Source organism: Mustela lutreola, chromosome 2 (assembly GCF_030435805.1).
Source record: "Mustela lutreola isolate mMusLut2 chromosome 2, mMusLut2.pri, whole genome shotgun sequence".
Taxonomy (NCBI): domain Eukaryota; kingdom Metazoa; phylum Chordata; class Mammalia; order Carnivora; family Mustelidae; genus Mustela; species Mustela lutreola.
The window spans coordinates 73,515,483-73,587,571 of NC_081291.1; the positions used below are offsets into that span (position 1 = coordinate 73,515,483).

The 72,089-nt window shown below is 42.5% G+C and overlaps 1 long non-coding RNA gene across 1 annotated transcript; it reads right to left on the minus strand.

The window, feature by feature from the left end:
* Positions 1 to 22,008: 22,008 nt before the first annotated feature.
* On the minus strand, positions 22,009 to 35,263 carry LOC131824421 (uncharacterized). Its single transcript, XR_009350852.1, has 3 exons — positions 35,071 to 35,263; positions 34,226 to 34,392; positions 22,009 to 22,379 (listed from the first exon to the last, which is right to left on the minus strand). It is a non-coding gene; the product is annotated as an uncharacterized LOC131824421 (long non-coding RNA).
* Between the last annotated feature and the right edge of the window lie 36,826 nt (positions 35,264 to 72,089).

Genomic DNA, 72,089 nt, shown 5'->3' on the forward strand with positions numbered 1-72,089 from the left:
ATAGCTAATGCTTATTTTATTTTACTGTATAAAATATTCAATCTTTTATACCTTCTATTAACAAGAATAATATTATTCTAGTTTCTGGACTGATTAATTTTCAGCCAAATATATCTTTCTCTTTCATTAAATGCATATGACAAGTTAGATCTTATTTCATCTCATTAGGAGATGCTTTTCCAATTATATTTAACTTTTTATGTTTAATAATGATCAAAATTAGTAATACTTTTTTTTTGTAGTTTTGATCAGTTGTGTGATAATTCAATCCAGAACCATTTTTTCAAAACATGGAAAGCCTTAAGGTCATAGGAATAAAATATTTTTTAATGTGTTAAAATATTTTTCAATGTATTTTTAATGTGTGATAGGGTAATCAACAAAAGATTTTAAAAGTTTTAATGTTTAATTATTTTAGAAGTGTGTGAAGTAAATAGGAAAGAAATGTGAATTCAAGGAGAAAACCAAAAGACGTAAAATTTCTCAACAGTGAATAAGAACTCATTCATATATTTTAGATTGGGCGGTATGGGCATGAAATTATTATTATGAGCTCCAGATTCCCTTTAATATTTTAGAATACTGATAGTTTTATGTTTAAGTGTCAATATTTGCAGTACAAAGAAAATTATATCGAAACTCTTATATGTGAGCTTAAAATATGCCATGGGATACATTGTTTTTCTTTTCTTTTTTTTTTTTTAAAGATTTTATTTATTTGAGAGAGAGAGAGAGATTGAGAGAATGAGTGGGAGGAGGGCAGAGGGAGAAGCAGACTCCCTATGGAGCTGGGAACCTGATGAGGGACTCAGTCCCAGGACCCTGGGATCATGATCTGAGCCAAAGGCAGATGCTTAACCAACTGAGCCACCCAGGTGCCCTTGACACATTGTAAGCGAAAATATGAGGACTACTGCAGGAAGGAAAGGCCACGGTTACAAAGATGCTGTTTCTCATTCCTGATCCTACCCTCTCCACCTCCCAGTCCATGGTCAACTGGACCAGAGAACTCTGTGCCTGAGCAGCCTTCAGCCAGTCTTGCCCACAGAATTTTCATTTCAGCCACTCTCCATCAAAATTAAAAATAATAACACATCAGTTAGATCTTGCTACAATGATATTACATAAAACAACAACAACGACAACAACCAGGAACACCTCAGTGGCATACAACAATAATTTATCTCAGGTCACGATTCTCTGGCTTGGCTGGCCAGTTCTGCTCATCTTGGCCTAAGCTCTGTTGGGACCATCTGGGCTCGCTCACACATCTGTAGTCACTGGGATGGCTTGTCTTCCCTCCATGTGAAATATTATCCTCTAGGAGGCTGGTTTGGGTTTGCTTTTGTGGCAGCTGAGTAGGGCTCTAAGACGGAGAGAAAGAATACCAGGCCACCTGAAGGTCTCACTCAGCACCCATGCACCGTCTGTAAGTATTCTTTTTTTTTTTTCCTGCTCTTCTCATATCTTGGATACTTCAAGGTATCTTGAAAACCTTTTCTCTTGCAGGAACCCTGAAAAACATTTTCCCCTCTAATGAGGCAGAGACAAAGTCTTAAGGAAGCCATAGGGCAGAGTGACCAACAGAGAAGTTAGGATACACACCGCAGTGCAAGGTTTTCTGCTCCCCCAAATGAGGTAAGGCAGGGGCTGGTGTATACGGGTGGAGAAGGCAGACTGGGGAGGAAGGTATGAGCTGTGAGTGCTCTGGGTGAGGGGAAAAGGCTCTCTTGTCTTTAGGATGAGGAATGGGGTGGGAAGGAGCTATCCCCACTTCTCCCGAAGTGGGGACCTCCTGCTGATCTACAGCTGGGACACAATCCACCAGAACCCCCTGAAACTCCTCAAAATTATGCTGTGGAATTTGAACCATTTTCATGGAGCGTGCATAAAGGTAAACCTTACGCCTTGATCAAGGTAGAAATAATGGAACCATTTGGTAATGTCCTTATGAGCCAGGGCTGCTATGGATAGACTGACCTTACATGACAGGCTACTGTTATTTGAGCACTTATTATGGGCCTGGTATGGGCAAAGTGCTTTACCTGTGCTGCGTCATTTAGGCTCACAACCCAGGACAGGGGTAATTTATATTGTAGGATGGCCAGTGGTCTCAGCCAGTTCTGTAAGCTTTCTCTTGGATGTTCAGAGAGAAGGAGGGGGGCAGAGAGGAGGAAGGGAAGTGGACAAGGAAGAAGAGGGAGAAAGAAGGCTTCTTCTTTGACAACAAACAAAAAATTTTCCCTTAATTCTGATTGGTCCATCCTGGGTTCTATGCCCATGGCTAGTCCAAGACCCATGTACCAAGGGAATGGCCAGTGCCAATTAGCTCAGCTCTGAGCTGCTGATGAATCCTGGCAAGGGAAATGGGTTATTATTATTGGCTGAGACTAATCAGAGTCTCCCTCTGGAGCAAGAGTCAAGTTTTCAAACTGTGGGGCACTACTCAATGTGGGGGAGGGATGCAGTGGAATTTGGGAGGTCACCTACTGTGCCCACTATACATGTGCTCTTATCAGCCTCACATTGCAGAAAAAGTTGAAGCTTAGGGAACAGAAGGGTAGTGTCAAAAATGGTCCATAGCCAGCAGACAAGGAGGTTCAAGCCCCTGCCCTTCTGATGCTGATGAGAAGCCTTGGCACTTCACTTTGCAACTCTGGCCTTCTGTCTTTCCGTCCTTCCTTGGTCTTCAGGTGGTTTAGCTCTATGGTTCTTTCTGGTGTTTATGTTCTGGACTGAGACTCAATGACCTGTTCAAGTCCACAAGACCAGTAAACTAAGTGCTCTGAACCAGAATTTGGTCAAATGGCCATACCTAACTCACACCTAACTACTGGGAAATGTAGCCTCCAGCTGTAAGGCTGAAATGGGGAGGGGTGTGATTTTATTCTATAAGGAAGAAGAGATACTGAGATGTAATACCCTGACACAACTTTTCTTTGAGTAACGTATTTCGTTGGAGTAGATCTTAATATTTAAAATGTTAACACATTTTATTTACTGATTCATATATTTCTCAGAAATGAAATTAATAATTTTTTATTCTCAGATACAACATGTAGAGGAATAATAGTTTGAAAATTTAATTGATGTATCTTCATTTTTGCTGATTTATTTTAATCTACAGTCCTTCCTCTGCTAAAATCAGACTGTGAGGCTGAGCCTTATCTCCTCAGGAGCGGACTGAAATGTGGAGTTAGAAATGAGCCAGTGTTCAGCTTTGGGTTTTGAAACCGACTTTTTGAAGTTCATGACAGAGGCAGTAACTTTGAGAGATAAGATTTTTTAAATTCTAGACTGCTCCAATACCAGAAGCCTGAAGTTTGTTCCCTAAACAATAGTTTCTAAAGGAGTGCCTGATGAGGGAAGAGCTTGTTCTCTTACCCAGAAGGAAATAAGATCTGTAGGAGAGATGTAGAGGGGAGGAGGTTCAGAGAGCTGGAGAAGGGCTGTGCTGGGACCTGAGCAGGGATCCTCATCCTTTCCTAGGCTGTTGGGGCTATCAGACTGGGCAGTAGAGCCTGATCACCCAGCTGGCACCCAACTTCATCATCACTGCCTTGTGATTTGGGCAACTTCCTTCTGTGCCTGCACTTCCTTTCCTGTAAGGTAGAGATAATAATATCTACTTTATGGTGTTATTGTTAGAATTCAACAAATAAGAACATACAAAATACTTAGAGCCTGGTACATAATAAGTGCCCAGTAAATCTCTTGTTCTTGTTAACATCTGGAAAGAGAGGGATCTCTATAGAGTTTCATTTTATCTCCAATTTTTTGGTTTTTTAAAAAATAATTTTATCTTATTTTTCAGTGTTCAAAGATTCATTGTTTATGCATCACTCCCAGTGCTCCATGCAATACGTGCCCTCCATAATACCCACCACCCAGGCTCACCCATTCCCCCATCCCCTCTCCTCCAAAACCCTGTTTGTTTCTCAGAGTCCACAGTCTCTCATGCTTTGTCTCTCCCTCAGACTTCCCCCAATTCACTTTTCCTTTCCTTCTCCTAATGTTCCTCCATGTTATTCCTTTATGCTCCACAAGTAAGTGACTCCCTCTGCTTGACTTATTTCACTCAGCATAATCTCCTCCAGTCCCGCCCATGTTGATACAAAAGTTGGGTATTCATCCTTTCTGATGGAAGTGTAATATTCTATTGTATATATGGACTGTTTATATATGAATATGTGGACTGAATATATATGAATATATATTCATCTGTTGCAGGGCATCTTGGCTCTTTCCACAATCTGGCAACTGTAGCCATTGCTGCTATGAACATTGGGGTACATATGGCCCTTCTTTTCACTACATCTGTATCTTTGTGGTAAACGCCCACAGAGCATAGTGCAATTGCAGGGTCATAGGGTAGCTCTATTTTTAATTTCTTTTTCTTTTTCTTTTTCTTTTTTTTTAAGATTTTATTTATTTATTTGACAGACAGGGATCACAAGTAGGCAGAGACACAGGCAGAGAGGAGGAAGCAGGCCCCCTGCTGAGCAGACAGCCCGATGTGGGGCTCGATCCCAGGACCCTGAGATCATGACCTGAGCCCAAGGCAGAGGATTAACCCACTGAGCCACCCAGGTGCCCCTATTTTTAATTTCTTAAGGAATCTCCACACTGTTTCCCAAAGTGGCTACACCAACTTACATTCCCACCAACAGAGTAAGAGGGTTCCCTTTTCTCCACAACTTCTCCAACACTTGTTGTTTCTTGTCTTGTTAATTTTGGCCATTCTAACTGGTGTAAGGTGGTATTTCAATGTGGCTTTGATTTTAACCTCCCTGATGTTAAACATTTTTTCATGTCTCTGTTAGCCATTTGTGTGTCTTCTTTGGAGAAGTGTCTGTTTATGTCTTCTGCCCATTTTTTGACGTGATTATCCGTTTTTTGAATGTTGAGTTTGAGGAGTTCTTTATAGATCTTGGATATCAGCCCTTTGTCTATAGTGTCATTTGAAAGTATCTTCTCCCATTTCGTGGGTTGCCTCTTTGTTTTGTTGACTGTTTCCTTTGTTGTGCAGAAACTTTTTATCCTGATGAAGTCCCAAAAGTTCATTTTCACTTTTGTTTCCTTTGCATTTGGAAACATGTCTTGAAAGAAGTTGCTGTGGCCGATGTCGAAGAGGTTACTGCCTATGTTCTCCTCTAGGATTTTTGATAAGTTCCTGCCTCACATTGAGGTCTTTTATCCATTTTGACTTTATCTTTGTGTATGGTATAAACTTGACCATTCTATTGTCTCCAATTTTTAAAATATCTATATCATTTCTTCCACATTTTTTTCAGTTACACATGGTTCAGATATTTTACATGTGAGAGTTTAAATATTTTATTAAGTAAATACTACTCATAGTGTATAACAGTCTTTAATTACATACATTATGTTAGAATGTATGCAGAAATTCTTACACTCTGAGAGCACTACATGAGATTTGAAATCTGTAAATCATGTTGGATACACCTTGTAGAAATTGTAGATTTAATTTCAAAAAGATTAAGTAAGGAAACATTCAGAGACGTATCCAATTCATAGCATGCCTGTCACCTGACATTAACAACATTTCCAAGTTGACAGGCATGGTGTCCATCTGTTGATACCTGCATGGTCCATTGGTTTGAGAGATCATGAAGAAATGAGACCCCAATAAAATTTAGTAGAAACACATTTTGAGGGAAGATTCCCACAAGCACAGAACTAAACTGGATGATTTGGAAAGGACTGGCTTCATGTTGCCTTAAAATCGCAGTTGTGGTTCAGTCCAGGTCCACTTGACCGAGAGTGAGGGACATGCTTCTGGGACAATCCCAGGGTCTTGTGTAGAATGTCTAGGCCTTTCTTAGTAGTATTCCTTTCCCCTGTGTGCCACATACTCTTGTGCACACACAAACACATAACCCACATTCTAGCATCCTAATCATCTGCTCTGGTTGCCATAGCAACCTCTGTAGTCAAGTTCCCAGCTGAACAAGTTTTAGGAGACACCAGAATATTTTCCTGCTCTGTTCTCCCTGGAGGAACAGAGCCTGGATGGGATAAAGATGGCTCAAAGAGTGGCCTGCAGTGAGGACAGTGGAAAAAGGGCCCTCAAAGATACCAGACCAGCTCTAGGTAGAGCCACGGTGGAGAAAGGTTTGCCCGAGTATTTAGAGTGGCTCACCAGGCAAAGGTCAGATTGTACATGGACCCCGTCTCTGGACCCCGCAGGGTGCAGGGCTCTAGGAGGCAAGGATGGCTGTGTACAGAGCCTCAGCTGCTGGTACCCAAGTGCCAGCCGGTTGCATGTTTTCTCTCTCCACCTTAGGGCTGGCAGGTTTGAGCTGGACAGAAAACATCCATCTCTAGCTTCTCGAAAAATCCAAACCATAAGCTCTCTAATAAGACTTCTGATAAAAAAAATTTTTTATGGTCAAAAATAGACGAATGTTTCTTACTATCATCATTTCTCAAGGCCTATTTGCTGCGTACTACTGCTGCTGAAAAGCCAACATGCAGCCCAGTTCCCACCACATTTCTTCTGTGAGCAGGACTGGGAGTATGGTGGGGCCTGGGCATGGGGTCCAGAGGAAGGTGAAGGTAAAGGAAGTCACCTGAGAGGGCATGCCTCCTATGGCTTCCTGATGCCAGTGCAAGAGCTGGAAATCTCTTTCAGGCCTGTTTACGGAGAGAGAGTCAACATCCCCTAAGAAGCTACAAGGTTGCATGGTAAGGAAATTTCTTTAAGCTTTGGGAAGTAAAAAGTTTTTAAAAATTTGAAAAAAAAAAGGAAAGAAAACTGGTGATACGTTTCCCAAGGATAGGGAAGACTTTCTTATGTCTGTCTGATGCAGAAACTATCCAGAACTTGAGATGAAGCTCGAGTGACTACTGAGGAAATCTTACAGCTTTTATTAGAAAACTAAAAACAATTTACAATAAATTAACAAAGATTTCTACTCAAAAGGCTTGGAAAAATAGCAAGGTGAACTCAAAGATCTTAAGAAATAAGATTCAAATCTTAGCTCTGTTGTTTATATTGGCTAAGAGAGTTTGGGGCAGGTTAATTCATCTTTCTATGCCTAAGTTTCTTCAGTTGTAAAATAGGAATAATAATTAAAGCATCTACCTTCGCACAGTTACAGTAAGGATCAAATGAAATACTGTATGCAAAAGTGCTTCGTGAATGGTATAGCACATTATTAGAAAGAATTTTCATGGACATGGAAAGGTATAGCATGTATATACATCCCATTTTTGTAATAAAACAGATACAATACATAGAAAAATCTGTACAAATAGCTACCGATTAAATTTTTTAAATCTATTATTTTAAAATAATAAATAATATTTTATTTAATTAGTTTAAAACGTATTTAAAATATTTAATATTTAACATTTTTGATATATTGTGTAAATATATATTTATATTTATATATTCATATATTTATATTATATATAAAATATATTTAATATTTTAGAATAATAAAAATATTTAAAATCTATTAAAATCCAAATCTATGGCAGTATTCTCAACTTCTCTAAACTAATTTCCCTCCAGGATCTTTTCAGACTTTCCCCCCCAAATTTTGTTCTCCAACAAAAATTTAATACTACAGATATACTGTATATCTGTCCATGTATGCATTGTATGACTATTAGTGCTTTATGAAAGAATAAGCTTTTCTCTCCACAAGGACCAGTTTTTGACCCCTTAGGGGCTGTGTGGTGCCCAGTGAGAATGGGTGGTGTATGGACAGTAGAAAAATGCAGATTTTTCTTTGTGGTTCTTTCACGTTTTCCCTTACTTTCCCCCTTTATTTTTTGTGTTCACATCCTCCTTCCTTTACTTCTCACAATTAACATGTATTCCTTGTATAACTTAAAATATCCTAGTGATATTCATTCATTCATTCATTTTTGCATAGTGATTTTTAAAAAAAACAAGATGAGTGATAAATGTACTGGACACTTTCAGACCCCTTCTTTATGTGTTAAGAGTTAATGTAGGTTAAAGGCTCAGAACATCTTAGAATCAAACTACTTGAATTGAAATCATGACAGCATCTCACAATTGTGTGACCCGGAGTGTGTTGCTTACCTTCTCAAAGCTTCAGCTTACTCATTTTCAAAACAGTGATATCTACAGTACATCCCCCTGAAAGGTGCTTATATTTAATCATCATTCATGTCAACTTGGTGGGTGCTAACCGATTCCTAGGGCAGGAAATGCCTGTAGCTTGGGGTCCACCCTAGATAAGATGCCTTAACCTGTGGAAGCTGCTGGAAGGGAGAGAATTTTTGACACTACAGCAAAAAGGAGATTTGTCTTGTCCCTTGGGCCTCAAACCGTGTGGGCGTTTATTTGCCTACTCTTTTCCATCCTTCCTCAGCCTTAATTAAAAACCCAATTTCTCTATTATCATAATAATGAGTGAAACAACAACTGATTTGTTTCGCCAAATTAATTCTCCTTTTGGGAACCTGGGAGAACATTATTTAGCAGAGCAGCAGACAGAGATTTAAAAATGGAAACATCTTTCCAATAAGGAAGCCAAATTCAGAAAATGATGGAGCTAATATTTCAACATTTGAAGGCATCTTGGAGTTTGTTCACTGCGGTGTCCTCAGTATCCTGGACAGTGCTGGTGAACAGAAGACACTCAGTAATTACTTGCTGAATGAGTGAGTGGAATTAGTGTCACCAACATCTCACTCTTTACAAGTTTTAGCTGTTGCTTGCACAGAGTATTTACAAGCAGGTGCAAGAATTTAACTTATTTTGACATTCGATTGGATGTTTTGTGTATTTCTACCTGCTGGCAACTAAGTAAGAACAGGTTTACCTTTTCATGTAGTCAAAATGAACAAAGTCCTCTAACATCATTCTATTTACCAGTGATGAAATGTTTCTAGAAATGAAAAACACAAGATATTTCCAATGTAGTTTCCAAAGTCATATTTTTTTTTAAGGAGATAGGACGGTGTCATGGGATATGACAGCACCTTAGAGATTAATATGTACGAGATGGTGAACTCACTATTTTACATGTCAAGTTAAATATTTTGGTAGTTTGGAGTATTCCCTCATACCTTCTTTTTTAATTTATTTTTTTAAAGAAACATGAGAAAAAAAGAAAGAAAGAGAGAAAAAGAAAGAAAGCTTACCTAACTTCAAAATTGTATCCAGAGGGGAGAGAGTTTAAGATACCTTTTCCAAGGTACTTTTATTGTATTACAATCTCATCTTCATTTCTCATTTTGCATATCTTAAGGTTTATTCTGAAGAATTACTGAATGGAAATACAATACAATTATGCATCATCAGTAAAGAAAAATTTGCAACATAGGAACTAGCACCTACTCAGTTTCTACTTTTAGCCCAAAACTTCAGAGGAGAAGGAAGCAGAGATGGGGGTGCAGGAGAACCACAATGCATCCTTTCCTGTGTGTCATCTCTGATGGGTAAGATTCACTAATTCTTATATTTTTGTGACTAGATTTTTCAGAGCTGAAAATTGCTGCCACCAGCTAAGTTTGGGCCTTTGCTTCAGGCACTGCTAGGGTATGACTTCGGAACTATTTCCAACCCTAATGGGATAATTTAGTATCCAGTCCCCAAAACCATGTGGTCTGCAGCTCTGTGTTAAAGAATTATAGGCTTCAGGCCAGGAGTTAAAAATAAATAAATAAATAAATAAATAAAACCCCAAACAAACAAACAAACAAAAACATTCAAAAGATACTATAGTCCAGTGGCATCAAACATTTTTCTAGCAGCAGAATTTACTTAAATGTAAGTTTCTCTGGAAGCTGCAGCAGATAATATCGAGGTCCCATCCAGATTCCCTTAAAGCTGCTTCCCATGGCCTAGATGCACTGTCATTTCCAATGGGTGGTACTGTCCCTGGACAAGAGCCTGCTTTGTCTGTAGTTGTGGAAAAGGAGAAATTTTTATCTTTCAAATTTCTATCTGGAAATTTCTATCCTTCTGGAGTGGCCCTTACCACAGGATAGGAAGATGAGAGCCTAGCACTCTTGCCACAGGTCATGGAAATTCTGAGATGTAATTTAAGCTCCAGAGCTCCCTGTGGGATCAGGCTAAGGCCATTCTGCTAATCACACCTTCCCTTGGCTTTTCCCACTGCCAGGTCTGGCTTCTCCAACTTCTGTATGAGTTTCCCTAAGAAGTCACTAGCACACACGATCTTTCAACTCCAGGTCTCTTTTGGGGACCCCAGCCCTAGGACAGAAGCCTGACATAAGCAAGTGGAGGGAGGGATGTATAAGAAGGATGTTTACAGACCATTATTGTGTCGAACTTTTGTACTTTTTTCTCTCTCATTGTTTCAGTTTCTCTCTCAGAGAGAAAATCAAGGCAGGGGTGGTAGAGAGGAAAACAGTATTATGAAGATTCTAGGTAGACCGTGCTCTTAAAAGCCTATGGAAAACTTTGCTATTTCAGGAAGCGTGTTGCTGGCAGGAGACCCTGCCAGTTCTGAAGCCACATCATTTATGCTGTGATGACCCTAAAGGTCATCTGTAGCTTCAGCTGACAGTTCCTGAAGACCTCATGCCTTCATCCCTCGAGCCCCTGCACCTCTCTCTGCTTCTGGACTTTCCTGGCCACAGAAGTTACCAACACAGACTGGGCAGAAGTGCTGGAAGGTTCATTCTCCCAAGATCAAGCCTCAACTCAAGGCAGTTGGGAGTTGGTGAATGAATAAATATCTCAGCCTCTTCAGCCTTTGTCTGGACAGTTGTGAAGTCTAGGTTCTATCCTATCTCTCGGAAGGGTCCTGACAGGATTGAGTTTCAGGTGCCTGCTGTTGTAACCTATTCATATAAGTCCAAACTTTTATATGGGTTTCTTCCCTTCTTGCCTCCTTTCCTCACTCCCTCAATATTTCCTTGGATTATCTGCCAAACAAGCTACCTTCACCCAGGTCTTCAGGTCAGGGTTGGCTTTGGGTGAAAGTCAAAGCAAGACGTTCAGTTTTCAATAGACCCAGCCAGAGTCTGAAATCAGGTTCCATTGTCGAGAAAGGCAGTTGCGAGAGCCAGGGCTGTGCATGTGGATGGGGAAGAGGGAGCTAGGGGTAGAGGTTGCCCCAAACTGAACTCAATTCTAGCCTGGGGATGGGAGTATCTCAGGAAATAAAGGCAGAAATCTGGCTGTGGACTGGGCAGTCAGGTTTTGATCAGGGAAAGGTTATAGTCGTAGATGGGAAGTAGGTTGAGCAATGGTGCGAGGGTGACAGGTTTGAGTCAAGAACAGAAGATCTGACGAGGAATCATAAAGATGCTGAGACACCTTCACCTGCTGAATCTGACTTTGTGACCTTGTTGAGGGCAAGTCATTCCTCTGTGGGCTCTTTTTGCACAGGTTAATATAAAAATATTTAACTACCAGCAAGACACAGGCACTGACCAATCAAAACGACCTTTGTGTAAGTGACCAGAAGACCCTCCTCTTAAGCACCAGTCCTGCTCAGGGTAAAATAGGGTCAGATCCCAAAGCAAGGTTTGCAGGCAGTGGAAAAAGAGTTGAGTTGGGTACAGCTTTCTCCGGACACAGGAAGTTGCTGCTTGCCTCCTCTGTAAATTACAGGTGTGATTGATTGCAGGAACCTGCTCACAGTATCTGGAATTGTCCCATTTCTGAATCTCTCTGCTCAGACCTGGGAGGTCAAAGCATGGCAGGGGGAGGAGAAGATCTACCTTGGAATCTCCAGCATGGCCATAACAACCCCTGAGATCCAGGTTCTTTACATTTCTCCAGGCCTCGGTTTTCTCACTTGTGTATGTGTGAAGACTAGAGTAAGACAAGGAGGTGTTTAGGTTGTAAAATTTAAGGCACTCTCTTACATTTGCATACACCTGTGAGTAAGTACCTCCTTAAATTTTACATCCTCGACTCTCAGCTTGCTCTCCATTAGCCCAGGACCTGGTGTGTATGTGTGTGTGTGTGTGTGTGTGTGTGTGTGTGTGCGCGCGCGTGCATGCACACGCATGTGTGTGTGAGAGAGGGAGAGAGAGAGAGAGAAACAGAGAGAAGGCAGGGGGCCTTCATGCTCCAACAATAATACAATAATACTATGGCCATCATTTGTGGAGCATTAGGTCATAGCCCTGACACTGTCATTATTGTGCATTATTTCCCTTTATCCTCACTAACAACCCTATGTGGTGGATATTATTTCCATTTTACAGATATAGAAGCTGAAGCTCAGCTAGAAGGAGATAGGACTGGGGTTTGAGCTTAGATCTATTTGACATCAGACTTTGAGCCCTTCACCACCGAAGCACACAGATCCACACCGTGTTTCAGTGCTACTCTGTGGATCTGAGGGCTCATACAAGGTACAGCCCATCTGCCTTTCCTTATGGATAACTGGAGTGCCAAACTATAAACTAATATAACAGAGCAATAAAGGATAAATAATTGTATTTCAGAAGGATTCTCCAGTGTATGCAGGAATTCCTATAGCAGGGAGCTGTCTCTGGGTGCCAAATTTGCTCAGAATTTGATGTGCGGTTCTGTTTCCATGGGATTTTATTTATACCTCCCTTATTACTCATTTAAGGCAATGAGGATGATTTATATTTATGGATCTCTTTGGAGAAGCATAGAATCCTTTACCATCTCTCCCAAATCTCAAACCCTCCACACAGGGGTTATAATCCCTGTTTCACAGCTGAGAGAAAGAGGGGCACAGAGGGATGAATGGATCAGATCAATGGCTCTGATGGGGGCAAATCTGGCCCTAGAACACACAGACCCTACACTCCATGACCTCCTCATGGTGCCTTCACTAACCTAAGCCTTGAGGAGGATGAAACTTCATTTGAAAAAGTTCCTGTAGACTCTGCGTAGTTAGTGTGGAGCAGCGGCCTGGTCTGATTAAACTCTCCAAAAAGTAATTTTCTGGTGCCCAAAGGGCAAGTGTTTCTTACCCATTTCCATGCAGGCTTTTAGCTACTTGCATTGCCATAGAGCCTCAATAAGAGAGGTGATGAATCATGCTCTTGGAGAGCCTGGAAATATTTTCCATACCTGTGGAGGAAATGGAGCCTTTAGGGACTATTGTCCTCATGCCTAGAGGAGAGTCCACAGGAGTTGTGCATCACTGGGTAAATAGTCACTTCCCAAAGGAATTCTTTGGAGGCCAACAGATGGTGGGGAGGTGGGGCAAGATCGGCTTTCTGGTGGCTTGGCTTCATTCAAATATGTCAGAAGCCCCGAAGAGATTCTGGCTTGCTTCTGTAAATGTCTCTTGTTCTAAGCACTGGCTGGCAGTGGGAGGTGGTTCTCCCTGAGAAGAGCTGGGGAGGCAGGGAGTGGAGACTCAGAAATGTAAAGGAGTTTCTGAAACCTGTGTGGGTTGCTCTGTCTTCATTTCCAAACCCAGAAATGCCACAGGCATAAAAAGGAGGTGGCCAGATCTCCAGAACCAACATAGAAACTGGAAAAAATAACTCTGGGACTGTGAAGGTGGTAGGGTCCCAGGGTGGGGTGATCGTGACAGGACAGGGGCCACAGGTAGGCTTTCTAGCTGCTGGAGTGGATGATGGCCCTCTGGGTCGTTTTTCACAGGGCAGACGGAAGTCCCACCAGAGGGAGGTCCAGATGGCAGAGGGAAGTGCAGAAGATAACAAGTGCAGGTGGTTTGGCAGTGTTCCTCCTCCGACAGGGTAAGCCCAGGGTGCTACCTGGGCTCTGAGAGATGTCCCTGGAGGAGCACCATGGGAGCCCTTCATCTCCAACTAAGTGGATATACTGGCTGGGTCAGCCCACCACCCTAAGGGGCTGGGGTGAGCAATCTCAGGGAACAATAAGACCTTTGAGAAGTGCATGTGCTGTTAACAAACCCAACAAATGGAGCACCTTGTGCAGGTGGAGCAAAGCTAATGGAACAAGAATATAAAATAAGCATAATAAATATCCTCTGGGAGATTGGAAAGTAAGAATAACCATTTACGAAGGAAATGAATTAGAGATAATAAGCATGAAAAATACACTTGTTAATTGAGAGCACCCAATGGGTGGGATGAGGAGCACCGCAGATTCAGTTACAGAACGAGGTATGGAGAGGGACATTTGGGTCAACCATCTGACAGAGGTGTCAGAAAGGGAGAGAGATGAAAAGGACAAGAGAAATCAATATGGAGGCCAGAGTTAGAAGGGTCGACATTTGTTTCTAAGACTACCACCAAGAGGGAAATGAGTTAATGGGGGGGAGGAAATAAGTGTTTGAAGAATGAATGACTGAGAATTTTCTAGACTTAATTGAAGAATCTAGCCCCCTGACTGGAGGGGAGCACGGTGTGCCAACAGGGTAGGTTCATGTACGCACACATCAAGATAATTAGAATGAAATTTAAATACATCAAATACAGAGAAAATGTTCTGGAGACAGGTAACAGATCTCTACAGATGAGTCCATTTCAAACAGACCTCAAACCTCTCAACTGTCACGTGGGAGGCAGGAAGAATAGAGAGCAACATCTGCAGAGTGGAAGAAAATACCTTCTTACCTAGAATGCTATATCCACTTAAGTCATCGCTGAAATGTGAACAGGAAGAAAGACATCCTCAGAGATAAACGGTCTCAGACGCATGCTACCTAGAGACACTGGGAAGGGGTCTCCTGGAGGAAGAAAGGAGACACGAGGGCAGTAAAGTGAAACAAATAACCGAGTCCACTTACTGCCAGCGAAGGAGATAATACATTAAAGTGTATACCCACAAACTTGTGGAACTGCAATGTCAGGCCACATCGGCATTGCAGGGCTTTTGGTGCAGGTGGAGAAAAGGGAGAGTGGAGAGAGCTCAAGGGGGTGTGGGAGAAGGACAGGTCTGCCTTACTCATGTGGAAGACACTCATGGATGTGCAGCTGCTTTTCTAGCGCTCATGCTTGGGGCCTTGGTCAGTGGTGCCTCCCCACTCCCTGACCCTTCACCAACACACCTGAAGCAGGACAGGCTTTTCTAGCACATGCCAACCATAATGACAGAGCACCCCTCTCTTCTCCCCCACCTCTCCCCCTCCTCCTCCTTCAGATTTTATTTGTCAGAAAGAGAGCACAAGCAGGGGGAGTGGCAAAAACAGGCTCTCTGCTGAGCATGGAGCTCAATGCAGGACTTGATCCCAGGATCCTGGGATCCTGAGCTGAAGGCGGAGGCTTAACACATTGAACCACCCTGGTGTCCCGCATCCTGTACCTCAACAGCAACAGTGACAACCATTCTGAATCTTGTCCTTTAAATAAGAAAAACTCCGGGACAAAACCATGGCAGGAGAACTTAGGGCTGGGAAACTCTCATCTGACCAGAGGAACTGTGTTGCTCATAGGTGAGATCAGTGCCACCTCGACTTGTCCTTCTCCTCACCTCCCAGGATGGCCAGAGCTAAGTTGTCTGGTGTGGTGCCATCCCTCCCGCTGGCTTCATTGTTTTGGGTGGCTTTTTCTCTCTCTGCTCTCTCCATCCTTAGTCTCCCCCACCCCCCGCTCACCTCCCCAGCCCTTCTCTTGTATTTCTACTGGACTTCACTTATAGAAGCTAATTTTTGGAGGCTTTTTGTTATGAGGCCAAGCTACTTGGTATCTAGCTCTGTCTACAGGAAAGTGGGTTCTGGAGCCCCTCCAAGCACTAGCCATATGAGATTGGACAGGTGAGAGCTTTTCTCTGTACTCCAGGCTCTTCATCTGTAAAAGAGGGAGTGCTCATGGTCCTTCACCTGGGGTTGCTGTGGGGGGACCGAGATCATGCAAGGAAAGAGCTCCATGCAGCGCCTTAAGTCTTCAATAAATGTTAGTGTTTTGATCAATACTATATCCTTTTTTCTGTCATGTTTTCATTTTTCCCTGGAATGGCACCAGAATCCTAAAATTATGACCATGTGTTACAGACTAGTGGCCACAGAAATGACTTGCTGTTGGGCCTTTCTCTGAAAGATAGAAAGTGGTCTGGTCCATAGTTTTAGAGAAATATCTATATCTATATTTATATCTATATATCTTTATATATACATACACATACATACAAACATATACAAAAACATGTGCATATACATACAGACATATAATATATATGTCTAGATAGATACAGAAAGAGACAGAGACATAGAAAGAGACTATGAGATCCATGATAACTTGTTGTGGTGGGCACTCCAGCTTAGAGCCATCAACAGATTCAGTTCGCAGTTGGAGTTGTTGCCATGCATGAATCTCCCCAGATACTATCTGGTTTTTTGAGCATTTGTGGCTGCTCTCCATGGACCTCTTTTCCAGCAACTCCAAGTCTGACCTCCCTCGTTAGCATGATGCTTGCTTTAGGCCTCTTTCTTCCGCTTCTCAAAACAACCCCTTTTTTATTCCATGAACAGAGAGGACTTCAAGCTTGAAGAAGGAATATTAAATAGCCCATTCAAAAAAAATTAAATTTTTTTAATAAACATATAATGTATTGTTAGCCCCAGGGGTATAGGTCTGTGAATCACCAGGTTTACACACTTCACAGCACTCACCATAGCACATACCCTCCCCAATGTCTCCATAACCCCACCACCCTCTCCCTACCCCCCTTCACCCCGGGGCCCCCTCAGTTTGTTTTGTGACATTGAGTCTCTTATGGATTGTCTCCCTCCCGATCCCATCTTGTTTCATTTATTCTTTTCCTACCCCACTAAACCCCCACATTGCATCTCCACTTCCTCATATCAGGGAGATCATATGATAGTTGTCTTTCTCTGATTGACTTATTTCGCTAAGCATAATAGCCTCTAGTTCCATCCAGTCGTCGCAAATGGCAAGATTTCATTTCTTTTGATTAAATAGCTTATTTTAATTTCCCCCTGGCTTTAGGGGCTGAGGACCCAGGACCCTTCCCTGGTGCCCCTCCTATACTGCCTGTCATAGTCTTCCTTGCAGGTGCCCAGATCTGGCCCAGCTTCTTAGGCTCACTACCTCCACTGCATACCACCAGCTCATGGCTCTTCAGGGTGTGGAAGCTGATCCTGGGCTGGCTCAGTGTGAATGCCCTGGCCCTTGGGAGAGGATCCCACAGAAATAGGGCTGCAGAGATGAGCACAGACACGTTAAAAAGTAAAGGGGAAAGCAAGTGGATTTTGAAGAGAAAGGACTGCCTGACCAACAAATATTCACTCTCCACCTGCCAAGTGGAAGTTACTCAAACATATGGAGGCTACAGTCGGCTGCACAGCAAGCATCCCAGCCAGAAACTCCTGGAGAGTGGGGCCAGACTCACCTCCAAGTGTGGCTACTGTATCTTTGTTTGAATATGCCACAGGCTTTTCAAAACCAAACACTTGCCAGCCTGTGCTGCTCCTCCTCTCATCTTCCCCAGCCCAGAGGATGTCTGCTGCTGTCGGCTGGTAGCACTCCTTTAGGCAGGGTCTCCTGGAGAAGAGATTTAGCCCTTCTTGAGGGGGGAGACCATAATCAGAATATTTGGTGTGATTTTTTTGGATGCTAAGCCTTATGTTCAAATACCCAGAATAGTGGCTGGCAGGTAGCAGGTATTCATTCAATAACATTAGTTGAATGAATGGTGAGGGCTTTACAGAAAGCAGCATCTTGCTTCTGTTCTCAGCAAGTCTTTCCTGTGTAGAGGTCTGAGAGAATTAATGTTTGTATTTCCCTAGGCATTGGTGGCTGTGGTTCACCCCTTCCCCAGCTGCTTTGAGGGGCTGCTACAGCTCACAGCAGCCCCTCTCCTTTGGAGAATAACCCACAGAGCTTACCTTACCTAGGAGTTATAAATATTCCCACCCAAAGCAGCCCATAGAGACTGGTTTACTGATAAAAGGGTACAATGCCCTTAGCTGTCTCTAGGCTGCTAGAAATCATAGGATTTCTGCTTCAGAGCCCACATTAATTTCAGGCCAAGGCTAGACTTACTTGAGACCAGATATGTTTGCCCTTCCCCTTCCTTTGTCTTGCTTCCCTTCCTCCCATGTGCGGAATCCCTGTCTCAGGCTCTGCTTCTAGGGGAACCCAGCTAAGACACCCTCCAAGAGACTTCTGGTTTCACTCTGAGCTCAGAACTGTTGAGTTTGGAAGGGATCTTAGACATCAAACCCCTTTATTTGGAAGACAAGGAAATCAAGGCCGAGTGTCAGGGCTGGGCTAGGAGCAAACCCATGCTGATAGTTTTATTTAGCAACTGCCTGCAATGTTGGACATGGGAGGCTATTGCTCTGGCCCATAATCTTACATGCTGTGGTGTGTGGCAGAATCCCCTCATCCCATGATCTAATCTCATCTCCTTCTCACCCCCAGGGTTTCCAGGTCTAGCAGTGAGGGGGTGGTATGCAATATCTGTTTCAAGACAGCTAGAGGCACTCTGTTCACAGAAAGGAGAAAGGCCATTGCTGCTGCTTTTACAACCATGAGGAAGAGGTCAGGCCCACCCCTGGCTGACTGTCCTGGGCCCCCATGCTTGGGAGTGGGGGACACCTTGGAGGACTCTATTTTCCTTTTTTTTTCCTTTATCATTAAAATCTATCTTCAAAAAGTATTTCTGTTTACAATCATGTCCATAGTGGTCTCCTTTCAAATGTGATCCTCTTGGTGGCCACAGCCTGGCTGATGTGCTGAGGGCCTTGAGAGATTCTAAGAAAGACCCTGAAGGGGTTTGTCCCTCCACCCCAAAATGTTGAATTCCTAAGCCCAGCACGGACTAGGGTCTTTGCAAATGCACTTATATGTAAATTAAAAGAGGACATGTTAGAGGTGGACAGGCCTTAGTCCACTATGAACAGTATCCTTACAAGAGAGGAGAAGACAGACACACAGGAAGAACACCACATGATGACAGAGGCAAAAGCTGGAATGATAGAGCTGCAAAGGAGAGGAAGCCAGGGTCTGAATGCCACCACCAGAAGATGGAAGGGGCAATGAAGGAGTCTATCCAATCTCATGGAGCATGGCCTGGCTGGCACCTTGGATCCAAGATTTTGGAAGAATTTGTTTCCATCGTTTTGAGTACCCAGTGTGTGACGTTTTATTATGGCAACACTGGGAAATTAATACAGGGTTGTTTCTGGATACCCAGGATACTCTGTACCATTTTTTGCTTTGGGGAACCAAGTGCCTAAACAGGAACTTGCAGGAGAAAAGCAGTTGACTGGTATCCCCACTTTAGAACCCCCACACCCTGACAGGGGTCCAAATTCCAAGAATTAGAACCCAAGAAAGAATGAGTTCTTGCTTCTCCTCATAGCAAGATCATGGGGTTGTGAGGGAAAAGCGCTGTAGGACGAAATAGGGAGCAGAGCTCTTCCCGGGAAAGGGGCTGCTTGAGTTCTAATCAGGGTTCCATGCCCCGGGAATTGGATGGAACATGCCAGTATACCTTGTTTTCTCTGGAACATGGCTGAGTTTGGGGATAGACTCTGCACCTGGTACCACAATTTTCTCAAGTCCAAGAAGGCCCACCTCATATTCTTCAGGTGGGTTCTTAAAGGACTGCTTCTGCCCTGGTCAAGCTCAACAGGTCCTAAGAGTCTTGAGTTCGGATTCCGAGCAGCCATCTTTTTATCCCTGCATTCTGCTTCTGCTCCAGACTCCAGCTCCCTTCAGACCTTCTCCTCGCTGGTATGCATTTGTGCCTCGATGGAAGACCCGCACAGGGACCTTACATTATCCACCATGGTGTCTCATTTTGGCCCTCTTTTCTTAAAAAACAAAACAAAACAAAACAAAACTGATGAAGCTGCTTGTTCATTAGTCTGTTCCGTGTATTTTATATGAAGACTTACGGGGAAATTTCCCTTATCATGCTTATTAAAAATGTATTTAAATTATTCCAAAAGTTACTTTTTAAAAACTCACTTTAGCTAGTGAAATAATACAAAGTTACATATACACATATACACATGTAACCATTTCTATCTGCATGCCCTTCCATCCCCTCCTTTCCGATAACCTCACTTCCTTATCCTCAAATTAGCTGTTTGGAGAGACTGCTGAAGGCTAATCAGTATCCATTCTGCCTGATCATCTCAGTTTAACAAACCTTAGATTTTAGGTATTACATTGTTCCCTAGCTAAAAGATTACATTTCCCAGCTTCCTTTGCAACCATGTGTGGTCATATATCTAGATTCTGACCAATAAGATGTAAGTGGAATTGTCATGTGAGAGAAACTTCTCAGAGGCCTCCTTTAAAAGTAAGCTTTTATTTCCCTTTCCTTTCTCCTTCCTGCTCTCTTGTATATGATGGCTGGAGTTTCAGCAATTATCTTGGACCATAAGGACAAGGGCCATACCATGGGACAGTGGAGGAGGGATCCAGAAGCTGTGTCTGTTTCTGGTGACCTTGTAGAGCTATCATATTGGACAGTCTACCTCCAGGTTCCTTTTACACATATGGGAGAAAGAGCTTCTATCCTAAATCACTTTTTTTCCTAGTCTCTGTTACTCACAATGAAACCTAATTCTATCTGATAACAACTATTGGCCAACTTGTCGTTTCCTTCCACATACTTCTCTAGGTCATATAAACTGGTGCAGATACATAAACATATATGCATTTTTGGTGCATTTTTTTGTGTAAAAATTGGGCTAATAAATGTCTCTGCTTCTAGCTTTTCTTACTTGACAGTGGATTGTAGATATTGAAGTATTGCTTATAGTGTTCCAAAAAGAAAATAAAAAACAAAACAGAAAACAACTCATAAAGGTTAACAACTTTGGCTGATGGACACTCTTCCCACCTCCAAGGTAATTGGGCTGAAAGACAAAAAATAAAAAATTTGATTATGTTGGACCAATTTCATCATGAAAGGGATAGCATTTTGTCCTTACTGATATAGACGCTTATTCTGGATACAAATTTCCCTTCCTTGTATTCAATACTTCTGCCAAAACTCCCACTCACGCACTTATAGATTGCCTTATCCACCATCACAGGATTTCACACAACATTGCTTCAGACCAAAGAATTCACTTCAAAGCAAAAGAAGTGCAGCAACTGGCCCACACTCATGGAATTCACTGGTATTGCTATGTTTCCCATCATCATGAAGTGGCTGGCTTGATAGAATGGTGGAATGGCCTTTTGAAGACACATTTACAGCACCAGCTAGGTAGGGCTGGAGCAAAGTTTTCCAGAAGGTAGATATGGTCTGAATCAGCATCCAAAATCTGGTGCTGTTTCACCCACAGCAAGGTTTCACAGGTCCAGGAATCAAGGGGTAGAAATGGAAGTGGCACAACTCATTATTATCCCTAGGGACACACCAGAAAATTTTTGCTTTCTGTTTTCATGACTTTACATTCTGCTGGCCTAGAGGTCTTAGTTCCTGAAGGAGCAATGGTGCCACCAGCAGACACAGGGTTTCCACTGAACTGGAACTTGAGATGGCCATCAGGCCATTTTGGGGTGCACAGGCTTCTGAAACACCTGACAAAGAAGGGAATTGCTATGTTGGCTGGGGTGCTTGATCCTGACACACAAGGGGAAATCGGACTGGTTTTCTACCATGGAGAATGGAAGAGTATGTCTGGAATACAGGAGATCCCTCAAGGCATCTCTTAGAATCATCATGCCTTGTGATTAAGGTCAATGGAAAAGTATAATGACCTCATCCAGACAGGACTAATAATGGGAGAGACTCTTCAAAAATGGGTTTGGGCCACTTCACCAGGTAAAGAAGCATTACCAGTGAAGGTGCTTGCTGAAGGCAAAAGGGATACAGAATGGATCGTAGAAGAAGGTAGTCATAAGTCTTAGTCATGATGACGTGACTAGTTATAGAAACAAGGCTGTAATTGTTATCACTATTTCTTCCTTGTTTTATGAGTGTTTGTGTGTTTATGTACATATATTAAGTAAATATTTTTGTTTTCTTTCTTCCCTTATTTTCTTATCACGTAAGATGTATTGTCTTTATATCAATATTTAAATATTGTTAATTTTACATCATAATATTTAAGATACAGGATATTAAGGAGAAGGGTAAAGTGCACTCAAGGAGTTTACCTCCTTTTTCAGGGAAAGGTTTTTCAGTTGTATGCAGAATAGTTGTATCATGTTAAACAGATTTTTTTAAAAAGATTTTATTTATCTATTTGACAGACAGAGTCATGTTAAACAGATTTATAACCTTGCAATTGTCTTTTATTAAGATATGAAGTATGGTTTAAGGACACAGATATAGGTGCCAAAGTGACAAGTAGTAGACTTGTGATGGTTAATTTAATGTGTCAGTTTGACTGGCCTAAGAGATGCCTACATGGCTGGTGATACATTATCATTGGATGTGTCTGTGAAGGTGTTTCTGGAAGACAGTAACATCTGATTCAGTAGACTGAATGGAGAAACTGGCCCTCACCAATGTGGGCAGCAACATCCAATCCATCGGGGGCCTGAAAGGAACAAAAAGGTCAATGGAGAGGTGAGTTCCTCTTTCTTCTTGAGCTAGGACATCCATCTTCTCTTGCCCTTGGACATCACAGCATCTGGTTCTTGGGCCTTCAGACTTGGGGACTTATACCATCAGCTCCCCAGGCATCAGGCTTTCAGAGTCAGGCTGAATTGTACCACTGGTTTTCTTAGTTGTCCAGCTTACAGATGGAAGGTTATGGGACTTTTTGGTATCCATAACTGCATGAGCCAATTCCTATAGTAATTCTCCTCTCCTGTCTGTCTATCTATCTATCTATCCGTCCATCCATCTATCTATCCATCTATCTACCCACTAAACTATCCCATTGGTTCTGTTTCTCTGAACAATCTTGACTGATACAAAGATCCTTTCATTTGAAAAATTTAAGCTTTGGTCAGGCCCTAGACAAATAAGCAAAGGTTGGAAAAAAAAATCATGTGTAATCACCCCTGCTACATTTTTAAATTCAAAAACTATTTTTTTTAATTTAATTTAATTTTTTATTTTTTATAAACATATATTTTTATCCCCAGGGGTACAGGTCTGTGAATCACTAGGTTTACACACTTCACAGCACTCACCAAAGCACATACCCTCCCCAATGTCCATAATCCCACCCCCTTCTCCCAACCCCCCTCCCCCCAGCAACCCTCAGTTTGTTTTGTGAGATTAAGAGTCACTTATGGTTTGTCTCCCTCACAATCCCATCTTGTATTTTTATGAAGATATACATATTTGGCTCTGTAGAAGAGAACTTAATTGGCCGATCTGCTTAAATGAGGAAAAATAAAGTATTTGAAAAAATAAAGATTTGAAGTGGAAGAAAGCCTTGTAGGCTATTACATATATTTGACCAGTTGGGTTGAAGGTTACTAGGTATCAGTATTAGCAGCTGCTAATCTGACATGTGACTCAGAGTAAGCCACTTTCCTGGTAGGCCTTAATTTGCCCCCCAAGTATGATGAGAAGGTCTCTTGAGACATCTTTGGGTAAAAGACTTTTTTTTTTTTAAAGATATTTTTTATTTATTTAACAGAGAGAGAGAGAGAGGTGTCACATGTAGTCAGAGAGGCAGGCAGAGAGAGAGGGGAGGAAGCAGGCTCCCTGCTGAGCGGAGAGCCCGATGTGGGGCTCAATCCCAGGACCCTGAGATCATGACCTGAGCCGAAGGCAGCGGCTTAACCCACTGAGCCACCCAGGTGCCCCTGGGTAAAAGACTCTTGAGTTGCCAGTAACGATGCAAAGCCTCCAGGCAAATTTCCTAGTTCTGTACACCAAGCCACCACCACTTCCCTTTGATTTGCTAAACAGTACAGGTGACTCCACAGACCTTGAGGCAAATGCCTACCTGTCTCTCTGAACCAGCCCCACAGAGAAAGTCTTAAAGGGATCAGCATAGGCCAAGGAGCATCCTTCTTTCATCTCTGACTTTCTTGGGTGATATTTGCAGCAGAAAACAAAACAAAACAAAACAAAGCCCAGGCAGGTAAATGCTTATAGTACAGTGTGGGGTGAGACCCCTCAGGGGATGGAGGGTCCTCAGAGGAGATGCTTGGATATCTTAGAAGGGATGGGCCAGGCCATCAAAGGCTATGCCAGCAACAGACAGAAGCAGGTTTCTGTTGAGGGAGACAAGAGAAGAAAGCAGGTAGTAGAATCATGACTGGGGTTCTTTGTTGCATGTGAGTTGACTGGATGATGCAGTCAGAGAGAAGAATTCACTGAAAGGATATTGGGCAGCTTGTGGTATCCCTGGGATATCTGGAGAATGAGGTTTGGGGGTTGGAAGTGGACAGAGGGAGGCTGTATTGACAGAACCACAGTTGTGCCACAGATGCAGACTGGTGTGGATGCCACTGAGTTGACCACTGAACTCTGGATGTTATGATGACAGTGCTCCCATTAGCAACAGGAGGATTTCTCTTTTTCCTTGCTTCTTTGGGTCACTAATTTTCAACTGTGAGTCTTGGGAATGTGGGTGAGATTGAGCTAGTTCCAAGCCTAGACCACCTGCCTATGCCCTACCTGCATGGTGTCTTTGACATCTATCATGGGAGCAAGACTGATGGAGAAGACATTAAATATGGGGAAATGAGGTTGGGATAGTGGGCAACCAAACACAAAAGGGAGGAGCATATCAATACTGAATAGGCAAAATCAGTTTCACATGAACATATCAGATCTTTTCAAGGCTTAGAGAAAAGAGACTGAAAGTCAAATTATAAGACGGAAAAAGTGATTTTGAGGGTCCTTCATTGTCCATTTATTAGTTACTCCTTAATTAGGATTTGAAATCAATTAGAACTTGGATAAAAAATATCCAAACCTGCTATACATCTGTACTCTGGCTTGATTCATATTTGAAGAAGGAAGTGTGACTGGGATGTCTTCTTCCATACTTGTTTGAAAGGACAGAAAGTAGACCAGGGTGACCTGGCTCTAAGATCAGTCATCACAAAACTCAGGAGGTCCAAGAAAATTTGGCAGCAGGTCAGGGGTCAGGCAAGGAGCTTTCAGCCACTCCCATGGGGCAGGCAGGACAAAGTAACTCCCAACATGAGAATATAAACAATAGATACTTTTATGAGAAGCAGGGTCCCCACTTATTCTTCTTTCCTAACCCTGGGACTGTGTGAGAAGGTCTTTAGGCACCCTGTTTCAGATCTCCTAGCAAGAGGAATCACACCCATGCCTGTCCAAGTTCACACACATTTCCTGGAGTAAGTCAATTCTTCCTTGAGACCATGGAAACACAAAGATGGCGGCTGGGTCATGGCTGACCATGAAGGTTTGGTCTTCCAACCTAGGCCTCCTACTCATTCTCTGGACACTTGAAGGAAGGAAGAAGAACTCCAATAGAGAAAGCACCTGGCTGTGCCTGGCCCCAGGGGTTCTTCAGAAAGGGGTGAACCTTGAAGGTTGGATGAAGGGAGAATGCTGCTTAGGGGAGCAGGAGAGATAGTCCTTGCAGGGAGATGAGCACGGCAAAATCCTTCAGTGCTCTGCCCTCCTCTTGAAAAGATAGTCAGTGAAGTTCTTAACCTTTAGTGATTCATTGAAATATTTTTTAAGGTCTTACTACTGTGTGTGTCCCCAATCATACGACTTGAAGCCAGGTCAAATAGTAATGGGTATTTATGGTAGCATGAGATTTCATATCCAGGAATGCAAGGGGAATGTTGATGATGGAAAAAGTTGCTATGAGACTTTCCTAAGCCACTCTGGGTTTTCAGGAGTCAAGCACAGTGATGATGTGGCCCTCCCAGATACAGTACTAAGTAAATGTTTCACAGGCAGTGGTTGAACATGGTAACATGGATCTAGTTGTCAAGTTACAGGGCTTTTCTGGACAGAGAATCAGGGAATTTTCAAGACAGGTGGAGTCATGGAATTCTTTGAGCTAAGGGCCCAGAGAAGGTGAGATTTGAGGTCACAAAGCTATGAGTGCAAGAGAAGCTCAGCACTAGCAACTTTTTTGGTACCATTATGTTTTATTATGCTTTCTATCTAAGTCAGGGAATTGTGAACAGACCCAGAATCTTGGTCCTGGAATTTCCTGACATTTGGAGCAGGAGATCCCTTAACGGACTGGCATCCTCACTGGCTACCACTGGACTGACCCTCACTAGATCAGGGTGAGGTGAAATAGGCTGATTAGGCCCATCTGGGACAAGGTAGATGTTAACATCCTGAACCACTGGGATTATGAATGGAGAAGTGTGGATTTCCATGGAGAACTGAGGAGCTGTTTCTGACAAAAGGGAATCTGACTGCTTGGAAGACAAAAGCTGTAGATGTCCACTCTGTTAGTCTATCTGAATCTAAGTGGTTTGCACTGGTTGCAGGTGCCTTGAGCTTCCTTGACACTGGGAAGCCAAGACTACCCTCTTTTTTCTAGTTCTCTGGGGATTTGCAGGCTTGCCTTTTACACTCAGGTGCCCAGCAAGGGCAATGACCAGGTAGTGTCATTGCCAGGCTATCCAGGGAAAGGGAAGGAAGTGGGGGAGCAATCGAGTCTGCCATAATACATCATTCTACCCCAAATGAAAAGATTAAGCAGTTTATTATTTTAACTGCACAACTCATTAAAAGAAAATACATAGTCTTATAGTCTTCTTTGACTGACATGAAGTATCTTATTAATGCTTGATACACCTGCCAAGGATGCGAAGGGAAGGCAGTGAGCCTGGTGCCTGGGGACCAAGGACCTGTAGGAACCACACAGGATGCCCACCCTAGGAAGCCTCAAGCTTTGGAGTGTATTGCCTCACAGTCTGGGGGCAGCACCTGCTTGGACAAAATTTGAATCCTTGGGGAAAGATGCTGGGCAGGGGTGATAGATGTAAATGTGCTTTCCTGGAGCTCTCTTGGGGCCGAATGTTTTCACAGGCTGTGGTTGAGCATGGTCACTTGGATCTAGTAATCAGAGAATCCAGGAATTTTTGAGACAGGTGGGGCCTTCCAGTTGGGGCGGGGCCCAGAGAAGGTAAGAGATCTAGTTAAGGTCACACTGCTATGGATATTAAAGCAGCTGGGGCACTAACCCTTTTTTGTGGCACTATGCTGTAATACTTTTTCCATCAGATACAGAGGACTCTGATAGTTAATGCAGAGATACTCTGTTCCTGCAGGCAGTGCGGCTGGCCTTCTTGGTGCCCCTGTACTCTGTTCCCACATAACCTTATAGCTTTGCTTTATAGCAAGCACTTGTTACTCTCAGCCTGCAAACCTTCCCTGGCTGCAGGGCCTGCTGGTACACAGGGTACCAGGCAGTTAACCATTCCAGGAGCAGCCTTCCACAACACGAGATGGGAATTGGTACATAAATACCCCAACTCCTCACCCCTGGGTCTGACCATCCGAATCATCTTCTTCACTCCTCAAAGTATCATGCCAGGACAACAGCATCAGCATCACCTGGGGACTTATTAGGAATGCAAACTTTAAGGTCCTACACACTTTGGACCTACTGAATCAGAAACTCTGAGGTTGGGAGCCCAGCAATATGTTTCAACAAACCCCCAGGTGATTCCAATGTGCACACAAGGCTGAGACTTTATTCTATAGTCTCCTACAGCTTCCTCCCTTAAAGCCTTGGGAGGTTGTTTATGAAAATGCCTTTCTTGGTCTGCCCTATTTTGCCTCACTCCCTACTCCCCTACTGATGCTTTCTGAGATGGGCTCCAAATGATGAGCTGCTTGCACTCAAATCCTTGCTCCCTGCTTCCCCTGAGCCCAGCAAAGATGCAGGTACAAGGGGGCCCCCAACCCCTCTGAGGTATCTTTTCTCTTTCTTACCAACCCCTGCTGGTTCTGCACACAGCATGGGAGGATACAAAGCCCTTAATAGGTCCCATCCCGCATATCAACATGTAAACTGGCTCTTTCCCACCCAGGCACCACCTACTGCTAATGTGTGGCCACACTAATCTGAGAAATGTACGGGTGTCACCAAACCACAAAGAGCACTTCCTTTAAACAGCAATTCAACTTTCCAGTTCAAATCAGATGGAGGACTAGCACTGCCCACCTCACAAAACACTTAACTATAAACTCCACATTTGCAGTCCCGCAGACACCACCCTTTCTGAAAATACAACCTTGCTGGAATTTTCCTCTCTTTTCCCTTTGTAGCCAAGAATTGGTGAGAGAACTCTTCCTCATGTTACCTCATGCCATTTTCCGAAAGGCCAGGATTTGTCCAGCCAGACTGGGGACATGCGGCTGAGGTCCAGGGGGCTTAGTGGGTCCAAGTGGGAATAAAAATGCTAACTGCCTTGGTTTAGGCTTGTAGGTGCTCTCCTTCAGGATGGCTGATTGTTGCTATACCTTGCATGCTGCTAACTAGCCTCCCTCTAAGGGTAGGTATAGAGGGGTTTCCAGGTCTCTAACCCTGCCAGCTGTGAGAGCCCATGATGCTTACCTGTGTTAGTTACTTCCAGTGCTGACTGACCACGTGGCCAGCCCATGGTCTCAGAGCGAGAAGAACAAAACAAAGCAGATATTAACTGTGTCACTAGCATGTCACTACTTTTTCAAATCAGTAATTATAAGAAATACCTTTTAAAGGAAATAAACTAATACTAACTGCTTCCAGATATGCTTGGTAAAACAGACAATTCTGTCTAGAATACAAGTGTTTTATAATCTCGGCTTTTTGTTAACAGCTTTATTGAGGTACGTTTTATACAAAAATTCACAAGTATCCAATTCGGTGCTTTTTAGGAAATTTAGAGTTGTGCAACCATCGCCATGACTCAGTAGTTAGTGCAGCATCTACACCCTCCCTCAATATGGTCTCTTCTGCTAATTTACACTTCATCTCTGTTCCTACCCTGGCCTGGGGCAACTACTAGTCTACTTTCTTTCTCCATAAATTTGAATCTTGGCTGTTTTAGAATGCAGTGTTTCTTAGCTGCTGTGTTCTCATTTGTCCAACAGCAGATTAGATAGGAAGCAGTAGGGGTGATGGAAAACACACGGCCCAGGAACCCAGTAGGAACCTGTTCAAATGGGGCTGTTACTGGATGTATGGGGCTGCAGGTGCCTCCTCTTGGGGTATGGTTTCCTTTTTGGTAAAGTGAGGTTTCCAATACCGGCTTGGCAAAGTTGTTGAGAGATACGCAACATGAAGCACATTGTGAGCTAGCAAGGTGGCATTATCCTGATTCGGAGATGAGGAAACCAAAGCCTAGTGGGCAAGGTGATGCTCCAGAATTACTCAGCTAGAAAGTGGTGGAGCCGGAGTTTACACTCTGTGTTCCCGTGCCGAGACTCAGGTGTTTTCTAGTATGCCTCACTGGTCTTCCAAGATGAGTAGCAGTCAGGCACATTTTCAAGTCTCTAAGCTATACAGAATAACACAATTCTCTACTGAGCTTACTCATAATCAACCTTCATTGTGAACTGAGAGAATAGCAGCTTTTAAAAAAAATTTCAGTCTAGTTGACACACAAAGTTACATTAGTTTCAGGTGTTCAACATGGTGAATTGACAAGCCTATATGTTCTGCTGTGCTCCCACAGTGTAGATCCCATCTGTCACCATACAGCGCTATTACAGTGTCATTGACTATATTCCCTACGCTGGGCCTTTATTATTATTTTTTTAAGGTTTTATTTATTTGACAGAGAAAGACACAGTGAGAGAGGGAACACAAGCAAGGGGAGTGGGAGAGGGAGAAGCAAGCTTTGGCTGAGCAGGGAGCTGGATGCAGGGCTCGATCCCAGACCCTGGGACCATGACCCAAGCCAAAGGCAGACACTTAACAACTGAGCCATCCAGGCACCCCTACTCTGTGCCTTTAATTCCCAGGATTTAGTCATTCCATTTCTGGAAGCCTGTATCACCCATCCCCTTCACTCATTTCGCCCATGTCCCCATGTTCCTTCTCTCTGACAGCCATCAGTTTGTTCTCTGTATTTATAGGAGACTGGCAGCTTTTGCTATCACCTGCTACTGGAGGCGCACACATCCAGCAAGTAAGAACTTCCAGTTTCTTCTAGAGTCACAGTTATGCTGTCCATGGCTTCTCTAAGTTCCTACATGGCAGCTGGGACCCAGACAGCTAAGGCACCTCTCATCCCGCAGGCTCCTTCCCCCTACTCTGTAATTCCATTTCACACTGGTTCATAGCAAGTGTTCTTCATCAAGGAGGGTCACTGCTTGGCTCTCCAGCTCTGTTAGCCAAACACTAGGATTCATCTGCCCCCAAGCACAGGGCCACTCCCATAAGAGGCAGCCTCACATTCTACAATCCTGACCTTGGTGACCAGACTCTCAAGTCATTCTGCCTTTAGTCATTTGCTTAAGAGTCATCCAACAGGTTTTGTCCCAGGAAAGAAAAAAGCCACAGCTCGAGTGATGTCTGGGTCATGAAATCTCCCAGATCACTGCTCAGTTTAGTACATTTGCCAAAATAACTACTTGGGAAAAAAACAAAAACAAAAACAAAAACAAAACCCGGAGACACAGATCCTCCCTGAAATTCTGAATGTGTCTGTAAGGAGTAAGACAAGAGGGACTTATGGGATGCTGGAGGCTGCTGTTGGGCTTGCGTGGGTCACGGCCCCCACTCTGGAACCCAGTTTACTCCTTTAGAAAATAAGTTTCTTCGATTGAGTTTTTTAAAAAAAATTTTTTTTTTTTTTTAAATTTTCTACAGCTTTCTCCCTTCTCCCCCAGGCCCACACATACCAAGTTCTGTTTTTACTCACTTTATATCTCCAGGTTTTATGTAAGATTTTATTAAAAAAAGAAATCCATTGCTAGAAAGAATGGGAAAAGCCTGGGTTTGTTGCCTCCAGCTCTAACAAATAATTTAAGACTCGGTAAAAGATTTCTTTCAAAATGGAACACTGTCCCTGTGATTGATGAAAAGCAGCGCTTGGCCAACAAGCATTCTACAGCTTCTTTTCAGACAGTTAGGAATTCACCAATGGGTGAGTCTTAAGTTTTATTTGGAACAACAGATAAAGTAACACACGCCACGTATATCTGTGCAGCACCCTTCAGCCTTCGCGTTGATGATGTGCTATGGTCCTAGGGGCCTCATTCATGTATATTGTTGAAGGAGGGAGCTCATTCACAAGAAGCAGGGGGCTCAGTCCATCAGAAGGGGCTCAGTCACTGGAAAGGGGGCTAAGTCACTGGAAGGGGGCCCGTGGAATGTGCACAGCATGAAACAGCAGAAAGTGCTTCAGTGAAGCCACACTAACATTTTGGCCAGAGATCTCTTTCATTCTTCAGCTCCAACTTCATACAAAATTCATACACTTTCAGTCAAGGGTGTGTGCAGGGTTCCCTTGCTGACCCCAGGGAACATGAACCTATGTGTGAGTGTGCTTGGTGTGTGTGCATGTGACAGAGACAGACAGGGCTTGGGAAGGAGGCAGAGAGAGAAAGGTATAGATAAAGTCACACACAGAGAAAAAAAAATCACAGAAATAATGTTACATTGAAACAGACATACACAGATGGAAAGAAACCAAACTGGTGGACAGAAGGGTAAGTGGAAAAACAAGAAATAGAAAAACAGAAAGACACACAGAAACAGAAAAGATGTGGTCAGCCCAAAAACATTTGTTGACTAGAGTTTAAAAGGGATGTGGGGGAGTTATGACACATTAACAAACATGACCTAAGGATTGTATTTAGATTATATTTAGATTGTATTTAGATACTGATTTAAGGAATTAGTGCTAGCTTTTCTGAGTGTGCTATGGGATCGTGGTTATGGTTTTTACAGAGTGCTTATCGTTTAGAGGCATCTGAAATATTTATGGAGGATGTCTGAGCTTGCTTCAGAATAATCTCGGGGAGGGCAGTGGAGAATGTTCATGATTGCTGAAACTGGGTGATGGGTATCTGAGAGGTCCTTATTTTATTCTGCTGCTTCTGCGTGTGTGAATTTTTACATAATGTGGAGTTAAAAAATATTTGTTGAATGCCCAGAATGAGTCATGCATTTTGTGGGAATGGAGGCAGGGAGAATAAGACAGAGACAGAGACAGACATGGAAGGACAGAGACAAAGACAGAGAGATAGACAAAAACCCAGACAGAGAGGAGAGAGAGAGATACGAGTGCTCAAAGGATGTGTCAAAGCAGGCTTCATTCCACTGATAATGGGATACTGACAGATATCCCAGCATTCCTTGGGCAGGCTAAGTTTAAACCCAGATGACCTGGACAGTAGTCAGTCCACTAACCACCAGCCAATGCAAGACTTCATCTCCTGGCAGAGCCTCCTGTACTGTGTTTCTGGGAGTCCTCTGGGAGCTCAAGCCCAAGTCCACTCAACTACCACATGGTGTCCCAGGCTCCCAGCCTCTTTTGCTGGCTTTTGGCTCCAAATGCTGCCTCTGTAGGGCACCTCTGTCCTTCTGTCTCACTAAGCACTGGGATTTCTCTGGTCACAGCTCTTGCATCCAGAGAGCACACTGATGCACTGTGGACACCTCCATCCTTCCCTCCCACGGGTCACTGCCACCAATCCTGGGCATGGCTACACCTGCTGGCCATCTCCACTCCTGCCAGTCTGTGTTTCTCCCTACACTGGAAACTGCCAGCCTAGACAAAGAAATTGCTAGAACCTCCATGTGACAAAATACACCATGGAGGAGAGGAGGGTGTCTCATGCTGCTAACTCACATGGAGCCCAGGAGTGCCAGATCTGAGCTGCTCTGGCTCCAATACCTCCCAACCCCTCACTGAACAGCTCTTTTCCCTCTCACTCATGGTGCCCTGTATTCCAGGACTGACCTGATTCTGCGGGGCTGGGTGGGACAAATCCCAGGGGAAAGTCACCACTCTGTGTCCTGTATGGCCCCCTTCTAACAACGAAGGCCAAGCTCGCTGCCCTTCAGATGTCTTCCCTCACTTGAGGTTCTGTGGTCTCCAGAAGTCTGGCCCCTGCCTCCCACCCCAAAATGTCTTGAGCCAGACAGAGCTGGAGCTTGGCAGAAAGCAGACCCCTCCTGCACACACGTAACTGTGCAGGAACACTGCAGGTGCTATGCTCTGTGTTGTCACGCGGCTGGACGTGGCTCTTCCTGGGTCCTAGCCTCTCTTTAGCATCTCCCTCTGCATTTAAATTCAAGGGGACATCATGAGACTGATGAATGTTGAAGTCCCTCTGGACTTAGTCCTCTGAGTCCTAAGAGAGGCAGAAACTTCCAGCGATAAAGGAGTGATTCCCAAAGCCATTCTCTGACGGCAAGAATGTGTTGCATGGGGATGACTCCTTCCTCCATCTTCCTTTGTTATTAAGGAGACAAGATGCTGGCAATGACTGAGAGCAACTGCAGAGTGCCTGGTACTGAGCCCTTAACTAGTGGGATCTCTGTAGGAGTTCTCGTCCCATGTCTATCTCTTCCTCTGGCTCCTACCAGTCAGACCTCTCCTCTGGAAAGGAGGCAGAACTGCTGGCCACACTTCTTCAGGGAAAAACGTGCATTCCAAACCTTCTCTGTGCGTCTGGATGGAGATTAGGGAGCAGGTTTGCAACTAAGGCCAAAAAGCCTGACTCAGCACAGGATGGAAACTGACTCAAAGCTGATGTATAAAAAAGAAGGGGAGCATAGAAGAAAAACTTACCTAGCTTCTGCTTAGATTTCACAAGTGTTTATTGCCCCTCTCCTATAGGTGAAGCATTATGATAGGTGTTTGCATATCCTATGAGATGAATTGTATTATTAATAATACCATTATTATGGTAGTATAATAATACCTATAATAATAATCATTATTATAGAAGCTAGCATTTATTGAGCATGTACTATGTGCTCTCACACACACTATCTTATATAATTCTCACAATAATCCAGTGAGGTGGATACTTTTGCCCACCCCTCACCCCCGTTTTACCAACAAAAAGTAAAGTTTGGGGAGTCCTGAATCCCACCAGCTACCTTATTGCTCCAGCCTTCCTGACTCAGGGGTTGAGCTAGGGAAGGCTCGAAGGCTATGGATGCTGTGGCTCTCACAAGATTCTAATGCTACTTTTACTTCCTAAGCCAAGCAGAGCAGAACAGGCAGCAAAGAGACTTTCCCTGTTGTCAGTAGAACATACCAGCGCTATCTGAGATGCTAAGACCCGAGCCAAGCAGACACCTCTGCCTCATCCCTCCGGTTTCTTAAGCAGGCTGGGACCCCATCACCCCGCTCAGCCAGACGGCATGGTCTCCACCAGGGTTTATGTCACTCAGCTGGGTTAGCTTTGAAAGGAGAGCCACCACCATTGGGCTCAGGTGCTGAGCCGGCTTGTCGGAGGTGACCCCTAACCCTGCCATTCCTCTCATCCTTAACTTGGACAGTTGAAGCTTACCTTTATATTTCACTCCACCCCAAATTCAGTCACATTCCTACTGCCTGTCAACTGTCTCTTCTCCTGAAGAGATTTTCCAGATGCAGAGATGTGGCTTCCAGCCCACCAATCCCTTCCAGACCTAGTAGCCTGAAAGTCTATTGACTCTCCATCTCATCTCATTGCTCCTGTCAAATCGAACACGGAGAAGTCCAGGCTGTTATTGGGGACTCTCTAGGTCTCCTAAAGCTTGACGACTAGAAGTGTTTTATGGACCAGTGGCGGCAGCATCCCTGGTTAGAGCTCCGGAACCTGCTGGAATCGGATGGACTGATTGATTTTTAACAAGATCCCCGGTGGTTCTTATATGTTAGAGTTTGAGAAGGTTCTCAAACTTGGCTGCACACTGGAACCACACGCGGAGTTTTAAAACACCACCAATGCCTGGTCCCATCTCCCAGAGACGCTGATTTTCTAGGTCCAGGGGCCCAAGGGTAAAGGATTCTTAGGAGCTGCCCAGGTGACTCCAGTGTGCACCTGAGGCCGAGAACCACTTCCTAGAGCATTGGCTCATTCCACTTTACAGGACAGGAATGGAAATCAAGAGGAGGGGCCTAGTTGCAGGGGCTTCATTACCCAAAGGGCAGGTTGGACTCTCCCAGGACTGGCCCCTCCTCCTGGCTCCCCCTGCACCCATCCCCCAGCAGGAAGAGGCCAGCCACTCTCCCTGGCAACAAACCCAGGGGGCTTCTTTTGCTTTGTATGATGGGAAGGTGGGAGGTGGGGATCAGGAAGTTCCAGCTGGGGTGCGTGCATTGTTCTGTGGTTCGGTAAGCCACGGTCCCTGCTAACAGGGGAGGACTTACTGGTCAGTTCATCCGGAGGTCAAACGCCGGGAAGCCTAAGCGCCTTTCCTGAGGGACGGAAAAGCAATGAAAGCTGTGATACTCGCACAGCTGCCTGCCTCGCTCTTACAGGAAAAACAGAAGTTTCGGTGGGCGGAGCCCGAGGAGCAGCTCTGAGGACCCCTAGGCAGCCCCGGGGCGGCTGGACGGCCGGCGGTAGCCACGCCCCCTGCAGCCGCGTCCGCGCGGAGAATTCACCCCTGCGGAGGCCCTAAGTCTTGGTTTCCTCCGAGTAGCTATTTTGGGAACAGGAACTCGGATGTTTGGGTGGAAGAGGGGTAGCCAAGCGCCTGGAGGCAGCCGAGACAGAGGAGAGGGCCAAGGGCTGGGCAACACTGAACAGAGGCAGTTTTCCCTGGCCTGGCTTGTCCTTGGGCACAAAGACTCGGTCACGTGGCAAGTGGGGCTGCCACTTGAAAGAGCTCCCTTTGTGCCAGCCTCAGGTTTCAGGGAGTCAGACACAGGAAGGACTTTCTGTTTTGTTTTGTTTTAAAGCAACAGGGGCTAAGGCCAACTACATTTTCAACTCCGGAAGGGGGTCTGCACAGGCACACAAGCCAAACAGACTTCTCCGAGTTTGTTTTTCTGACACATTGGAAAGCACACGGTTCAGAGAAAATTCATCTCACATGCTGGGGCCTGCTTTCCCGGAACGTGTCCAGCGACTGCTGTGTCAACACTGCCACACTCAGCAAGCTGCCCTCCCAGTGCGATGGTGTGATTTGCCAAAGGAAAAACACAACCCAGGCTGGGGGCGGGGAGAATCATGCATGGTTCAAAGGAAGGTTGGACTTCCAATTGGACAAGGCAATTCCCTGGTGACGCAGTTGTCGCAATTGTCACTGACCCTTCCAAAGGTCGCTGCTACATCTCCCTTGGGCTCCCTGTTCCCAGACAGGGCTGCATCTGTGTGCTTGTCTTGAGGCACCTGTGGGGTGGGATGTGAGAAGGAGGGAGTTACAGCCTGGGGGACTGAGGATCCTCCTCAGCTTCTCCGATTTACTCTGCCAGGAGGAGGTAGCTTGGTTAAAGAGGAGGGGCGGCTGACTTCTTGGAGATGGGCCATCTCAGTGCCCATGTTGCTTCATACTAGCTCTTTTTCTGAAAGGAGGGTGTGAGGTTCCTCCTTTTGGAGAAATGTTGGTGCAGATGCTAACCACCAGGTGGAGACATCATAGGTGCTCACTCAGTGTGGATGCCCCTCACCTGTTTGTCGTTGGAGGCCTCTTGGGTGGTATGACCATTCCTTCAGCTTTCATTTCAGGCCATATCCTCTTCCTTTCCTTTAGGAGACAGAAGACAGCTGCCCCCTCCATCCAGAGCCTTATGGATAAGGATATAGAATATGGATATAGGTTAACGCAATTAACCCTCCCCCCCACATCCCGGGGAACGAAAAACAGCAAGGGAGCTTCCTGTCTTTCCCTCCATGCATTAAGCCCCAGGTCCACTGGACAACAGGAAACTTTGAATTCATTGCCATGATTCTAGTCATTCCTAGGGTCCACTCAGGGTATGTAGTTTGCAGTTTGGTCACAACATAGTCCAAATGATGCTGTGGGATTTCTTGCCCCTTCCAGTTCTGACTAAGCCCCTGGGAGTGGGTGGTGGGTGGGGTCTGTGGTGAGGGCTCTGTGTTGAGAGGGAGCAGCCACCTTGTTCTCTTGCTTTGGGTGCGTGCCTGGAGGGTGGTGGCCAGCGGCTCCATACAGGTGCGCTAGGTACAGGCAACCCTATTGAGGTCCGTTACCCATGTAATTCATACTCTGGGTTTGGCCAGAAGGTGGTGTAAAAAAAGCTCCCTTAGAACGAAATGAGCCATGCTTCCCATTGGCCCTCACCATACAAACTGCATTCCCTCTTGGTGTAATTCTCCTTGAGTTACCTCCTTCATGGGAAACTTCCAAGGCAGCATGCTGGCTCTTGCCACTGGGGGATATGGGCCCATTGAAATCTTTTCCGCACCACGCTATGTCTGGCGACAGCGCTGCCCATCTCCATCTTCTCCCCCACATTGGCTTCCTTCTGTTCTTTTGGCTCCAGCTAGGTAGCTGAGTGAGACCACCACCTTTGGAAACCTCCAGAAGAGAAACAAGAGGCCTTTCTCTTTTCTCTCAGGATTCCCCAAAATTTATGGAAAAATTCTTTTTTATATCTTGTTCCTTACTCCAATGGTGATGATGATGATAATGGTGATGAGTGTGTATATATATATGGTAGGGTACATGGCTTCTCATTCTGGATCTTTAAACTCTATTGTTCTCTCTTCAGGCAGTGGGAGAACCTGCTTTTGTCTCCTGGCACCTCTTTGCATCAGTATATCCAGTCTCAAACCTGGAGCCATCTTCTTTAGCAACTTTGGGGTTTGGGGTTTTGCACCCAGTACTGGGGCTATCTCCACAACAATGGATGGTCTTGATTTTAGTTTCCAGTGGCAGGACAGTCCCAACAAAGAGTTATGAGGGGGGGGTGTCAAAAGACCATTTCGTCAGTATTTCATGTATCAGCCAGCCATAGTTATATAATTTTAAAGTTAACTGGTTTCTGCTCCCCTCGCAAGTTGTCCACAAGCCACGGGGAGTCATCTCATTGTGTGACCTTGAGCAGTGCACTTCAAATCCCTGAGCCTTGATTTCCCAAAGCTGGATCATCTTTGAAACCCCTTCCAGCTCTAAAGTTCTAACATGAATGTGTTTGGGATTCTGGACAAGCTACTATATGCTGAGCCTTGAGGTCCATATGAAATACAGTGAGTTCTCATCAGACTCCAATTTCTCTAGCAATAGACTGGAGGTCTGGTATGGATTCAGTATAACCCACTGACAATCCGAAACTCCACGTTAGCCTTTGGTTTTGATCTCATGTATTAGAACAGCAGACAAGCTACAAAATTGACCAATTTGAATTCTACCTGTCCCTTCCCCTTCTATCCTCTCAAAGACATGCTAATTTGATCTGTAATGTGGCCAAAGGGCAGACAGTAGAAGGGAGGAGAAGCCAGAGGCATGAAAAATCCCCAAACTGGATCATCCACCCCCTGGATAATGGGCAGTTGCCTGAACAGAATGCTCAATGAGCACTCGTCCCTTTTCAAGCCAGCCCCTTTCCCCATGCTGCAATAGCTATAATCTCCATGGCAAAACGCATTAAACTGTCGAGCTCCTTAGACAGATTCCACCATTCCTCACTCAATTCACAGGCAGGATAGAGTTTTTGAAATTAGAAACTGGTTTGTTGCCATTCGGAAGTAGCAGAATTTAAAACACCTTACCAAAATGCTAATCTGGGGTGGGGCTCAAGGGCAGGGCTTTGCCCTGTCCAGACAAGGAAAAGCATAAACTGAAACTTGCATAAATCTTCATATTTGCCTTCATAACGATAAATGTCCTTGAATAAATACCTCTTAACCCATGAATGTATCTGATTTGTAAATATTACTGAAATCCCACTTGACTTCCACTGGTCTCCCTCTATACTATAATTGTTTTTAGGGGGCAGAGGTACCCATCCTTGTTAACATTATCTCCATGTATCTCAGTTCACATCTTTCAGAGGAAAATCTGATTTGGCTAGCCTATGGATATATTGCCTTTGGGTCAGATGAAGATGTGTTCATTGTCTGCTTTACCCAGAGTCCTTGCCTATAAGAGGCTGTTCCATGTACCTTAAAACTCTGACCACAGGTACTTGGACTAGAAGTGGACATGTGAGCTGGTCAGTGCTTGTAAGCTTCTTGGGATCTATAAGAAACTGGACCAGCGGGCACCTGGATGGTCGGCTCAGGTCATGATCTCAGTGTTCTGGGATCGGGTCCTGCATCTGGCTCTCTGCTCGGCAGGGAGCCTGCTTCCTCCTCTCTCTCTCTCTAATATCTCTCTCTCTCTCTCTACTGTCTTTCTCTCTGTGCCTACTTGTGATCTCTCTCTGTCAAATAAATAAAATCTTAAAAAAAAAAAAAAAAACTGGACCAGCCATGCGCCAGGACTCTTCCCCACTATGGACCCTATGGTCTGCATGCTTCTCTGAAGGTCCCTCAGGCTCTAACATTTTATGTCTTTGCTAAGCCTAAAGACCCCTGTGTCTCAGATCAGAGACCAGCAGGGATGAAGACTCACCAGGACAGAGGGTCTGCCTTCGAGCAGGCTGGTAGGCAAGAGGTCCTAACAAGGGGGATCCAACCTGGATTTACTGAGACTTTTAAAGGAATAACATAACCACTGCTCTACAAGGTTAATTCATTCAGAGCAGAAAGATAGTTTTCTTTGTTCTTATGGGAGATTTTAATTTATTATGCACTGATAAAAGTTTGTTCTTTTACAAATGAATTATGAAAAAAAGAATGTATTTGTGTTATTTTAAATTGTTTCCCAAACACACAAATTAATAAAATAGCTTACAGACTTACCACCTCTCTGTCTTGGAATTTTCCTTTATTGTTTTCCTCTTAGCCCTTCTCTTTCTCTTCCTCTTCTTCTTCTTCTCCTCCCTCCTCTTCTTTATCTTCCTCTCCCTCACATTCACCTTCTTGCTATGATGTTCATCTTAAACGTTCAGCTCCTTGAGTCACTCCAGTGTGTATATCTTCTTAAAGGAGCTCTGTATTCACTTCTCATCCTTCAAACAATGAGCTGGGGGTAATCTGTTATGGGCAATAACTAAAACTTCTGAATTTGTGATTGACTTTTTGTTCCAAATTAGAATGGGTTCCGTGCTGTTCTTAAAACATGAGGGCTCCTTGCTATGAATTCTGATATGTTTTTTAGAAGTAGCATTATAGTGAGAAGAACATGGGTTCCTTTTATAATTAGTACAAAGAACAATAAAAGTTTTATTTTTATAAAATTCCAAGTATAGAGATTATCTCTGGGCTGCACAGAGGAAATCTATTCCTTGTGGTCTTCAGATATTACAGATGAGGTCATTTTCTAGGTTTGAGTCAAGGAAGTTAAAGTCAGATAGCTTCAAGATGGTTTTTATTTAAAAAAAAAAATCTTTCTTCTAAGAGAGAAACACTACTACTGGAGGTTCAAAAAAAGTATAAAACTACCAAATGATATTGACATTGGAAACTGTCCCCCCACCCCCAAGACTCCAATCAGCATGATCATATGCCTTGTAGGGGCAGAAAGCATGAGTGGTTGGGTTGATCCAAGATGGCGGCAGGAAGTTCAGGTAAATCAGAAGCATAGTGAGGGTGATGTCAAGAGCGTGCAATGAGCAATGAGCTTCAGTTCTAGGCTGCATAGAGAAGGAAGCCAAATTATGCCTGAGGTGAGAAACAAATGATGGGAGGATGTGAAAGTTTCAGTACCAAAAAAGAAGAGGTGTAATTTCACGTGAGTTCAAACCCCTGGATAATAGATGTTGAGCTCAGAGATGGGTCTAATCAAATTTAAAATTCCTCAAATCCTGAGATGGACAGGGATTATGTTGTTAACTTGGATGTTGGTAAATTGTTTGGAAACCCTATCAGTTAACTTTGCTGTGTATCAGATGACCTCAAAACTTTTAGCAGCTTAAAACAACAATAAAAGTATAGTAGATTTGGGTATAATAACATCTCTTAGAAAAGATTGTGGGGGTGGGGTGGGCAGGCAAGGTTTAGATGTTTAAACCACTGTTGAATGAACAGTCATAGCAATGTGGAAGGCCAACCACTACTTTCCAGAGGAAGCCCTCCATTATAAGAGCTCTGGATGCTAGAAAATCCTTCCTTGGGCCAAAGTGAAACCTACCTTCCTGCCATTTCCACCTGTAGGTCCCAGTTCTGTGCACTGGGCCAGAGAGAGTAGCAAATCTATGTCATTGATGTAGTCAGTCAAGAAGACTTTGAGGTGCTAAAGTGAGCAATCTTTTTCATCTTCTGGGTTACATTCCTTCACGTGCTTGAAGATCTTGATTGGATCTCTCCTCTGCCTTGCCACATGACCAGTTGCACACAAGTCCGCATTGTTCTAAGTTCCTGACTCAGTTAATGAAGTTAATTCTCTGAGAGGAGAGGTAGAGATTCACCAACCAGGAAGACAGAATTGTTTTTAAAGCCTCTGAAGGGCACTTGCAGCAGAGTGTGGTAATTAGACTGGTTATCCCAGAACCCGTAAAGCCTGGAACATCTAATTGAGGCTAAGGTCAATTTTCTGAGCCTAAATTATGTACTTAATTTACTTTTGTTTCTCTACCACTTTATAAATGTAGAACTAGTCAAATAAACATATAGTCTCAAGAGGCAAAAGGAACTTATCAAGGAATTTTTGACTACCTCATTTTATTTAAACTTTTTAACAACCCTGCAAGATAGACAGGATCATTCCATTTTTAGGTGGGGAAACTGAGCCTCAGAAAGGTTACCTTTGCCAAACCAGGCCAGCCTTATTCTGGGAAAGTTGGGATACAGTTCCCACCTGCCACTGTGGATGGGGATTTAGGTGAAGACACGGGTCCAGGGTGCTAATGCACTTGGATGGGCATGTTTCTGCTTGGCATGAAGTTGGCAAGAGCAGTGCCCCCGGGGCCAGGAAGGAGAGTTCTGTGTGATCCTGTGCTACAGAAGAAGCAGTGGAACATTCTGCCTGCAACACTTGCTGCAAGGCCCCATACATAGCAGAGGCCACTGTATAACTGACTGGGGAGAGAGGAAAGGAGGCCTGGAGTGACAGAGGGCTCAAAACAACAGCACAGGATTAAACATTGCTGGCTCCTGAGAAGAGATTGCAGGAGAATTTGAATTATTGAAGACTGAGCAGGTTTTCAGCACTACTCCCTCCCCCTGCTGAGACTACAAACCTCCCCTCCCCCAGCTTCTCATTTCTTCCTCTCTTTCCAAGCAGTAAATTGGTGCTGATTCTTATTCATGCCATTGCCAGGCAGGGAGTCCCTTCTGCTTAACTCTCTTTCTGTGAAAGGCACAAAGAAGAAGGCTTTGCTTCTCCTCCCCAGAGGCCTAATGCATGAATGTATCTGACTATGCCCACCTGTGAACCCTGAAAACCTGTGCCCACCTGTGCTTGGATTCTATCATCTTCAAGGTTGGTTCTTTCTTTCTTTTTCTCCCTCCCTCTCTTTCTTTCCTTCCTTCCATCCATCCATCCATCCATCCATCCATCCCTGAAAGTCTAGAAAGACAAGATTTAAATACATTTTTTTTTCGGGTAGAAGGAGGGTTGTCCATCTAAGAAGGCCTAATTGAAACTCCCTTTCTGTGTCAAACTCATTCATGTGTCTTCCATTTCACACGGACCATATGGCAATAGTTCCTGATTCAGAATTGTAATTTGGACCTTTGAATATCTGCGATAAACAAGTTAATGGCCTCCAAAGATATCCATGTCCTAATTCCCCAAATCTACAAATATGATACCTTATATGTAAAGAGACTTCACAGGTGTGATTAAGTTAGGGATCTTGAGATGAAACGATCGATTATCCTGGATTATCTGGATGGGCCCAACATAACGACAAGGGGCCTTATGAAAAGCAGGCAAGATTTTCGGAGAAGAGGAGGGAGGGAGAGAAGCAGAGACAGAGAGACACACAGAGAGAAAGAGATTTGAACATGCTATGATGTTAGCTTTGCTGACCGAAGAAGGGTCCATGAGCCAAGGAATGCAGCAACTTCTGGAAGCTGGAAAAGTCAAGTAAAGGAATTCTTCCCCTAGAGCCTCCAAAAGGAACATAGCCTTGCCAATACCTTGTGTTCAGTCCAGTGAAGTCTCAGACCTACAAAACTATAAGATAAAAAAATTTGTGCTGTTCTCAGTCAGTAAGTTTATGGTGATTTGTTATATCAGCAATAGGAAACTAACAGGGTATACATCTGTTTAAACTTGCTTAGTGTGCACCAAGGCAGATGTTAGGACATGTCAGAAGTGGGCTCCTATCTTTGGCTGGGTTCCCAAAGGCAGACTCTGAAACTGAATTGAAAACAAGTCGTTAATTTGGAAATGTAAAGAAGTGGAGAAGTAAGACAGGGAGGCAAATAAAGTTATTCTTTCTGAGCAAGTACTCTTGGGGGCAATTGGGGGTGAGTCTGTCTTGGGATCTTTGGGTAACAGTGTGGAGCAGGCCTCAGAAAAGTTCTGTCTGAAGAGCAGGGAAACTGGGGTCTGTTGTTGGCTAATGGCTCCCCTTGGGGGTTCCAAAAACTTTTAGCTTGCTGCCACATGGACTGATCAAAGTCCTCAGGGAAAGTGTTGCAATTGCTCCCAGTAAAAAGCCATCGGTAGGACAATGGTGAGTGTGGAGGCAATATGGTGGCCCCAAAGGTCTGCTAGGTATGATTTAATGGGATTTAATGCCAAAAAGAGTCTGCCCCCATTCTGAAGATTCACTCTCATGGTTCCTCTCAGGTTTCATGTGGTCTGTCCCTTGGAGTCTGAAAAATGGCAAGGTTGAAGACTCAGCATTTTCATTTCTGTTTTCACTGTTGGACTTAAGGAACCAGAGGAGGGGGTGGGGCGTGAAAAACTGGCTCTACATCAGCAAGGAGAAGGTAATTTTTCCTGGACTGAGGCCTTTGATAGCAAGGTGGAGGTTTCCTGGCTAGGGATGGAAGGCACTTTGTGAAGTGAAGCAGAAAGTTTTCATATGACTTGCTTTCTTGATAAAGAGAGTTTTTTTTTTAAAGATTTTATTTATCAGAGAGAGAGAGGGGGAGAGAGCGAGCACAGGCAGACAGAATGGCAGGCAGAGGCAGAGGGAGAAGCAGGCTCCCTGCTGAGCAAGGAGCACGATGCGGGACTCGATCCCAGGACGCTGGGATCACGACCTGAGCCGAAGGCAGCTGCTTAACCAACTGAGCCACCCAGGCGTCCGAATAAAGAAGGATCTTAATGAGTCTTGACAGAGGGAGGGAAGAATAAAATCAAAGTCACCAAGAATTTAACATGAAAAGGGAACAATAGACTCAAAGCACACTCGGATCTGGTAAATAACTTATCTGAAATACAAGCAGAAGGGTGCCATGTTCAAAAGAATGGCACCAGAGTCGCTCTGCAGAATAAGGTGGCCCAGAAACAGATTCAAGTGGAGAAGCTCAGTGGAGGCTATTCCAGGGAGGCTAGAAGCTGGTAGGTACAATCTATTTCATGTCAGGGGTTTTAGTGACAGGGCTGGGCTGAAGTGTCAGCTCTCCAGATTTCTGCTGCAAGCCCCATTTTTGCTGAAAGCATAGTACATTCTGAATGTGCCCTGCTGACAACTTCAACTCCCAGCAAGCCAGGGAAGGCTGTGAGGGGAGAAAAATTATTCTGAAATGGGTCTGACCACCACCAATAAGCTAGCTGGCAAAATGAAAGAGATAAAGGCTTTGTATAAAGTGACTATTTTATACTGGGATTCATCAGTGAAGTATTGGGGAGGGTAAAAAAAAAAAAATGGGTTCTAGACATCAGAAGGCAGACTTGTAAAATGCCACCAAAAAATAGGCACCATCCTGTGGCTAGAATATCTGAATGGTGATATGACATAAGACAAAATGGGGACTTTACAAACAGATTTATAACAATCCAAGAAGAAGGCATTTCCAGAGAGGAATGTGCTAGTAATGACAATCTCAGATAAATTGTCCTCTAAAGAAAAGGGGGCACAGTCAAGGACTATGATGAAAATAAGATAAAGGCTAAGAGGACCTCAGAAAGACTCAATGCCAGGAAAACCCTTGGCTACCACAAATGCTGAAAATAAACAAACAAATCCCAAAACAACAACCAAACATTTATTGAATGCTTTCTGTGATCTAATCACTGTGCAAGGCATGTCCTATTTGGTTCCCACATAAATCCTGTAACAGTGGAAGAAGACATTGAAACTCTCAGTGACTGAGTGACTCGTTCAAGTTCACACAGCTAGTTAGTGGGTTAAGCAAAAACATTTACAAGTGAGGTGCATCTGCAGCTGATTTGACCTTTGCTCAGAATGGGCTGATTCATGCCTCCATATTAACCCAGAGAAATGTTGGTTGTTAGTGGATTACCAACAGGCTCTGTCCTTAGCCTTGGTTTGGTTAACATTGTTTTGAATGCCCTTGACCTAGACTGCACAAAGCCAGGAGGCACACAGAAGGAATTTTGATAGAGATTCAAGATTATTAGGAGAAGGTAGACTTCACAGACAAATCAGTGTCCACTCACAGGTTGAGGGGCTCCCCAGGGAGAACCTCTGGGTGCTTTGCAGTAGATGCCAGATAATCATACATCTCACAAGAACTGTGTGGCCTCCTCTGGTGACGAAGGCCTGGCGGTCTGTCTGCTCTGAGACACTATACTCACTCTTCAGGCAGGACTGACATGCCTGATGATGAGGGGTGCCAGGGGTACACTACATGGTTGCTCCTTTAGGACCCCAACTAGTGATGCTATTGGTTGCCCCAGGCTCCTTCTAGCTCCTGAACTCCAGCACACGGTCCTCATTGCTGGACTCCTTTTCCTCGGCCACACTGTCTCACATGCTCCTCATTGCCTCTTCCTGTTCAATAGGATCCTCTCCGCTTTCCATTGTTATGAGTTTCTCACAACTTTTTGTCCATCGAGAGCTCCTCTTCTTATTTTTGAGAGTGTTTATATAGATATGGAACCTATTCTTCCATCTTCTGTCATTTCTAGGCTTTGGCTTAAGAGGGACTGTCTATGGTGTCTGCCGCCACCCACAATGAAACCAGAAGTCAGTGCTGAAAACCATTCATGAAGTCTCTGTTTCAGACCCATGGAAGGCAAGAAAATTAAGTTGTTTTCTTTTTAATTCCAACTCAAAAAGCACAAAGAGCTGTTTATGCTTGTTGCCCACGTGACAGCCACTTTCCCTTTTCCCACACACCCACACCGTTTCCTACCCTGGTCAAAGACTGAAAAGGCAGTTACAATAATACTTCATTGAACACTTTTCAGACTTGTGTCAACTTGTGAAATCCCGGAATAAGCCTTGGAGTATCTCCCAGAACAATAATTGCTTATAAGGTATCCAGTGAAATTATAATAGCTGGAGGCTGTGAAAAATAATAATTTATTTGGTGATTACATAATATTTCTATTTTTTTCCACCATAGATTACTAGAGCCACAAATTTTCAATTTTTTCCAGCACACTTAATTTGAGCTTCCAAAACTCCTTATATTTGCCTTCTTCTTTTTTTTTCTTTCTGTTTGTCTTTGCAAGAAAACTATAAGAAAAAGAGGAATTAGACTGTATCTTTTTATCTCATCTTATTATCAAGAATCTGTTCTACAAATTGAACATGAAATAATATCCAAATATGACTTAAGGTGAGTAGGACTAATAAGATTCCCAGAGTCCAATTGTATCCTTTGATATAAATCTCAGGAGATTTTTTGAAAAGACAAAGCAAACTTGGAGAACCAAATTCATCAGATTCAACCATAAAAGATATGTAAGAAAATCTAGATAATGTGGAGGATCCAAACTTTTATTGAGTATACTAGGGTTTGAGACAGTCAAAGAGTGGTGACTCCAGGTTGTCTTTATTGGATTTAAGCTCACGGTAAACTGGCCCCATCCTTCCTTTCCAGGCCCATTATTTTCCTTTGTTCTCTTTTTCCATATATACACACACGATTCAGAGGCCAGACCTACAAATTAGGACCCGATAAGATGTCATGAGTATTAATATTCTAAGAATGTCATTAGCCTTGTTTCTTTAAGGGATCCACTGAAGTTCACCAGAATCCCCAAGATATTTTCATAGTTGGTGGTAAAGGCTAGAATTGCCTGTTAAGCCAAAGTTGGTGGCATCACAATTCCGGACTTCAAGCTCTATTACAAAGCTGTCATCATCAAGACAGCATGGTACTGGCACAAAAACAGACAAATAGATCAATGGAACAGAATAGAGAGCCCAGAAATAGACCCTCAACTCTATTCAACTAATCTTCGACAAAGCAGGAAAGAATGTCCAATGGAAAAAAGACAGCCTCTTCAATAAATGGTGCTGGGAAAATTGGACAGCCATATGCAGAAAAATGAAATTGGACCATTTCCTTACACCACACATGAAAATAGACACTAAATGGATGAAGGACCTCAATGTGAGAAAGGAATCCATCAAAATCCTTGAGGAGAACACAGGCAGCAACCTCTTCGACTTCAGCCACAGCAACATCTTCCTAGGAACATCGCCAAAGGCAAGGGAAGCAAGGGCAAAAATGAACTATTGGGATTTCATCAAGATCAAAAGCTTCTGCACAGCAAAGGAAACAGTTAACAAAATCAAAAGACAACTGACAGAATGGGAGAAGATATTTGCAAACGACATATCAGATAAAGGACTAGTATCCAAAATCTATAAAGAATTTAGCAAACTCAACACCCAAAGAACAAATAATCTAATCAAGAAATGGGCAGAGGACATGAACAGACATTTCTGCAAAGAAGACATCCAGATGGTCAACAGACACATGAAAAAGTGCTCCATATCACTCGGCATCAGGGAAATACAAATCAAAACCACAATGAGATATCACCTCACACCAGTCAGAATGGCTAAAATCAACAAGTCAGGAAATGACAGATGCTGGCGAGGATGCGGAGAAAGGGGAACCCTCCTACACTGTTGGTGGGAATGCAAGCTGGTGCAGCCACTCTGGAAAACAGCATGGAGGTTCCTCAAAATGTTGAAAATAGAACTGCCCTATGACCCAGCAATTGCACTACTGGGTATTTACCCTAAAGATACAAATGTAGTGATCCAAAGGGGCACATGCACCCGAATGTTTATAGCAGCAATGTCCACAATAGCCAAACTATGGAAAGAACCTAGATGTCCATCAACAGATGAATGGATCAAGAAGATCTGGTATATATATACAATGGAATACTATGCAGCCATCAAAAGAAATGAAATCTTGCCATTTGCGACAACATGGATGAAACTAGAGCATATCATGCTTAGCGAAATAAGTCAAGCAGAGAAAGACAACTATCATACGATCTCCCTGATATGAGGAAGTGGTGATGCAACATGGGGGCTTAAGGGGGTAGGAGAAGAATCAATGAAACAAGATGGGATTGGGAGGGAGACAAACCATAAGTGACTCTTAATCTCACAAAACAAACTGAGGGTTGCTGGGGGGAGGGGGGTTGGGAGAAGGGGGTGGGATTATGGACATTGGGGAGGGTATGTGCTTTGGTGAGTTGTGAAGTGTGTAAACCTGGTGATCACAGACCTGTAACCCTGGGGATAAAAATATATGTTTATAAAAAATAAAAAATTAAAAAAAAATTGTTAGGTATCTGAAATTCAGTGATGCATCCTGTATTTTTGTATTTTTGTTTTGTTTTTTTCTTAATCTGTCAACCCTAATGAAGGTGGTACATCAACTAGAGTCTTGTCAGAGAAAAGATGACATGTTTAAACTGAATTTGAAAAGAATTTCAAAAAGATATTATTGACAAAGGTGCGGATAGTCTCAGGAGACCGCAAAGGATGATGGGAGGTACTCTGGAGTTGGAACAACCCCTAAAGGAGGAGGAACAAGGAGTGATTCCGGAACCCAGAGACATAGAAATTCCATGTGGAGGGCTGCCTGAAGAGCAATGACCTTTGTGTGAGAGGCTGAACCCAACTGGCATCCTGGAGGAGAGAGATCCTGTTAAGCTAGTTTAAAATGATCAGCTTCTTGGGGCTGGTACAGACAGGAGGGGATTGGAGCTAAAGGGTCAAATGGAAAATATCCAGCACAGGACATCTTGGTGACTCTGGACATCTGTGTAAGGTGGATCTAGTATCAAAGAGACCACAGAACTCTGGGGTGCAATCACTTCACTGTTAATGCCTACTTGGGAGGGTCCCTCTGTCCTGGCACAACCCCAGTATGTGAGTGTAGGCAGATTGGGTGTGGGCCCTAGTGTGACACAAACTATCCCTTTGTGGGTCTGTTTCTCTTGGGTTTATCTTTCCCTTCTCCCCAGCTATAGGTCTGAGAGAAAGCCCAGGGAAACTCCTTGGTTTGTGTATTAGGCAGGGCTCTCCAGAAGATCCAAAACAATGAGATGAAAGCACATGTTTGCACTGTGTTGTTAAGGAGTGAATAATGGGAGCCACATAGCCCATCTCATATTTTGTGGCAAGAGCTTCCTCTAGTCTTTCCATGGCTAATTATTGGTTTGCCTCATGATTAGGTGGATCAATTAATACCATTTTCAAAAGATGGTACCACCCCTGAATCCTAGATGGCAATGTATCCCTAAGATTCTAAAAAATCCCAAGGCTGTCAAATCTCCAGAAGAAGAACTCCAAATGCAGTTCCTTGAGTTTGATTGTGTTTTGCTGTAATATCATTAATAACCAGCTGGTGATAAGCCTAGCAAAGTCATATTTTACAAAGGTTTTAATTCCCCAACAAGATCAACAAAAGGTTCTCTGACTTTCAGCAAAAGTGATGCCTAAATGTCTAGGTTGGATTGTATTTTTAGTCTCCATAGAGTTTTACCTCACCCAGAGGTCTGAGTGCGGGAATAATGCATGTTCAATCAATCTCTTATTCAAAGCAAGAGCACCACTTATAGATTTCAAGGGAATTGGCAGAATCATTATTGAAGGCCCTAAGCAGAGGCCTGGCATGTGAGATTTGTGTTTTAGAAAGGTCTTTCTGACTGTGGTGTGGAAAAGAGTTGGGCAAGGGAGGGGGGTGTGGGGCAGGGTGGGAGGATAAAGATTAGTACAAGGGAGACCAGCTGGGGGTCTACTGCAATCCTCTGGGGAATGGAAGGATCTGAACTAGGCCAGGGATGGTAGAGTTGCTGAAGAGCTCATGAATCTCCAATTACAGGGAACATAACTGACCATGGGCCTGGCTCCAGGGTTTAGAAATCCATGCTTGTGTTGACCCATGCTTTCCATGGACTGCTCTCCATCAACTATTGAGGCAGCAATAACAAATACATAGGAGTATTCTGAGAGACCCTGAATGCCCAATAATGACTTTGTGGAAGCTTCCTTACACTACAGAATAGGGTGGGACACTTCCACCAGGGCTTCCTTCCCTTCTCCCTCACTCAGGGTCAGACTGCATCTTGGTCTGATGGCTCTCCCAACCTTCCTGGGCTTCTTTCACATTTCCTCTTACAGACATCCTTCTTCATTGAAATGCTTGGTATCAGCTTCTTAAAGAGCCAGACTAATACAGGAGGCAGTTGCAAAATTAAAACATTTTCTTTTAAATATCTAGGAAATAGACTTAGGAAGGAAGGAGAAGAATGAATTGAAGACAACTCCTGGGTTTCTGGCCAGGAAGAGGCTGAATGATGGGTCATCTCCAGAGGTAGAGAGCTTGAGGAGAGCAACAGGTTTAGAGCAGAGTTTGGCTTTCTATCTCCTGGGGCTCTGTGTGACGGGGAGCCCCTCATGCTGGAATGGCATCTCTTTGCCTCTCCTTACGTCTAAAGTGGATTAAGTGTTGCCGTTCTGGCTTCTTCCTTTCCTGAGGTTTGAGACATGTCATTGTGGGAAGCCAAGTCACTGTCATTTATTAACTAATTTCATCTGCTCTTTAGCTGAGAGAATCCTCACACTCTTTGTAGAACATAGTACTTCAGATCCCATGCTTATGCCCCAGCTCTTTCCTCAGCCTGGAAAGTTCACCCAGAGTTCTTCACCTTCTGAAATAGTTCTTTCTTGGAAAAGTAGCTGTGTGAGAGAATGGAAAAGCAGTTGTGGCATGGGCACTTAACCTCTAGTTTTCCCATTGAGAGAGACAGATCTGGCAGCTCCAGAGAGGACAGCATGGGGTCAGATTTTTGCTACATGACCCTGGACACGTTCTTCACCTCTTGTGCCCCAGTTTCTTCGTCTGTAAAATGGGGATGGCAAGAACTCCCATCTCATGGGGTTATGGTGAGGTTTAAAAAGTCAATCTTGACAGCGACTGGTACATGGTACTGGGCTGGGGGGGACTTCTGTCTGTTTCTTAAGCATGCTTTCCTTTGTATTTCACTGGGTTGTGTATAAATCTTTTTGTACGGGACGGGATGCTATCAGAGGGCAGAGAATATGCCGCATTCTTCCTTGCAACCCAAGAGTGACCAGCATGGTTCTTGGCAAGAACGCAAAAATGTGATTAGTTATATTAATTAAAATGGCTTCTAGAGAAGGATGGTGGCAAAGCTATGAATTACTATAATAATAGACATATAGATTGAATCCTCATTCACACCAGACATTGTGTTGAAGTACTTTTTAAGCATTATCTCACCTAACTCTCCCATTGTCCCTAATCATAGCCATGATTATTCCCATTTTGCAGAAGAAGAAAGAGGCTCACGGAAGTTTAGTAACTCAGTAGTGAGTCACAGAACTGGGATGGAAACCCAACTTGGCTCGTGTCCAAAGACCATGCTGTTCATGCTAACATTGTCAGAGTTTTCCATGCTCCTCATTCCTCAAACTCCTGCAGGCTAATTTGTGTTGTATTCCACCTCCACCTCCAGGGTCCCCAAAGCCACCACTGTTGTCTCCTGCCTGCTAATTGCATCCTTCCCCACCTATCTCTTGCAACTGTGGTTGTCATTCCAAGCTGGCCTTCTCCCACAACATTCCAGACACTAGATCTCTCCTTCCCCATCGGTACCTCCTGTGGCCCCAGAACCTTGCTAAATGGTTGCATTAGTGTACCCAAAGACGTTTTGTACTCAAAAGATTGCTTTTCCAGGACAGTGTTCTCCCTCAGGCTGTTGATGCCTTAAATCCAGCATGTGAGATCTTTGAGGGCAAGGCAGGCTGGAGGGGAGATAAACGGAGAACAGAAGGATCCTTTGGTACCCCCCCCCCCCGAAGCAGATTTCAAACACTGTTACTTAGGCAGGAGCATCCATTTCTTATTAGAGAGAGAGAGAAAGAGAATGCACTGGAGATGTGACATGAACCTGTTTATGCTAGGCTTACTCCTGGGGGGATCTGTTAATAGAATCATAAATCTGTGATGGCCTCAGAGCCTGTCATTTCTCTGATTAGGCAACTGAAGCCCAGTGAGGTTAGACACAATGACATATCCAAAGTGGCAGATCCAAAGCCAGGAGGAAGGCACATCCCTAGAGCAGGGTCACTGGTATGGAAGTTCCCTCCCACTCTTCCTTCTTTCGCTCACATGCACGTCCTTGTTGCTTTTGCTAAGCCAGAGGGTGAAATCACAGCCACAGCTTGGAAAGGTTTGTTTCCAGGGAAGACAGGTGCTAAGGTCATACAACTGCCTGGTGAATCACTCTAAACAGTCACCTCAAGCACATTCTCCTGTGGTCAGCTCCACGGGGTGCGGCATTTGTCAACAGCTGCAGAGAAACCTGGACGATCCTGCCTGTGAGATGAAACCCCTCTAAAGAGTTTTAGCTATTTTAACCAACCTTTGAGGATCTCTCTTCACTACAGTCCCAGCAATCCTGTGGGCATCCCCAGGAGATGCAAAGGTCCTTTAGCAAGACCTCATAACCCCCAAAGTTGGGGGAAATAAAACATGACCTAGTAGGAGAAAATAAATCTCTCCATGAGAGCACCATTTTTTAGGAAATTAGAAATAGCCAGAATTGAATCAAAGAGTGGAAAACCAATTCAGATCAATAATTAGGGAAGACTCTAAAAATTTATCCAAGAATCATCTGAAAGAAGGAAATGACTGAATAATTTTTGATTATTGATAGGAAATGACTGAATAATTTTTAAGAAACTTTTACCAAATACACAATTCCTTTGCTATATAAATTACTCCAGAACTTAAAAATGTGAAAAGCTCCTCTGATTCGTTTCACAAGGCAAGCGTCACCCTGATACTAAACTATGATGATCACGGTTCAAGAAAGAAAATCATGGACCAATCTCATTTATTGTATAGATGTAAAAATTCTAAATAGAGAGGTAACAACTCAAAAGTATAGTGAAAAGAATATGCATTAAGAGTTCTGGGAATGTGAGGATGCTTTGAAATCAGATAAACTCTAACTATAATTCATCACATTAGCAGACCACAGAGCATTAACGGAAATTCTATCTATTCCTGATGTGTAAATGTGAGCAGAAAGATACTTTCTTGAGATGCTGGTTATTCCCACTTTTTGCTCCCTTCTCCTTTCTTTCCTATCCTGTGTCCTTCTCTGGCTCTGTAGAGTGCATCTCTTGGGCTCCAGAGGGGTGGGGATTAGGGAGCTCCACCTTTGTATCATGTCCACAGAAGACTGGCAGGTAGAGAAAGAAGTTAGAAGAACTATTCTCTGCATTCCTGTCTACTCCTCTGTGGTTCTGGGAGTGGCTGTGTTCCTCCCAAACCACAATGCTATGTTTCCCTCCCCCATCCCTTAGGCTGAGAGCTAGTAATGTCTTCCCACTGCTGCTGGTTCTGGGGCACCTGATCATCTTTTTTTGGTGGTTCCTTCAACAGCCCCTACCTCCATGCTTAGTTTCCTCATTCAATTCCATTTACTCATTTTTTTTCCAGTGTGCCATCTGCTTACTGCGAGGATCTTGGCAAACACATGTAGCATAATGGATAATATTTATTATAAACCAATAATCAACATCATATTTATTAGTGTAATTCAATTATTTGATCATAGGGAAAAAAACTCTTAGTCGTCCTCTTAGATAACTTTTGGGTCAATGAGAAAATTGGAGTTGAAACTGCAAATTCTAGAGATTAGTAATTGCAAATTCTAGAAATTGGGAATAATAACTAAAAAGTAATATTAGTAACAATAAAATACAATATTTCAAGATTCTTGGAAGATGGCCAGAGCTGATTGCATATGGACATATGTGATAAGAAACTACAAGTGAAAAAAACTTTTTCACAGGCATTCAGGAATTTAGGGGGAAAAAATCAATGGTAAAAAATGGAAAGCAGAAATTAATAAATTGCAAAGCAGGAGAAGGGATCAATAAATTTAAAAAATATGCTTTTTTTTGACAAAGCCACTTGTACTGGAAATAAGTAAAAGTAAAAATTAGAAGAATTAACAAGAGATACAAAGGAAATTTAAAAAGTTTCAGGGAGGGCAACTGGGTGGCTCAGTTGGTTAAATGTCTGCCTTCAGTTCAGGTCATGATCCCAACGTCCTGGGATTGAGTCCCACATCAGATCCCCTGCTCAGTTGGGAGTCTGCTTGTCCCTCTGCCCTTCCCCCTACTCTCTCTAGCTCTTCTTAAATAAATAAGCAAACAAACAAACAAATAAATAAACATTTCCCTTAAAAAATCTTTAAAAAAAAAGTTTCAGGAAATAAACCTGGATGAGATGCTCAATTGTTGAGGAAATGTAGAAATTACCAAAATTTACTCTAGAAGAGATAAGAATTCTAAACAGACCAATAGTCAGAGAGGAAATTAAGAATTCCTCAGCCCCTGATCACCAGGCCCAGATGGTTTCTCAGGTAAGTAAATTCAAATGTTCAGAAAGGTAGAAATCTGAAACTTAAATTGTCTCCAAGCATAGTAAGAGAAGTGTTTCCGCAGAAAGCCAAAATAATATGGGTACTTGAATCAGAGAACAAGGAAGACACCCAAGATCATTTATGAACAATGATGTAAGAGTTGTAATAAAAATTAGCAATCAGTCTGAGCAATATATTAGCAAAATTATGAACGAAGACTCAGTGAGATCCATTTTTAGTAAAGCTAGGGACAATGGTAGAGTGTTAGGAAGTCATCATCATAATTCACCCCGATAACAGATCAGAGGAGAAAAATGGTTATCTCAAGGATTCAGAAACATCATCTGAAAAAAAATTCAATATTCATTCCTGATGAGATCTCTGGATAAAATAGAAATATATAGACACACCTTGACATGAGAAGGTTGTCTCCAACCCAAAGTTTGATAGTCAGGTTCATAGTGAAAAACTTCATAGCGGTATTGCCATTAAAGCAAGTGATCAGATGGGCCTTCTGAATCGACTGCCTTGGTTTTCTGGAAGTTTCAGCTTTTGCAAATAAAGCAGTTTATAATTAAAGGACTAAACAACGGATGTGGGAGGGGAACGGGGTGACCCAGAAAAATCAACTGAAAAGCTATTAAGTATAATAAGAAAACTTAGTAAAGCAGTTAGAAAATATATGAAGTCATTAGCCTTTCTATTCACAAATAATGAGAGATAATTTTTTTTTAAAGATTTTATTTATTTATTTGACAGGCAGAGATTACAAGTAGGCTGAGAGGCAGGCAGAGAGAGAGAAGGAAGAAGCAGGCTCCCTGCTAAGCAGAGAGCCCAATGCGGGGCTCGATCCCAGGATCCTGGGATCATGACTTGAGCCGAAGGCAGAGGCTTTAACCCACTGAGCCACCCAGGCCCCCAGAGATAATATTTTTAAAAAGTCTCATTCATAAGAACAACAAAGAAGATGAGATACCTTAGCAATAAAAATTCTGCAGGATACTAGGGTCTAAGCAGTCCAATTTGATGCCCTGACACAGAGGCTGTCATGGAGAAGAAAGATCTTTTTCTGCCTCACTTCTCCATGGATTGAGTGACCAACCAACCAGAAACCAACTGTTCTGGTTTCTCAGGAAACCCCTTGCTAAAACATGAAATGGCCTGATTTTGGCAATGGATGTAAAGGTTGAAGGAAAAATACACTCTATATGGAGGCCCCCAAAATAGGGACTGAAAGCAACGTTGTATTTCTTGTCAAGAGGATATACCTTTCTGTAGTTGATGTTGGTATTTTTCTTCTGAATGCTGGTGCTGACAGCCATGATTTGCTGTTCACAGTAAGAGGAAATTTACTGTTGCACCTCTCCTAGTGAAGGGACTTAAGTATGCAATTTAGGTGCATTGCAGCTGTAAGCATTAACAGTTTGTCTTTAATTTGCCTGCGGGTTAACTCTTGGGGATTGGATAGTGATAGTGTTAGGTTTATTTTAAACAACTTTATGGAGATATAATTAACATACCATAAAATTGACCTGTTTAAAGTGTGCAATTCAATGCTTTTGGCTTATTTATAGAGTTGTGTAGCCATCACCACAATCTAATTTTGGAACACTTTCAAAGTCCCTGAAGAAAACCCTTACTCATTAGCAGCCACTCTCCTCCTACCCCCAAAACCATAGGCAAATGCTCAACTACCTTCTGTCTCCATGGATTTGCTTATTTTCGACACTTCGTATAAATAGGATCATACACTATGTGACTTTTACAATTGCCTTATTTCACTTAGCGTAATGGTTTTCAACGTTCATCAGTTTTCTAGCATTTATCAATATGTCGCTTCTTATACTGAATTATCCTATTGTATGGAAATACCGCATTGTATTTCATCATTCATTATCTGAGGGACATTTAAGCTGCTTCGACTTTTTGGCTATTGTGAATAATGCTGCTGTGCATGCTGCTCTTTGCGTACAAGTCTTGGTGTGGACATGTGTTTTCATTTCTCTTGTGTATACCTATGAGAGCAATTGCTGGGAATTTTACCTCTTAAGGGAATACCAGAATGTTTTTCAAATAGTTGCAGCATTTTACATCCCTATCAGTATGTATGAGGGTTTCAGTTTCTCCCCATTGTTGCTGACACTTGTTATTTTTTGACTTTTTGATTATAGCTATCCCAGTGGGTGTGAGGTGGTATCTGTGTGGTTTTAATTGGCATTTCCCTGATGGCTATAACATTGAGCATCTTTTTTTGAAAATTAACATATAATGTATTATTTGCCCCAGGGGTACAGGTCTGTGAATCATCAGTCTTACACACTTCACAGCACTCACCATAGCACATACTCTCCCCAATGTCTATCGCCCAGCCACCCCATCCCACCCCCTCCACCCCCCAGCAACCCTCAGTTTGTTTCCTGAGATTAAGAGTCTCTTATGGTTTGCCTCCCTCCTGATCCCATCTTGTTTCATTTTTTCCCTCCCTGCCCTCCAAAACTCCCTGCCCTGCCTCTCAAATTCCTCATATAAGAGACATCATATGATAATTGTGTTGAGCATCTTTTCTTGGGTTTATGAGTCATTTGTAGATCTTTGGAGAAATGTCTATCGAGATCCTTTGCCTGATTTTCAATTGGGTTGTCTTTTTATTGTTGAATTGTAAATAGTCTTTAACTATTTTTGGACATAAATATCTTATCAGATAGATGATTTGCAAATACTTTTTCTCATTCCGCGGATTGTCTTTTTTAATTTTTTTGATGAAAAAATTTTAATATTGACAAAGTCTGATCTATCTTTTCTTTGTTACTTTGTGATTTTGGTGTCATACTTAATAAACCACGGTCTAACTCAGGTCATAAAGATTTACTGCTGATTTTTCTTGTAAGAGTTTTATAGTTTTAACTCTTACATGAAGGTCTATGATACATTTTGAGTTAATTTTGTATGTGGTGTGAGATAGAAGTCCAATTTCCTGTTTTGATGTGGATTCCAGCTGCTCCAGCCCCATTTGTTGAAAAAACTGTTCTTTGTCTTGTTGAATTGTCTTCACACTCATGTTTTAATCAATTGACTGTAAACGTAAGGTTCATTTATAGACTCTAACTTCTATTCCATTGATTCATATGCCTATTCTTATAGCAGTACCAGTATGTCTTAATTACTATAGCTTTATAGTAACATAAAGCCATAAATTTCAAACTTAAATTTTGAAATCTGAGTGGGTAAGTTCTGTGTGGGTAAGTTCTGGCTAAGTTCTGTGCCTTTGTTCTTTCTATTCAAGATTGTCTTAGTTATTATGAATCCATTCCTTATAAATCCATTACAAATAAATTTTCGAATTTTCTTGTCAATTTCTACAAAAAGTCATCTGGTATTTCTTGTAAGGATTACACTAAATCTGCAGATCAATTTGGGGAGTATTGCCATAGTAAAAATGTTAAGTCTTTTGACCCATGAATGCGGATGCATATTTAGATCTTTAAGTTCTTTTGACAATACTTTATGTAGCTTTTGGTGAACTAATCTTGCATTTCCTTTATTAAATTTATTCCAAAGTATTATCCATTTTGATGCTACTACAAATAAAATTGTATTCTTAATTTCATTTTCAGATTTCTTATTGCAAGTGTATACAAATACAATTGATTTTTATATATTGATCTTATATCCTGCAATCTGGCTGAACTTTTTTATTAGTACTAGTAGTAGGGGTTTTTTAATGGATTTCTTGTGATTTTTTTTTTAAGATCTTATTTATTTATTTGACAGAATGAGAGAGCACAAGCAGGGAGAACGGCAGAGGAAGAGGGAGAAGTGGGCACCCTGTTGAGCAGAGAGCCCTATGCAGGGCTCTATCCCAGGACCTTGGTATCATGACTGGAGTGGAAGGCAGATGCTTTAACAACTGAGCCACCTGGGCACCCCTCTTGTGATTTTCTAAATACAACATAATGTCATTTATAAACAGAAATAACTTAGCCTCTTTCTTTCTAATCTAGAGACATTTATTTCATTTTCTTGCCTAATTGCCCTAGCTGGAACCTACAATACACTATTGAGTAGAAGTGGCAAGAGTGGACATCTTTGCCTTGTTTCTGATATTAAGAAGAGATAATTCAGTCTTTTACCCTTACATATGGTGTTAATTGTGTGTTTTTAAAGATGCCCTTTATCAGGTTGAGAAATTTCCTTTCTATTTTTAGTTTGCTAAATTTCATTTTTTTAAAAAGATTTTATTTATTTATTTGACAGAGATCGCAAGTAGGCAGAGAGGCAGGCAGAGAGAGAGGGGGAAGCAGGCTCCCTGTGGAGCAGAGAGCTCTATGCGGGGTTCAATCCCAGGACCGTGGGATCATGACCTGAACTGAAGGCAGAGGCCTTAACCCACTGAGCCACCCAGGTGCCCCATGAATTTCATTTTTTAAATCATGAAGTGGTATTGGATTTTGTCAAATGCTTTTTCTGTATTTATTAAAATGATCATGTGGTTTTTGTTCTTCATTCTATTAATGTATATTTAATTGATTTCATCATTTGATTTTGGGACATCAAAACAACTTTGTATTCCTGAGATAAATTTCACTTTGTTATATTTACATGTTGCTTGATTCTGTTTTGCTAACTTGTTTGGAGAAATTTTCATCTGTATCTATGAAGAATATTTGTCTGTAGTTTTATTTTCTTATGGAGTCTTTCCTTGGTTTTGGTGTTGTTGAATACTGTCCCATAGCATGATCTGGTAAGTATTCTCTCCTCATCAAGATAAAAAGCCCCTGCAAGGCAAAGGTCAACAAAACATAAAGGCAACCCATGGCATGGGAGAAGATGACACTTACAGACAATGGGCTGATATCCAAGATCTATAAAGAACTCTCAAATTCAACACACACAAAACAGATAATCACGTCAAAAATGGGCAGAAGACATAAATAGACACTTCTCTAAAGAACACATACAAATGGCTAACAGACACATGAAAAAATCTTCATCATCACTAGCCATCAGGGAGATTCAAATCAAAACCACATTGAGATATCACCTTACACCAGTTAGAATGGCCAAAATCAACAAGACAATAAACAACAAGTGTTGGAGAGGATGTGGAGAAAGGGGAACCCTATTATACTGTTGGTGGGGATGCAATTTGGTGTAGCCACTTTGGAAAGCAGTGTGGAGATTCCTTAAGAAATGAAAAATAGAGCTACCCTATGACCCTGCAATTACACTATTGGGTATTTACCCCAAAGATACAGATGTAGTGAAAAGAAGGGCCATCTGTACTCCAATGTTCACAGCAGCAATGGCCACAGTCACCAAACTGTGGATAGAGCCGAGAAGCCCTGCAACAGATGAGTGGATAAAGAAGATGTGGTCCATATATACAATGGAATATCATGCCTCCATCAGAAAGGATGAATACCCAGCTTTTTTATCAACATGGACGGGACTGGAGGAGATTATGCCTCACTGAAATAAGTCAAGCAGAGGGAGTCAATTATCATATGGTTTTACTTACTTGTGGAGCATAAGGAATAACATGGAGGACATTGGGAGTTGGAGAGGAGAAGTGAGTTGGGGGAAATTGGAGGGGGAGACAAACCATGATAGACTGTGGACTCCGAGACACAAACTGAGGGTTTTGGAGGGGAGGGGATGGGGGGTTGGGTGAGCCTGGTGGTGGGTATTAAGGAGGGTACATATTGCATGGAACACTGGATGTGGTGCATAAACAATGAATCTTGGAACACTGAAAAAAATTAAAAAAAGAAGGCACATATGTCTGGATAAGTGAGATTAAAAAAAAAATCAAAACATAGCATACTACTCAGTATGTAGAAAGAATTTTGGAGAGCACATGGTGGTGAAGGAGATGTGAAAACACAAATGGAGACAGAATCTCCCAAATATGGGATGAGACAGACAAATGCTTCCAGACTCAACAAATGCTTCTTCATTTCCAGATGATGCAACAAATCTTACTTGAAAAAAGGCACCTGCTGAATTGACTTGGGCATACGACACACACAAACACATGTTATCTTGTCATTCCCTTAGGTGCTTAATGAAATTGAATGAAGTTTCATTTCCTGATCTGGAGATTGCAATGAACATGCCCTATGGGTGAACCAAAGGGGACTGTTTTGAAATTGAAGCATAGTTGAGGCACAATATTACGTTAGTTTCAGGTGTACAACAGTGGTTTTATGATGAGTCTATACATTATGCTATGCTTACAAGTATAGCCACCATTGGTCACTATGCGATGCTATTACAATACCATTGTCTATATTCCCTATGCTGCATCTTAACTTATTCATTCTACTACTGGAAGTCTATCTCCCACAATCCCTCACTCATTTTGCCTATCCCCCCCACCCAAAGGGGAAATTTTGATAACAGATGTATTATCCCCTTATTGTGCAGTGTGGGTTCTGTCAGATCTTATCAACTCTCATACTTTCTACATTGTACGAAGGGCTACTTTTTATCACAAAAGACAATGACAACTTACAAGAATTAATTTCTAGTTCTTCAAAAGTGTCTATTCATTTTGTAACACAGACTTGTTTTGGAGAGCTGGAAGCTAATTCTTGTTAAGTCTAAAACCGTGCTTCCTGTTGCTAGTAAAATACTAAGTGTTTCATGTCAACCACTTATGTTGAGACTTTTTTTAAATGTCGAGACTTGAGGGTATATTTAGCTTGATGACATCACATTGCATTGATACCAAGAATCAATGTAATGTGTGTTTGATAAGAGCAGAACTTCAAGTTAAAATAAATTTTGCATTTGATTGTATTCAGTTTTACCACTACATAAAATAAAAGAAAGATATCATAATGGTTGCAGATAGTTCAGAGAAACATTATTGAAAAAGAAAACAATAAAAAGAATTTTAAAAATCCTATTTTTTCATGGGACAAAAAGAAATGTCTTATTGTTATCTTGTATTAAATACAGGTAATATCTGTTTAACTAGTCCAATGCTGTTATGTTCTTTCTAAAAATGTCTTACATTTGAGAACATGCAATAACATAGCCTGTGAAATTTAAATATCAATCAAAAACTGTTTTTTTAAAAAATAGTTTAAGCAACTTGCTCTATCAGGAGAGAGAGAAACATACAGAAATATTATTATGTTCTCATTCATATTTATTTTATTTGTGCTTCTATTAATTGCTACTAATTGTCACTATTAGCAAGTCTTACTGTTTGGTTTAATAATATGTAACAGAAAAGTAAACAATATGGCATAATAAATAATTTCAAATAAACATCTATTTTCCCATTTTTATATTAGAAGAGAAAATAAGCATATTCATGTTTATTATATACTATATTATTATTGTATTTGATTTCACATGTCTGTGTCCTGAGTTGGTTCTCTATGAAGTGGTTAATAACCACAAACTACACAAAAGTCTGGACATTTTAGGGATTCCCATACTCCAGGGTCAGTGGTGGAAAAGAGATTAGCACCTTGCCTGTCTCTGCCAGGGGCTGGCAGTGTCCATCTAGAGGCTAGGGGAGAAGCAGCAGCTGGTGGGAAACTGTGGTCCCCAGGGAGAGATTGTAGGGCAATACAGTACCTACAGGAAATGAGCCCATGTGATGCTTCCTGGTGACTCTCAGAAACATGGGTGGGTAGGAGGACTTTAGAGGGGAAACTAAGGTTTTCAAAAAACGAGTATGATCAAGCACCAGCAAATTTTGGTTGTTGATACTAGTATGACTGTATTCATCTGTTTTGGTTAACAGAATAACACAGACTGAGTGGCTTAAACAATAGAAATTAATTTTCTATTGTTCTGGAGGTTAGAAGTCCCAGATCAAGATGCTGGCAGAACTGATTTCTTCTGAGGACTATCTTTTGGCTTGTGGATGACTACCTTCTCACTCTGTGCCCACATGACCTTTCCTTTGTGAGTGCACAAGGGGATGGGGGGAATCTGTGATGCCTCTCCTTCTTCTTATAAGGACACCAGTCCTATTGGATTAGAATTACACCCTTATGACATCAATTAACCTTCATTACCTTCTTAAAGCTCTTTCCCCAAATAGAGTGACATTGGGGGTTAGAGCTTCAACACATGAATTTTAGGGGGACATAGTTCAATCCATAATGTTGACCCTCTTTGGCACCCACAGGCTGGCAGGGCCTATAGAGAAGTAAACAAAAATGAGATCCAACAAGAAAGGCCACTTCAAGAGATGTCAGTAGTTATACTCGCATTTAATTGTACAAACTCTCAGAGGGATCCCACAAAGAAAACCCAGCTATATGCTATCTTAAAGAAATGCATGAAGCAAGGTAGGGAAAGAGGAGAGAGAATGGAGATAGAAGAGAAGAGAACTTTCCTAGCTTTGTGGAGAAGCACATGAGAAGGCCAGTAGGCTATGGCCCAAGAACTCAGTCAGAAATAGATTGTATATTCATAGTCATGTACAAGAAAAAGGTTGCAATTAAAAAAATGAGTACATCTATGTCATCCAAATGCAAATGAAAAGAAACCAGGGCTCACAACATTGAGTGTAGAAAAAATATGACTATAGATGAAAATTACACTGAAAAGGACCAATATGATAATTTCATCAATTTAATCATGCTAGGTACAGTCAAAATAAAGTATCTATGTATCTAGGTATGTATTTGCCTAGCTGTCATTTTTACAGTGAAAAACTATAATTAGTATCTCCCAAACTTTGAAAGATTAGACAAATCATTATCTTTGATAGAAGATTTGAATAACAAAATTAATAAAGTTTATTTAATAAGAATCCAAGGAACTGGTGTTCTTTCAATAAAGAATATATATTCTTTTTTATTGCCTATAGAGCAATCCACACACACACACACACGTTATCCTATAGTCTTTGTTCACAATATCATGAAAGTTGAAAATAATTATAAAAAAAAACTCTGTATAGTTGGGAATTTAAAACAAATGCTTTCCTAAATAACTCTTGGGTTGAAAAGAAAATTAAAACTGTAATTATATAACATAGCAACATTTGTGGACTAGGTCCTGAAGCTTTATGAATGGGAAATCAGTAGCCTTAAATTTTGTCACTAATAAACAGAATGAAAATAAACAAGCTTCTGATTTCATTCAATAAGTTATATAAAGAACATCAAATGGAAAAAAGAAATTAATGATGATAAAATGCAGAAATTAATTAATTAGTAAGCAGAAAAGCAGCAGAGCTGATAAATACCTCTGAAAGCTGCTTAAAAAAAAAAAAGAAAAACAATAAAAGAGAAAATATGCTGACCACAAAGGCTGAAGAAAGAAAACACAAATTCACGAAATTATGAATTAATAAAGGACTCCCCAAATGGCGTTCAACAAAATGATGGTTCTAAATTTGCATGGAGTCCTAGTCCATTTGTTTTACGGTAGGATTCTTTCCAACATGAAAGCATATCACAGTATGTTTATTTGTTCTCCTGTTGGTAGACATGGTTGTTTCCTGTTTTTTGGCTTCAACAAATAACACTACAATGAACACTGCTGTAGGTAGACCTTATGCTTATGTATAAGACTTCTGTTAAAGCCGTAATTCTCAAGGTGTGGTCTCTGGAGCAGCAGCAACAACGTCATCTGGGAACTAGTAAGCGGTGCAAATTCTTAGCCCCTGCTCCAGACCTAATGAATCAGGACCTCTAAGGCTGGGTCCCAGCAATCTGTTCTAATCAGCTCAGGTATGAGCAAGTTTAAATCTAGAGAAAGCTAATAATTGATGTACACACATTATACAACCGAATAAGCCGATGGAACTTTTGCAGAATGAAGATGGTGAGTCCAGTACAGCGACTGAGGAACCCCTGGCAACCTGGCATGAGGCTTAGAGACCACGCGCATTTTTTTTTTCACTTCTCGAGAGGGGTCCACCTCACATTTTCAAAAGCATATTATACAAATAACTAAAAAGTTCACCATTTCAAATGATATAAATCTTTCCCAATGCCGTAAGATGAAGATGAAAAACCTAATCGGAAATTTCTCAGAAATGAAAAGACAAGTCAAAAAAGGAAGATGAAAAATGTAATTAAACTTGTAAAATATAAAAACCCAAGAGGTATTTTTATGCTCCCCAAATGAAAAGGGCTATCAAAGGGAAAGATACTATCTAGCCTTCACAAGGATGAGAAGAAATGGACGTCGCTTATGCAATGTTTATAGAAATGTAAGTTGGAATGATTTTCCTGGAGGGCAGTTTGGCAACACATGCCAAATACCTTGCCAATATGCATGCTCTTTGACGCAATAATTCCACTTCTAGGAATTTTTCCTTGCACTTTTCCTTCTTAGCACTTGCCTTTTTAAAAAAAAAATTGTTTTTAATTATATATTTATTTGTGTGATTATGTGATTAATGGTTATTTCCATAAAGACAGTACATATTATTTACCCTAGCACTCAGCACATCCTTGAAAGAATAAACAAAAAATTTTTTTGGAGAAAAGACACACATGCACATTCATGCTATAAGACAATTTTCAGTGAGTTAGGGCACAAGCAGAGGTATGCTGGAGCTGGCTCACACCAGTTTTTCGGAATCTTGGTTGTAACAATGGTTGCACAATGCTGTACATGTGTTAAAATTCACAAAACTGTCAATTTTATGGTGCGTCCATTTTTTAAAAAATTAAAAAAGACAAAAGATATCACATATTTCATCACTTCTTATCTTACTACATTTAATTATTCTGATGTTCTTGAGGTTATTTATGTGTATTGTGTCTCATGGTGAAAATACAACATAAATGTGTGTTCATGCCTATCTCTCCCCAACTCTGTGCTGAGTGACATCACTATGGTATCTTGAAATTGGCCATGGGAGGCTGTATGTCACACAGAAACTGGCAAATGCCACAAATCAGGGCTTTTCTCCTTGGAGAGCCAGTTGCTTAATATTTACCAGCTCACCCCCCGTTATGAGCCCAGGCTTAGGAAACATAAGTTTCTGAGTATTTAGAGGTTGGCCCCGGCTGGGGGAAGGGGATAAATAGGAGGGCAAGTGGGCAGAGCACCTCCATCTGCTTCTCTGACCTATGAATATACACAGGAGTAGAGGAGCTATCTGGGGAAATGTAACAGAGGCCTAACATTTTCCTTTTTCAGGCAAAGGTATTAAAATTTATCTGAGGACAGGGATCACTCTGTGGAGGCCATCTGAATGTCAGCTACTAATGCCTCACAGCTGCCCTTTTCTTCAGAGACCAGCTGATCAAAGCGGCCTTGTCTGAAGGTCATACTTCCCACTCCTCCCCTGGGGACAGCTCACAGCCTGGAGGAAGCTGGCATGAGGTTTAACAGGTTGGACCCCATTACCCCCAGGTGGGTCAACTCAGTGGTGCTCTCCCTAGAATCAGGGGGAAGCAGACTCAGCCAAAACCACATCCTTGCTTAGCTCCTTCTCTGCTGAGTGCTGCTTCCCTCCCTTCCCCCGAGAGTGCTCTTCAATAAATTAATTGGCCAAGAACGTCCAATTTCAGACTCTGTTTCTGGGTATCGTGACCTCAGATAAAAGCAGGAGAGATTTTATTGGGACGGTAGTTGACAACTTGACCAGAGTGGGGGCATGTGTTGACTTCCAGGTCTGCCTTGCTAATTCCAACATGGTCATACTCGTGGGGTCATTCATGATCTGAGGAAGAAACCATGCGAAGGTACTCAAGATCTGAAATTTAAAAGACCAGGTCACTTCTATCACGGAGTACTCTTCTCTGAACAAAACACTGATGTGGGAGCATGCTTCCCTTCCCTCTGGGACTCCTGTAAGCTGGGGAGAGACCTGGGAATGCAGGTTCAGCAGGGCTGGGATCTCTGTATGTTCTCTGGCTTCAGGATGCAGTGATAATAAGCCTTAGGATTTGTGGAAACTAGTGGAGGTCAGGTACAGAGATGCCTAGAAGTGGTCGCCAAGTTGGGTTCTTGTGTCTGGGCACTGTTGAGCTGTTGACAAGCAATAGGTGGGGCCTGTAGTACCACCAGAAACAGAAGATGCAATGGTGGGAAGAAGCTGCAATAGTGTTGATCAATACACATTTGAAGGAAAAAAAAAGGAAGAAGACTTCTGATTTTGGTGGGGGGCAGGGAGGACAATTGCGTTTCTGTTTCATTGCTGAGTGAGATGCACTGGGAATGAAGGAAAAGCCCTAGAGAGTTTTGTACCTACTCATCAACATATATAATCAAGCCAACTATGTGTCAGGAGCTGTTCCACATTATCTTAGGTTATGTTCCTTGGAAAGAGGCTGTGTGGCAGCAGTTAGCACTTAGGAGGTAGTCTAGGGAGCGTTCTCAGAAACTGTCTCAGTAGGGGAGTTAAGGAGGTAGAACTGAGGAAAGGGAAGTGATGCAGCGTCTTTATGGGTCTTAGCCAGTCTTTTCAGCAAGCTCTGCAACTAGAATGGCCCTTTGGAGTCATTCCAAGTTGGGGTAAGGGGCATGGGCCTTTGTGCCCCTAAACCTATAGGTCGCTGATGTGGGCTACCACTGTGGAGGAATTGTAACCTTGGAAGAGACATTCCCTTTGGCTGAAGGTTATTCTTAAAGAAGGGCTGATCTGTGAGCCAGCACTCTGAGCAATTTGGCAGATGAGAATCTCAGCCTTGAACTTGAGATCTGGGCAGCAGACCATGTCATCCACTGCATAGATCCGAGGGATGCAACAACGATCAAAAGAGACAAAATCCCTGCTTCATGGAGATTATATTCTAATGAAGAGAGACAGATCATAAATAAACAAGATGTACATGAAAGTTTTTATCACAGTAATCATCTCTGGGTGGTTAGGTTTATAAGTGATTTTAATTTTTCTTTTCCCTTTTCTTTTCTTTCTTATGTGCATTTCCTAAGCATTCGGTAATAAACATGTGTTACTTGGACAATTAAAACAAAAAATTATTTAAAAATTTGGGGGGAGGATGTATGGGTGAGAATAGTCAAGATTAATTTTGATTAGGTAGACTCAGCAGGGGAACTTGTCCTATCAAAGTATTTAAGTGGTAAGATGCAGCACTGGACAAGAAGAGCAATGAAGCCAAACGGATCGCACGAAGGGACCATGCCCCATGTGACAATTTGGTCTGTGATGCAGGTGGCATCATAGCAGAGTGTTTTAGATTTGGGAGTCAGAAGGTCTAGGTTGTTGGCTGTCTTCCCGCTCAGCCTCTGTGAGGCTGTTCCCAGATCCGCAGAGTGTTGTGGGGTCCACAGCAAGTGATGTATGCCAGCCTTTGAGAAAGGCTCTAGCACAATTCAGAGCGGATAACAAGCACTGATAAATGGTAATGGGATGGTTATTAATAAAATCACTAAGATTCACTCTCAGCGGATTAAAGATATTATGTCAAAAAGGGAAAGTACATTCCAGGTGAATTACAGAATTATATGTAAAAAGTGTATCACCACATTCCAAATGAGTTTAAGAATTTTGAAAAAAAAATCCTTACATCAATATTTAAATGCCCCCAAATCAAAAATGCTAAGATTATAGCTTTCCATGTATTTTAACAACAAAAAAAGGGTAAGAAATGGAATTTGGGTACCATTAGAAGTCTCCTCACGAAGAGCAGACTTTTCCCTTGCAGAATCAATTTGCTTCCCTCCATTCTTATCGAAGCAGGGGCTTTGCCTCTTGTTTGGAAATTCCTTCGAAATATCTGTTTAGAATTCTGTAGTTGCAACCTGCCATTTCCCTCCGCCCCTGCCTCATACTTTACAGCACCCAAAGCTCCCCTAATAGGAACCATCTCCAGAGACATTATCTGACCTCTTCCATCTGAGATCTAATAACTCGGGGAGTTTTACGCCATGATCCGAGGAAATATTTTACCTAGCAATTTACCAAGTTTCACAGAACCATTTTCCCAAACACTGACAGCTCTCTGTGAAGGATAAGTAAGATAAGTATAGAAAATTGCAGGGATGAACCAACCGTCCAGTGCCTTTACAGATGGATCATTACCAGACCCTTGTGAAATCTTGTTTATCTTGTTAAAGATAAATTAGTTAGAAACGAGCAAAATGGTTTTGATAAAATAACTATATTTGGCATATGTTGGCTCTGACCTTCAAAAGCACTTCAAGTCATTCATTTGTTTTAGTTTTCTAGTTTTTCACTAGCTCCTCATGAACAAACGAACGTGAAAAAATAATTTTGTGTATCACCATTGTTTTATTTATTATTATACATCACTTTCTGATTATGAAAGTTGTATATTCCAGAGAAGTATGCATATAGAGAATAGGGAAAAGGGGGTAAATCAATATTAGTCTCGTGGAACAGATATAACCATTACTAATATTTGAGGATATTTCTTCTATCTTCTTATCCATCTACACACGGAAGCAACATAATTGGGATAACACTGCACTTAGAAGAGGCAATCTGCCTTTCTAAAATTGAAGATTTACAGTAAACTTATTTTTTTAAGTTATATTCAAGAATCTAGTGTTTAGAGATGAAGCATATCCTTATACTGAGTTGCTGTCATTTATCCAAGTGATTCCTTGTATTTGAACATGCAGCTGGTTTTCAGTTTATTACTATTATCAGTAACTTCCTTGTACATATCTATCAATAAATATCTTTATTGTTGGATTTCTTATTATTTCCAGAAGGTAATTCCTAGCAGAATTACTGGTCCCAAGGCGTGAACATTTTAAACGTTTTTTCTATGTTAATGGCACCTCTCTGTACCATATTGTAAAATGGGATAATAATACTACCAACCCCACATGATTGTTGAGAACATTAAGTGAGACAATTTATTGCAAGTTTGTAGCAAATTATGAAGTAGTATAGAGAGTTTATTATCATTAATCATTCCATTCCAACTCATTCCAATCCACACCAGTTGGTTCCCAGGCAGGCTAATTAGTCGCATCCTATCTTAAGCTTGCTGAACACAAAAGCAGAACATTAATAAGTTTCTGGGTAGCCAGCGGCTGCTGGGACGCAAAGCAGGCATTTTATTCCCTTGGGAAGTTGCCAGGGCTTTTGCTCCATTTCCCTCCCTGCATTATATTTTACAATGATGTTATGGGCTGGAACAGAGCAGTTTGGGGAGTGGTAAAACTTGCCTGCTTTCTGCTCTTGCAAACCCAAAAATTTAATCCAGCTTGGAGAAGTCTGCCAAAGCTTCCTGGAATCAGGAAGAGTTTAAATCAGGAAGAGATAAATACAGTGTTTTATACTTTAATGGAGCCTTCAACTTCCTGAATGTACTCTTAGAATATGTATTTACATGCACAGGCACACATATATGTGCACCACATACATCATTATCAAGACTGACATCAGTTTTGGGTCAAGGGTCTCAGGGCAAAGTCCAGCTCAGCCAGGCTCAATCCCAGTGGCAGCTAAGTCCACAAAGGGGAGGTGAGGAAACAAAGCCAACAGACACCAGCAAAAGTCTTCTGAAGGCTGTCTCCACCATCAAAACTCTCTGACCGTAAATGGTCTAGGGGATAATGAGCTTCAAGCCGCACAGTGAAGCAAAATGGAAAAGAAATTTAGGCCAGTTAAATAAAATTGAAACAACTGGTGTGCTGGGGGACAGCAATGGCTCACAAGGAGAATCTCATTTCATCTCTCATTTGCATATGGAGAAGATTGATTTTCTACGGCTAATCCAAATTTATGACACATCAGGTGATATTTAAAGGACTCAATGGAGCATTTAATAGCCAAACATTTTTCCTGATTAGTACCCACTTGACCTGGTGACCCAGAGATGAATGCTGATCACCCGGCATCCCCCTGCCAAGCCTGCAGCAGATAAACAGACCAGACGGTAGTTGGAGTGTCCAGCCATTTAGAAGTCTGGTACTCTCCAAGGGTGGGCAGGGATTGGGAAGGGGAACGCTGGTGGGTTTGTCTCTTTTTCATAATTAGACATGTCAGGGACTTTATAGCTCTCATGCCCCTAGCATTTATGTGGAATATTTATGTGGAATATGTCCACAGAGCATTCATTCATTCATTATGTGCCATCATCTTTCTTATATGTAATCCTAATAATCTGAATAGAGATTCTTAATCTCAACTGATAGATGAGAAAACTAAATCTCAGGCAAGTTAGGTAATTGGCCTAATCACCTAGCTAGTAGGTGGTGGGGCCAGGATTGAAACTCAGTTCACGAGACTCCAAAGCTTAGAGTCCATTCAGTTCAACACTGTTCACCAGAGACTCATGGATCATTGGCTTGGGTGGTAGCTAGATATGAGGAGAAACGATCAGGAGTCATTAAGGCACAGGGAATGGAGTAGCCAGAGGCAGACCAGAGTCTCTGCATAAACTTAAATTTTGATCATGGCTTTTGTTTCTTCACAGCATCCATCCTGGGATCTGGGAAGGGTGTTCACTGGTCACAGAGCTTGTGTCAACCACCCAGCATGAATAGCTCTGTCACTCCATCATCTGGGGGCCTAGCAACAAGGGGGCTACCCTAGAAATAAACTCGCCCAACCCTTACTTTCACATCACCTACCGTGATGGAGATGGACTTGTTTGTTCTCTTGAAGCCTATGTGGCCCTCATTAAAGATTTCACAAGTATATTATTTATCTATTGGTGCATAAGAAACCACCCACATAATTTGATGGTGTAATACCATTTTTCCCTCATAATTCTGAAGGTCGACAATTTGGGCTTGTCTCAGCAAGGCTGTTCTTCCACTGGTCTTTCAGAGGACACTCACATGGCTGCTGTATCAGGCAGCTCCTCCAGGACTGGATAATCTCACATGACTCATTCACGTGACTGGCTACCGGTATGGCTGTTGGCTGGACCTCACACTCCAAAGTGTACCTTCTTCATCTTCCGGCCAGCTAGCTTGGGCTCCTTCATACAGTGTTCTTGGGGTTCCAGGAGAGTGAAAGAAGAAGCTGCAAGGCCACCGAGGCCCAGACTTGGACCTCCAACATCATCAATTCTATTGCACAATCTGTTGTTCAAAGCAGGACACAAAACATCCCGATTCAAAGGGGTGGAAAAAAGACTCCAATTCAAAGGGGTGGGAAAAAACAGTCTGCCTCTTGATGGGGGAGCAAAGGGACATGCAAACAGAGGAGAGAGGAATCTGGGACCAGTTTCTACAGCCTCTCACAGTAAGGGAGAATCTCACCCAAACAAGGGAGATGCTCTGCTGAAGTGCTCTGCACACTGTAGCATGTGCCTGAATGAATCATCTTGTTAGGATGCAGATTCTGATTCTGTAGGTCTGGGGTTGTCTGGCCTGAGCATCTGTATTTCTAACAGGCTCTCAGGTATTGCTGGCACCACTGGCTTGCAGACGACACTTGGAGAAGCAAGGTGAAAGTCATCAATATGTGGTAGCATCCCCTGCTTTTTTCCTGCAAAGCTGGGCTGTTGCTGGCCTGGATGATAATGTACTGGCTCTTCCAGGGGTAGAGAGTCACTCTGACTCTGGAGGTTCGAGTATGCAGCCAGTGCCTGTATTTTCCATGAGTGATTTTTAAGATCACAGTAGGAAAGATCATCAGATCTTCATATTACAATGTTGACTCTAACTTCTAAAAAAATGCCATCAATCTCCTTGATTGGGTTTTTAAAGTATTCTAAATAGTTTCAGATTTCAAGT